Raw genomic sequence first — 72089 nt, forward strand, 5'->3', positions numbered from 1 at the left:
CGGGAGAAATATCAATAACCTCAGATATACAGATGACACCATCCTTACGGCAGAAAGTGAAGAGGAACTAAAAAGCCTCTTGATGAAAGAGGAGAGTGAAAAAGTTGGCTTAAAACTCAACATTCAGAAAACTAAGATCATGGCATCTGGTCCCATCACTTCATGGCAAATAGATGGGGAAACAGTGGAAACAGTGTCAGACTTTATTTTGGGGGGCTCTAAAATCACTGCAGATGGTGACTGCAGCCATGAAATTAAAAGACACTTACTCCTTGGAAGGAAAGTCATGACCAACCTAGACAGCATATTCAAAAGCAGCGACATTACTTTGCCAACAAAGGTCCGTCTAGTCAAGGCTATGGTTTTTCCAGTGGTCATGTATGGATGTGAGAGTTGGACTGTGAAGAAAGCTGAGAGTCGAAGAATTGATGCTTTTGAACTGTGGTGTTGGAGTAGACTCTTGAGAGTCCCTTGGACTGCAAGGAGATCCAACCAGTCAATTCTAAAGGAGATCAGTTTGGGTGTTCTTTGGAAGGAATGACGCTAAAGCTGAAACTCCAGTACTTTGACCACCTCATGCAAAAAGTTGACTCATTGGAAAAGACTCTGATGCTGGGAGGGATTGGGAGCAGGAGGAGAAGGGGATGACAGAGGATGAGATGGCTGGATGGCATCACTGACTCCATGGACGTGAGTTTGAGTGAACTCTGGGAGTTGGTGATGAACAGGGAGGCCTGGCGTGCTGCGATTCATGGGGTGGCAAAAAGTCGGACACGACTGAGCAACTCAACTGAACTGAACTGACTGAAGGTAGTCCATTTACTCATGTAGATTAAAAAAGGAAGAGTCATAGATAGTTGTCTCACTTAAAAATATTTATTCGACAAAGTAAAACACTCATTCTTGCAAAAAGATATTTGGAAAAACAGAAAAAGACAGAAATTTCCTTAACCAAATGAAGGCTTTAAATAAAGAATATGCATGTGGCAATTTATCACCGATAGCAGTGAATCCTTGAAAGCAGTCTGTTTAATGTCAAGACCAAGAACACAGGATCTAGAATCATTGACTCCAACCTATCACTGCAAAAAAAAACAAACAAACAAACAAAAAAAAACAACAACAAAGAAATGAAAAAGAGTTATAATCAATACTGCTACAATGAGTAATGGTAAGGATCATGCTATGAATGATGTCTCTGGAAAGACAGGCCTGACTTTAAGATGGGAAAGAATGAGGCAAAACTGCTATCATTCACAGAAAAAAAGAATGCCTTTGTAACAATCCAAACTACCCATACAAACTGTTAGAACTAATGATAGACTTTAGCCAAATTGATACGTAAAAATGAATAGCATCAGAATTAGCAAAGATAATTAGAAAATCTTAAATAATAGCAATAATAAGATATCCCATTATTCAAATAACATGTTTCTTTATTTTTACCCCAAAATGCAAAATCATCTGGAAGGAGAAAACTTAATTGAAATACATTTATTAAATGAAAATGAAAGCTATGCTTTTAGCCAGGAAGTATCAAGATTATGACAATGGCAGTTCTTAAGTTAATGTATATATTTAATGCAGTTATTTGGGCTTCTCTTGTGGCTCAGAGGTTAAAGCATCTGCCTGCAATGCGGGAGACTTGGGTTCAATCCCTGGGTTGGGAAGATACCCTGGAGAAGGAAATGGCAACCCACTCCAGTATTCTTGCTTGGAGAATCCCATGGTTGGAGGAGCCTGGTGGGCTACAGTCCATGGGGTTGCAAAGAGTCAGACATGACTGAGTGACTTCACTCAATGCAGTTATTTAAAAAATTTCCAACAGAGTTATTTTTTAAAATAGATAGTGATAACTTAGTCCTGAATTTCATTGGAAAAAGAACAGTGAAGATGTTTTTGAAGAAGGAGAGGATATTTACACTTTTTTGTTTAGTTGCTGTTATGTCTGATCCTTTTGAAACCCCATTCACTATAACCTGTCAAGCTCCTCTATCCATGGGATTTCCCAGGCAAGAATTCTGGAGTGGGTTGCCATTTCCTCCTCCATAGTATCTTCCTAACCCAGGGATTGAACCCATGTCTCCTGTGTCTCCTGCATCACAGTCAGATTCTTTACCACTGAGCCACACAGGAAGCCACCATTTATAAGTATATATTGAAACATATATATGCAAATACATTTATGTACTGCAGCATACACACCCATATCACATACCTATATGTATCTCTGTATGTATGTATGTATGTGTATGTACACAGTGGCATTATCTTATGATGTGCATACAGGTCTGTGTATGCTGTAGGATAGGTCTATACACATGTGTATGTATTTCTGCAAATATATGTGTGCATGTTTTTTTCTGCTAATACTACTATATCTTTATTACCAGTTTTACTGTTAGTTCAGATATCCTCTCTTTATTCTTCAAAATTATGTATGTCAGTATATATATATGTGTGTGTGTGTGTGTATGTATGTGTATGTATATATATACATATATAAAGAGAGAGAGGAAGAGAGGGACAGTGATATAGAGACAGAGAGATAAAGAGAGAGAGAAACGGAAAATCCAAAGAAACAGAATATTGGCATGAATTCTTTTCTATCTATGGTTTAGTATTTTATTATGTATATACATTTCTCTAAATACAGTTATTTGCATTTTTATTTTTCTCTAAATAGTATCATACTAATCCTATCACCTAATTAGAGATATTGAGGCTCTGGAATTGAGACAGTTTGGTGATCTAATGACGTGGCAAGATAAGGGAGAATGAAGAGCCCGGAAAGGTTACCTAGTTCTTTGCTAGGATTCGTGGTGAATACAGCTCTCTTCATTAGCATTTGGGATGCAACGTAAGGATAGGTTTGGAATAATAAATATTGAGCCCAGTTCTCAGATCCTTCAAATTTGTGATTTCAGTGGAACATTCAAGAGGCTATCTCGTGCTTTGCAGAGGAATCCAAGGAAATAACGTGGCTTCAGAGTAGGGCAAGCAAATAGGAGCGAGAATTTGGAAATGTCACTTTCCAGGAGAGAATAGTCTGATGATGATTTCAAGGTGTTTATATAACTTACATGGTGATTTTCTTTTTAAATAGAAATACTTACCAACTTACGGTAGAAATACTTAGCAATACTTAACTCAAACTAGTTTTCATTGAGGACGTACTTTCTATCACAGCCCTTACTCAGCTGCAGTGGAGGTAAAGGCACAGATTGTGAACCTTCAATTCTATTTTTAAGATGTGTCAGATTCTCTGTAGCATTAGTAATGCTCAGTCTCACCTCTGAAAAATTCTGAATTTCACTTGCCCTGCCTTTTACACACTTTCACGATCTGGCCTTTCCCTTCCTCACCTCTGGCCTCAGGATATATGTCATCTCTATAAGCAAGACTTCATTGATTCATTACCTCCACCCTACTAAGAATAGGGAAATTCATCAATAAGAAAGACTGTATCTTTATTGCTGGCATAAACCCAGCTCCCAATATGGTGCCTGATAATGAGTATTTAATCAGCATTTGTTAAATACTAAATGTTGTTTCTTTAAGACATAGGTCATGCACACCAAGGGCTTATAGTCAAATCTAAGAGTTGCATGATTTGCTTGGAATCATTCTTTATAGCCTTATGCTTGTGTCTTTTCCCAGTTAAATATAAATAAGTCAAGGTTGAGGACTATATTTTTTATGTTTTGGGGATTGCTCATCTTGTCTGAAATAGTATTCAGATCATTTGTATAGCATTCAGCTAAGCAATAATTTAAGTCATAAATGAGATTATCACATTTGCACTGTATTTCCAAATTAAATATTCTATTGCAAACCTAATGATTTGTGTATTTAACTCAGGACTGATTTCTCCATGAGGACCTATTAGCACCTCAAAATTGGCTTTGTAAATCTGGTAAAACCTGATGTTTATCAGCTATTATTAATTTGTTAGATCCTTTATATAAAGTTTAAATAGAAGAGCAGAATGCTTCAACTTAGTGGCATTATCTGGTTATGATTTTAGCAAGAGGGCAAAAGTTGGAATATGATTTCTCAAATTCTTTGGTGAAAGAGAGATTTTAAATTTATTATTTCCTAGTTTTGGAATTTTATTTTCATTTTACTTAAATAGAAAAAACTTGCTTTATAAGAAATAGGAAATGCATGTGGAGCTTGAGTGTTAAAAACTCTAAAAAATTTAAGTTTTGTGTTTTGCTCTTTGAGCTAAGGATGGGTTGGCCTGTTGATTTAATATCTTTTTCTAAAGCACGCCTCTGTGTTTGAGATAGAGATGGAAAGAAATGAGAGTGAGAGAGAAAGAAACAGAACATTTGACTAATGACCTTTTAAAGGGATCAAAACAACAATCTATTTATATCCACTGGGAAATGTTCATTCCTTTGAAGGCATCTCACAGTCTCTTTATCCTATGTGGCCTTTTTAGGTGTTCCGTTTTAACCCTGATCTAAATAAAGAAAGTAAATGTTGCACAGGATCAAATTTACAGGCTAGCTACATGAGAAATCTATTCGGTTAGGAGCTCAGTAGACAGTTGTATTGCTGTGGACTGACTTATTTTTCCCCGGTATCAACCTTGGCTATACCCACTAAGCACAGTCTCTCATCTGTCCACTTCACTCACCTATCATCACCTGGAGAGCCCCGTATGGCTCTGTCTTTGTGTAGCACATCTCTGTGTAGAACCATGACTTAGATGCTAAAAATTTCATCGCTGTGACTCCATCAGTGTCCTGGAGATACCTGTGTGTCCACCACTTTCCTCACTAATAGAATTCCTGTAATTATAGAACCTAAAACTCATGCAAAAATGTAATCAATATTAGTAAACAGTGCTTCTACTTTCATTTCATTACCATCTTAGACTTTTAAAGTTTATATTAGCAATGCTATGCTATGCTAAGTCACTTCAGTCGTGTCCGACTCTGTGTGACCCCATAGATGGCAGCCTACCAGGTTCCCCTGTCCCTGGGATTCTCCAGGCAAGAACACTGGAGTGGGTTGCCATTTCCTTCTCCAATGCATGAAAGTGAAAAGTGAAAGTGAAGTCTCTCAGTCATGTCCGACTCTTAGCGACCCCATGGACTGCAGCCTACCAGGCTCCTCCGTCCATGGGATTTTCCAGGCAAGAGAACTGGAGTGGGGTGCCATTGCCTTCTCCGTTATATTGGCAAAGTTCAGGTCAAATAAAATCAAGCAGTGGTCCTTTTCTAAATTCACCCACCAGGACTGTCTTTGTTTTTTCCATTGTCAGAAGGACAAAATATTTTTGGTTTTCAAATAGAGTCCTTGAAAAGAAAAGCTTACAGCCTGTCAAGGCTTCTATTTTTGAGGACACAGATATGTGTTGTAGCTGAGGAAAATATCATTCTTTGCGTAGGTGAGGAAATATCAGATAGATTTTTTTCAGTCCTGGTATTTTCAAATACTTGCTCATACTGATCTTAAAGAACACTTTCAGTTTTAATAGTCCTTAAAGAACCAGGGAATCATGAAAGCAGTTATGAGTATGGAGGCTTTATCTTTGAAAATCAGGACACGTTAAAAAAATAGAAAGACCCTTTTTAAAATTATGCCAGTGCAAAAAGCATAAACCAGGTCCACGACCATGCCTGGAAAACTGGAACCTTTGGTCACCTTAATTATGAGGGGAGGGCAATTAAAACTGAATGCTAATGGAATCTATTAGAACTGAAGGACTCAGGTTTAGTTTGGCAAACAGTGATATTTATTTGACAAATCTGATGAATAAATATGAAGCCAACCTCCTATATTAATGTGGAAGGTGAATAATTTGATTGGAGTTATTAAGACCATTAAAACTGATTGCTTTAAGATTTGTTGTTATTCTCTTAGATTAAAAGATAAATCAATGTCAGCTTTTTACTGGGACTCTCCCAACTAAATCAATCAATGACTAACTTAGTGTGTGCTTTCCATTTCCAGTCATTTTGGTTTCATTTTCACAGGCTGATTTTTGCCCTTGAACGTAGTATTCATTGTACTTATGTAGAATGTGAACTATGCCACTTCTTCAATTACAGCTGTTGAAGATTTTCATTCAAAAATATGCAGTTACTTTGCTTGGTGGAATTGAGACCTTGCACATCTTTAAGCCACTTAGAAGAAATGTGTGCATGATTTATAGAACAAGCAAACAAAGCATGACCTTTCCTGAACTGATTAACAGTGCTATTCTTCAGAATGACAGTTTACTATAGATTCACTCACACTGAATGATTTTATAAATGTGTATAGGATACAAGTACATAACATGAATATACAATGGGCTTGAAATAAATTTGAACCAAACATTTATACCATACTGTTGTAAGGAAGAAAGCTCCAATTATTTTCCTTGAGCCTTGTGTACTAGTCATAAAATAATGTTTTATATAAAATTTGAGAATCCTATGGAAGAAATTATTTCATTTTTGGTTTTAGTGTTAAAACATCTTTCATTTTAAGTTACAGATGTGACCACACGCCATGCATGTATGTCTGCCTTAAAATGGAATACAATTTAACTCACTTAAGCACCCTTAAAGCTAAATGTTGATAGATATTATGATTTTTTTTCTGACAAATTTTATTTCCCTTCCTATGACTCAGGACATCATGTGAACACAGGAGTATGATACGAAGTCATTTAGAAATCAATTCTAACTTTTCAGGTTGATCACTTATGCAGTCCCAGAAAAAAGAAGCACTTTGAAAGATTACAAAATTACAGTTCTTTTGTGTTTCCATCTTGCAATATCAGGCTCTTTCAAATAAAATAAGATAGTTTAGAATGGTTGGGCTATCATACTTTTTAAAAGAAGATGCATATCAGAATTCACAACACAGTAATACAATGAGTCATATACCAGAAAATAGCAGTCCTTTTCTGTTGACTTGGCAGTTGCTGTTGGTATCGTTTACTTTAAGTTCCTTGAGGGCAGGGCCCACGTCAGTATACCTCTGTCTTCTGATTCTATGCATTAAGCAACAGTATTTGGGGGGTATTTTCTTTTGGGGGGGCTATTTTCTAAACAGAATGTAATATGGAAAACCAAAACTTTAATGTTCTCAAGTTGAGAGTATTACTGTAGTTGTAGAATTTTATTTGTTTCCTTTTGGTTAAAAAGCAAAATTTTGTGAGGTTCCTCTTTTCAAGGAAATTCTTCAGAAAACCATTCTAAATATGTTCTTCCCTACCTCTGCCCCCACACAATATTTAACTTACCACAGCTTCATGCTCATGGAGACACTGAATAAATATTTCTGGTCAATAATCTCAAACCAAGTATTTTCAAGTCAACTTATTTTTCTTCTAGCACCGTTCACAGTCCTGTTTCCTTTAATATGGAGTTAATTTTCAGATTGGGCTTTGTTTCAAAAAGTTGTTTATCCAGTGACTTTCAACTTACTTATATTGTAAGTATATAAAAAGAAACACTGTTAATGTAGGGAGAACTATTCCTAGAAAAAAAAAAACAAAACTGAGAAGTAGGCAAAGTCTCTTTTTGTGTTCTCTCCACACATCCTTTGAGCACTTCCCTCTGTTTCCCGAAGAAGCCACTATTTCCTCATTGCCTAGGCTACTTCTTATAACAGCAAAGAACACAGGAAATGCAGATTGGAGTTTTCTAACTGACGGTTTGTATTTTAAACAAAACCATGGAGTTGGCCCCCAAATGAAAACATGGCTGTGTCTTTAAAAAGCTGAACAATTGAAATAGACAAGCTGACATTTTGCAAAAGGCTTTATTAATATGAAGGCTTCCCAGGTGGCACAGCACCACTGGTAAAAAACCTGCTTGCCAGTGCAGGAGACACAAGAAACGCAGGTTCAATGCCTGGGTTGGGAAGATCCCTTGGAGGAGGGCATAGCGACACACTCCAGTATTCTTGCCTGGAGAATCCCATGGACAGAGGAGCCTGGCAGCCTACGGTTCATGGGGTCAGAGTCAGACATGACTGAAGCAGCTTAGCACGCACACAGTTAACATGACCATCTTTTATTGAAAGCCTTCCACAAAGATCAACTGAAATAAGAAAGCATAGGTCAATCCAAGGCCATATGTTAAGTTTTCACTCTTTCTTGTTCAGTCACTAAGTTATGTCCGACTTTTTGCAACCCCAAGGATTGCACACTGCAGGCTCCACTGTCCTTCACTATCTCTCAGAGTTTGCTCAAATTCAGGTCCATTGAGTCAGTGATGCTATCTAACCATCTCATCCTCTGCTACCCACTTCTTTTGCCTTCAATTTTTCTAGCATCAGAGTCTTTTGCAGTGAGTTGGCTCTTTGCCTCAGAGTGTCACATTATTGGAGTTTCGGCTCCAATTGGACAATAATAATATTGTCCAATTATTGGACAATATTGTTGTAGGAAGGGGGAGGCCACTTACAGAGCCCCAAGAGTGGGCTCTTGTCTAACACTTGGAAAAGAATTGTCTGAGGAGACACGAGCTGACAAAGCAAGAGGTTTTATTGGGAAGGGCACCCGGGTGGAGAGCAGTAGGGTAAGGGAACCCAGGAGAACTGCTCTGCCCTGTGGTTAGCAGTCTTGGGTTTTATGGTGATGGGATTAGTTTCTGGGTGGTGTTTGGACAATCATTCTAATTTAGGGTCTTTCCTGGTAGAACACACATCGCTCAGCCAAGATGGATGCTGGCGAGAGGTATTCTAGGAAGTGGACGGACACGTGGTGTCTCCTTTCGACCTTTCCCGAACTTTTCCAGTTGGTGGTGGCTTATTAGTTCCGTATTCCTTATCAGGATCTCCTGTCATAGAACAACTCATGCAAATGGTTACTATGGTTCCTGGCCAGGGTGAGCGGTTTCAATCAGTGTGCTTCCCCTAACAATATCAGTCCTTTCAATGAATCAGTCCTTTCATTCTTAACCTAAGGCTATTAAAGGCTATTTCTAAAATAAAATTTAGAAAATGATCCGATTTTGTTACAATATTTTGTATATGAGGTCAATTTACCTTTTAAAATAATTCACCTCAGTTTTTCCCGGGTGAGTGAGGAGAGGGATGCTGTAATTTTCTTTCAAATTAATAGGATCAGGATATGGAGAAGAAAGTTGGAGCCACAGCCACATATGTGTCTATATGTTGTTGGTAATGATCTGCTATCTCTATTTCCAATATCCTTAAAGGAGAAGCCATGGAAGCATGCAATGGTCTCTCTTTATATTGAAGGGAAGCAAATATGCCACCCCAAAATGTACCACCTGGACAGGTGGATTATTTTGAGTTGAGGGTAATCAAGATCCAGCTGACTCAAGAAAAACTAGTACCTCTTCCTTAATTTCCTATAGGAATTTAGATAGGAGCCTGATTCAGAAATAGAGTATGACCAGGGATAATTTATGTTTGAAAGACCTACCTCCCTCACAGGACAAACACTTGACTATCAAATGCTTGCTCTTGTTATCTTCTGTGAATGGCCCTGCTTTCCTTGGAAGCCCCAGGCCCTTATCCAATTCCTTAGCTCAGAGTGGCATATAAACCTCAATTGCCTCACTGCCTTTGAGTCTCATAGTTCATGAGGATCCTGTATGCACAATACTAAATGTGGTTTTCTCTTGTTAATTTGTCTTAGGCAGGGTCCCTGTGTGTTCATTTGTACATCTGACTCTTAGAGACCTGGTGAACTATAGCCCACCAGGCTCTTCTGTCCATGGAATTTTCCAGGTAAGAATACTGGAGTGGGTTGCCATTTCATCCTCCTGGGAATCTTCTAGACCCAGGGCCCAAACCAGCATCTCTTGCATCTCCTATATTGGCAGGCAGATTCTTTTACCACTACACCACCTGGGAAACCCCTGGTTTGTCTTATGCCAATTTATGTATTAGACCAGCTGAAGAACCTAGAAGGATAGAAGGAAAACTTTTCCACACTAACAATTTCTTCTAGGATATGATCCATCTGGTTTTCTTGGAAGCTCAAAGTGTGGAATGTAATGTCATGGCAACCATACAACTGGGAAATAGTATTTCTAATTAAACAAAAAAAAATATTTAAAGGTGAGTTGAGAACCTTTCTATAATTGAAAGGCATAAAGCCATTTTACTATTTGAGAACTCCAAGTAGGACAGAGAAAAGAAACAGTGAGCAGTAATCCTTCTCAATTCTCTGTGGCCCCAAATGCTTCAAATAGCTAAATACAAAGAGAATCTCTAAGAAGGTAAATACAAATAAGAGGGGAAAACTTCTTTCATGTTAGACAACGCACCATCTAAATCACCAGAGGAGAGCAATGAAGGCTTCTGTACTTGATAACAATAAATACTAACTTTAAACTGTCCTAAAGCTCAAAAAAGAATGTGAAAGATTTATTCCTGTAAGCACAGAGAGGATTCTTCTTTTTTCATTTGTCTGGCTCTTTGATATTTTTCTGATGTGTCTCCTGAGAGCATCCTTTCTTTTAGGAATTTTTATTTTGAGAACTAATTCATTCTCTTTAACTGAAATGACTGTAATAAAATGTGCAGACTTAATTGCTTAGAATATTGATATTTTTAATATTGATGTCCTCTCGTTAGCCATATAGTATGATAACCAAGAAAAGGAAAGAAAGAAGAGAAAAAAAAGAATTCACCTGCTCTTCTATGATGACTGACCTTTCCTAGAAGGTACTTCCCAAGGTAATCTTAGAATTATTTTAATGTGACTTCTTAAATTTTCTCATCTGAGTTAATATATCCTATTTTTCCTAATTCTGTTTTACTAGGGAAAAAATGAAATAATTTATAGCTATATTTCCTGTAAAAATTTAGAGGTGATATTAACAAAGTTGTTTTATTAGTCAGGATAGGCTAGGTTCTGCTGAGATAACAAACTAATACCATATTTCAGTGGTTGAATAGGACAAGCACATTTCTTCCGAGTCTTAAATGTTCTGCAAGGATCAGCTGGGGGACTCCGCTCCACAAAGTTTAAGTCTGCTCTTCAGACTTCAACTGCTCCACCATCTTGAAGCTAAGTTGTGTAGAATAGGTGTCTTTCTTAGTCTCTGTAGCAAAAAAAAAAAAAAAAAAAAAAGAACTGGAAGATACTGCCCTGGCAAGTAACTGCTTGGCCTAGCAGAGATATACATCACTTCCAACTTCAGCCCAGTGGCCACAGCTGTCGTAAAAACCTACCTATTTGCAAGAGCATTGGGAAGTTTAATCATCCAAGAGATCAAGAAAGAAAGAATTACTGGGTGTAGTTGTGTTCTAACTTTTTCTATCTGCTGTATTCTGCAGACATGTACAACTGACTGAGAAAAGCATTTGAGGTATATCATTGCAGAAGTATAAACTGGAAAGTTAGTCTATGGCTAGATTGTGGTAGACCTTGATTGTTGGGCAAAAGGATTTTTGCTTGATCTTATAATCAATGAAACCCATCTGTTGATGAGCCTCAGAAGCTCCTCAGTTCATCCTCAGGAGGATGGATGCACTATGCTTTGGAGTGGTGACAGCATTCAAGATGGTCAAATGTAATTGGAGATATATACTTAATAAAATCTCCTCTAGGATGTCACAGTTTGCAACTACTCCTGCTGATATTTCCCTAGCAGTCACTGAATTTTGTTTACATGTTTTCTGGATCTCTACCTTACACTTTGCCTCTTCTGAAAGTGAGAGTCACTCAGTTGTGTCTGACTCTACGACCCGATGGATTGTGAATTCTCTTGGCCAGAATACTGAAGTGGGTAGTCTTTCCCTTCTCCAGGGGATTTTCCCAACCTGGGATCAAACCCAGGTCTCCTGCATTGCAGGCAGAATCTTTACCAGTTGAGCCACAAGGGAAGCCCAAGAATACTGGAGTGGGTAGCCTATCCCTTCTTCAGTGGATCTTCCCTACCCAGGAGTAAAACCAGGGTCTCCTGCATTTCAGATGGATTCTTTACCAGCTGAGCTATCAGGGAAGCCCTTTGCCTGTTCTGAATGTGGTCTTATTCCTTACTTAAAGCCCACAATTTCCTTCCTCCCACAGATCAATTTTGAAAAGACATTTGTGACATTTGTAGGGAAATTATATATTCAATAACTGCTTTAATATAATAAAATTTAGTTCAGGTATGCTATAAAGGATAGAAGTTGAATTCAGGATATTATTTAATTATTTTTCTGAAGATAATGTGTGACAGCAGTGGGACCAGAGAGACCTGAAGAGAATGTTACACATTAGCGTCTGAAAAGGATGAATTAGTAGTTTATATGAAAATATGAAAGGAAAATCATAGAATACTGCCCTTAGGGAGACACATATTTCTTTTTCATACAACATCAAGTCCGTTCATCATGTCACTGCCAATTGTATTTCTAAAACACAGCTCTATTCCTGTCACTTCACTAGTAAAATATCTATAGATTCTTATTATGTGGAATGTCATTTCCCAAAATGTGCTAATAGTATTTAATGTTACTTTACAATGAAGTATGATGCCCTGGAAACATTGGAAAATGCTAAGTTACACGAATATTGGTAGTGTCTTCCCTAGAACTGATGGTAAATCTGTAAGAAAGGGAATAGTATACGATGTTTTCCAAAATTTCTGGAAAAAGCTTATTTTACAGAGCAGTCAAATAGCACAAACTAATGCCCAGCATTCAGTAGGTTACTAAGAGGGACATAGTTTAGGTGAAAAAATAGGAAAAAATGTCTTCCCTAGAACTGATGGTAAATCTGTAAGAAAGGGAATAGTATACGATGTTTTCCAAAATTTCTGGAAAAAGCTTATTATACAGAGCAGTCAAATAGCACAAACTAATGCCCAGCATTCAGTAGGTTACTAAGAGGGACATAGTTTAGGTGAAAAAATAGGAAAAAATGGCTTCCAAGAAATAAAAGGTGCCCACATCACCATTTGCCCATCAAAATGGAATAATACCCACAAAAGGCCAGAGTTAGGAATTCAAAATAAGTTTCTAACTGGATAAGCCATCCAACACCATAAATCCAAGTCCAAAGAGGACCTACAGAAATAGTAAAATCTACAGTAGGAGGTAGAGTTTAAGAGGCAAGCTAACATTTTGTTACTTTTTTCTTTTTTATTGAGATATAATTCACATATAATATTAGTTAAACTGTGTGACATGATTCCATATGTGTATATATTGCCAAATGATAACCCACAGCAAGCCTAGTAAACAACCATCACCACACGGTTATACTTTATTTTCCTTATGATGAAAAATGCTAAGGTCTTCTTAGCAACTTTCAAATCACAATAGTGTATTATCAACTATAGTCATCATGCTGCACATAACATTCCCAGGACTCATTCCGTTTATAACTGGAAATTTCAGCCTTTGTACCTCCTTCACCCATTTTCTGTCCTTCTCCCCCACCCTCTGGCAACCACCCATCTGTTCTCTGTATCATTTAGCTCATTTTTGGTTATGTTATGTTTTGTTTTAGATTCCATATGTAAGTGAGATCATATGGTATTTGTCTTTATCTGACATTTTACTTAACATAATGCCCTCAAGGTCAAACCATGTTGTCACAAATGGCAGGATTTCTTCCTCTCTCTCTCTTTTTTTTTTTTTTTTTGCTGAATAATATTCCATTAGAAATGCACCACACTTTAGAAAAAAAAACATAAAAAGAAAAAAATATTAAAAAAAAAATTTCTTCAACATAAAATTCTTGTTTTTCTTTGTTGGTAGCCCTTAATTTTGTTGTTTTTGTTTAGTTGCTAAGTCATGTCCAACACTTTGCAACTTCATGGACTGTAGCACATAATGCCCCAATGTCCATGGGATTTCCCAGGCAAGAATATGAAAAGTATATGGAGTGGGTTGCGACTTTCTTCTCCAGGGGATCTTCCCAACCCAGAGATTGAACCTATGTCTCCTTCATTGGCAGGCAGATTCCTTACTGCTGAGCAACCAGGGAAGCCTTATAACTAGGTGAAATATTGCAAGTATATAGAATCATTGAAATATACTTTTGGAATTGAAATGCTTCAGCTGGTTTAATAATGAAGTGGAAACTGAACAGGTTTTATTTCCTCAAAAAATATTCTAGTAAGGAAAATGAGAACTCTGGTTTGGTAATAGTAAGATAGAATAAAGATATTTCTAACAGTCTGATGGGAACAGAGTGAGGTGGGCACTTTGAGAACTCTTTAGGAACTTAAATGCTGAGCTCTGGTGGTAGAATTGGAATGTAGGTATGGGCCTAGTACAATTCAAGCATGACTCTGAGATTTGTCTCTCAGGTAAAACTAGCTAAGAAGTGTGAAAAACGTGAGATAAGAAATAATAATGATACTTAACATCCATTAGGCATTGAGTCTCAGTGAACTCCGGGAGTTGGTGATGGACAGGGAGGCCTGGCGTGCTACGATTCGTGGGGTCGCAAAGAGTCGGACACGACTGAGCGACTGATCTGATCTGATCTGATGCTATGTCATGTTCTCAACTCTTCTTACTTTAAGTTACTTAATTCTCAAAATGATTTTGAATGTTTTCATGAGAGGATCAAGTCAGAGATTAAGTTATCCAAGATATTCATGTTTTAAGTGTTAGAAGTAGCCTATGAACTCAGATATTTGATGAAGCCCATGCTCTTAAATCCTACGCTATAAAAAATTTTTATAAATGCATAAATAATTAAAAATGTTAAAAATGTGGTGATGGAATGGGGTAAGGAGGTCACTAATTTGGATGTATTGCATTTGTGGTAGCTTTATGACATTCAATAAAAGCAAATAATGTATGGCTCTATATTCAAAAGAGAAGTTGGAAGGTATAGATTTGAAAGTATCTAGCAGAGGGATAGGGCTTCCCTGGTGCCTCAGTGGTAAAGAATTTGCCTGCAATGCACAAGACCCGGGTTCGATCCCTGAGCTGGAAAGATCCCTTGGAAAAGGGAATGGCAACCCACTCTACTGGGAAATCTCACAGACAGAGAAACCTAGCAGGCTACAGTCTATAGGGTCACAGTCAGACACAACAAGAATGACTAAGGAATAGCAGCAACATCAGTTCAGTCCAGTTCATTTGCTCAGTCATTTCTGACTCCTTGCAACTCCATGGACTGCAGCACACTAGGCTTCCCTGTCCTTCACCAACTCTCAGAGCTTGCTTAAACTCATGTTGATCCAGTAGGTGATGCCATCCAACCATCTCATCCTCTGTTGTCTCTTTCTCCTCTTGCCTTCAATCTTTCCCAGCATCAGGGTCTTTCCCAATGAGTCAGTTCTTCACATCAGGTGGCCAAAGTATTGGAGTTTCAGCATCAGTCCGTCCAATGAACACTGAGGTCTGATTTCCTTAAGGATGGACTGGTTGGATCTCCTTGAAATCCAAGGGATTCTCAAGAGTCTTCTCCAACTCTACAGTTCAAAAACATCAATTTTTTTTGGTGCTCAGCTTTCTTTATAGTCCAACTCTTACATCCATACATGACTACTGGAAAACATTTGTTGGCAAAGTAATGCCTCTGCTTTTTAATATGCTGTCTAGGTTGATCATAGCTTTTCTTCTAAGGGGCAAGCGTCTTTTAATTTCATGGCTGTAGTCACCATCTGCAATGATTTTGGAGCCCAAGAAAATAAAATCCGTCACTGTTTCCATTGTTTCCCCATCTATTTACCATGATGTGACGGGACTGGATGCCATGATCTTAGTTATTCTCCTCCTTCACTTTCATCAAGCAGCTCTTTAGTTCTTCACTTTCTGCCATAAAGTGGTATCATCTGCATATGTGAGGTTATTGATATTTCTCCCAGCAATCTTGATACCAGCTTGTGCTTCATCCAGCCTGGAATTTCATATGATGTACTCTGCATATAAGTTAAATAAACAGTGTGGCAATATACAGCCTTGATGTACTCTTTTCCTGATTAGGAACCAATCTATTGTTCTATGACCAGTTTTAACTGTTGCTTCTTGACCTGCAAACAGATTTCACAGGAGGCAGGTAGGTTCAGTGCAGTTCAGTAGCTCAGTTGTGTCCAACTCTTTGTGACCCCATGGACTGCAGCACACCAGGCTTCCTTGTCCATAACCAACTCCCAGATCCTGCTCAAACTCATGTACATCAAGTTGGTGATGCCATCCAACCATCTTATCCTCTGTCATCCCCTTATCCTCCTGCCTTCAATCTTTCCCAGCATAAGGGTCTGTCCAAATGAGTCACTTCTTCACATCAGGTGGCCAGAGTTTTCCCATTGGAGTTTCCCATCGGAGATTTCCCATCTTTTTAAGAATATTTCCCTTTTATTCCCATCTCTTTCAGAATTTTCCATAGTTTGTTGTGATCCACACAGTCAAAGGCTTTGGCATAGTCAATAAAGCAGAAGTTGATGTATTTCTGGAACTCTCCTGCTTTTTCGATGATCCAATGGACAAAATATGATCCAAATGACAAAATGTGGTTCACTGGAGACAGGAATGGAAAACCACTTCAGTATTCTTGCCTCGAGAACCCCATGAACAGTATTAAAAGGTAGAAAGATAGGACAGTGAAAGAGGAACTCCCCAGGTTGGTAGGTGTCCAATATGCTACTGGAGAAGAGTAGCAAAATAACTCCAGAAAGAATGAAGAGACAGAGCCAAAGCAAAGACAATGCTCAGCTGCTGATGTGACCGGTGAGGGAAGTAAAGTCTGATGTTGTAAAGAACAATATTGCATAGGAACATGGGATGTTAGGTCCATGGATCAAGGTAAATTGGAAGTGGTCAAACAGGAGATGGTAAGAGTGGACATTAACATTTTAGGAATCAGTGAACTAAAATGGACTGGAATGGGTGAATTTAACTCAGACGATCCTTATATCTACTACTATAGGCAAGAATCTCTTAGAAGAAATGGAGTGGCCCTCATAGTCAACAAAAGAGTCAAAAATACAGTTCTTAGGTGCAGTCTCAAAAATGATAGAGAGATCGCTGTTCATTTCCAAGGCAAACCATTCAATATCACAGTAATCCAAGTCTATGCCCTGACCAGTAATGATGAAGAAGCTGAAGTTGAATGGTTCTATGAAGACCTAGAAGTCCTTCTAGAACTAACACCCCAAAAAGATGTCCTTTTCATTATAGGGGACTGGAATGCAAAAGTAGGAAGTCAAGAGATACCTGGAGTAACAGGCAAATTTGGCCTTGGAGTACAAAATGAAGCAAGGCAAAGGCTAACAGAGTTTTGCCAAGAGAACACACTGGTCATAGCAAACACCCTTTTCCAACAACACAAGAGAAGACTCTACACATAGGCATTACCAGTTGACTAACACCGAAATCGGATTGATTATATTCTTTGCAGCCAAAGACTGTTGAGCTGTATACAGTCAGCAAAAACAAGACCCAGATCTGACTGTGGCTCAGATCGTGAGCTCCAGCTCCTTATTCCAAAATGCAGACTTAAATTGAAGAAAGTAGGGAAAACCACTAGGCCATTCAGATATGACCTAAATCAAATCCCATAGGATTATACAGTGGAAGTGACAAATAGATTCAAGGGTTTAGATCTGATAGACAGAATCCCTGAAGAACTATGGGCGGAGGTTTGTGACAGTGTACAGGAGACAGAGATCAAGACCATCCCAAAGAAAAATAAATGCAAAAAGACAGAATTTTTTTTTCTGAAGAGGCCTTACAAATAGCTGAGAAAAGAAAAGTGAAAGGTAAAGGAGAAAAGGAAAGATATAAGCATCTGAATGCAGTGTTCCAAAGAATAGCAAGGAGAGATAAGAGAGGCTTCCTCAGCGATCAGTGCAAAGAAATAGAGGAAAACAATAGAATGGGAAAGACGAGATCACTTCAAGAAAATTAGAGATAGCAAGGGAATATTTCATGCAAAGATGGGCACAATAAAGGACAGAAATGCACCTAACATAAGTCTAAGATACTAAGAAGAGGTGGCAAGAATACACAGAACTGTACAAAAAAGTACTTAATGACCTGGATAACCACAAAGTGATCACTCTCCTAGAGCCAGACATCCTGGGACGCAAAGTTAAGTGGGCCTTAGGAAGCATCACTATGAACAAAGGTAGTGGAGATGATGGAATTCCAGTTGAGCTATTTCAAATCCTAAAAGATGATGCTGTGAAAATGCTGAACTCAATATGCCAGCAATCTGGAAATCTCAGCAGTGGCCATAGGACTGGAAAAGGTCAGTTTTCATCCCAATCCCAAAGAAAGGAAATGACAAGGAATATCCAAACTGCTGCACAATTGCTCTTATCTCATTCCCTAGCAAAGCTCAAAATGCTCAAAATTCTGCAATCTGGGCTTCAACAGTACATGAACTGTGAAATTCCAGATATTCAAACATGATTTAGAAAATGCAGCAACATATAGAGATGATCAAAGCCAAATGTGATCATTATAGGAAATTCATGAAAAGTTGCTAAAAATAAAGTTTCTTGTACTATACAGTAGGGAAAAGGTCAATGATTTTAGAGACCTGGAAGTCACTACTGATCTTACCAAGGGCCATGATGGGTGGGAGAATAAAGCTAATGTTGAGTGGGACAAATAATGAAAATTACGGAAACTGATATTTTCAAAAACACTTATAAAGAATTTAACTACAATTTTAAGGAGAAAGTAGAGGAAAGTGACAAATAAAGATTTGTTTAAAGGGAAGAACTGAGTATTTTTAAATCTAAAGAGAAATACTGTTTTGAGGGGAGAGTGAGAGAAAAGATATCTAACAGTTAAAGCTTCCTGAGAAGAGAGAGTAATTTATTAAATATTTCATTACTAAATTTACTGAGAAAAAGACTTGGGTTAACTTTGTGAATTATGGGGTCACTTTTCCTTTTAAATGTAAAAAGAGAAAAGATGGGAGGATAAATGGGTACCCAAGAACCTAGGCTCACAGAATACATTGCATGGTGTGGGCAATTATCATCAGTAACACTGAAATATCAAATGGTTAACATTTTTTATATAGTCTAATTCAAAATTTTCATATTCATATAATATTGCAGAGTTTATAGACCACTTCCACTTCCACTCATTTGAACTTCACTATAACAATGAAGTTTACAAGAACTTTATGAGGTAACCACTTCATTTAAATATGCTACATGATATGTATAATAGTCAACAATGATCTTCTCATTAAGATGCAATCACCTGTAATATTTTGCTATCATTGTTTCTATGTATGCTGTGGTATGCTGCTGCTGCTGCTGCTGCTAAGTCGCTTCAGTCGTGTCCGACTCTGTGCGACCACATAGACGGCAGCCCACCAGGCTCCCCTGTCCCTGGGATTCTCCAGGCAAGAACACTGGAGTGGGTTGCCATTTCCTTCTCCAATGCATGAAAGTGAAAAGAGAAAGGGAAGTCGCTCAGTCATGTCAGACTCTTCACGACCCCATGGACTGCAGTCTACCAGGCTCCTCCGTCCACGGGATTTTCTAGGCAAAAGTACTGGAGTGGGGTGCCATCGCCTTCTCCGATGCTGTGGTATATGTGTCCTCCAAAGAAGAGTCCAAGTGTACGTTTAGTTTTGTAATCTCTATTTTTAATTCAAATCTTATTTTGTACTTTCCTGTTATAATTAAAATTATATCAACATAGTAGTTTCAAAAGAATTGATATTTTTGCAGCATTGATCACCTACATAAAATTTACCTGTATTTACTCAAGCAATTTTTTGTTGTTTTTCAGTAAAAGTTAATAAGTTTCTCAATATTATCTTGTACATAAATTCTGAAGACCCTTTTCTTCACGGCTAACCCCATAATTTAATCCTGGTATTGAGTACTCCATTTTTATAAGCTCATCTGTTCTTTATTTTCCTCTAATTTTTTAAAGCTATGTTTATTTAAAAGATTTGGGGAGTAGGTAGAATTTCTTCATTTCACAGAGAGAATGCTTTAATTATTTGTTAGCTTATTTGTCTTTGTTGGTGGGGTTTAATCCTATGCTTGCAAGAATATATATGTGGACATGGATATGAGTCTTTATCTGCTTTATTTATTTATTATAAAGTCATTTGTCATTAGTTCATCTCTCTTGCACAGTGCCTTCCATATTGAATGTGCTGAATAAGGCAGATTTGTCATCCTTAAATTGTTTTGTGGTCACTTCTTCAAGCCCTCTGGGAGATAATACCACAATAATAGTGGTACAATATTAATGAAGAGGTACAAACTATATTGCAGTATTATGAAAAAAAGAAAATTTTGAATTCTTAGATATATGCTTTTAAATAATGCCTCCCTTCTTTGTAATTCTTACCATTAGATTAACTCATCATCAAAAAAAAAAAAAAACAGTTTGTGCAGGACACTAAACACTAAATGAATATTTTCTTTAAATAATTCTGTAGACCTACAAAGAACTTTAATCTTGCTACCTTGAACATCCCCATGCTGAACAGAAGAAAGTGTGGAATAGGAGCAAAAATAAAAGGCAATGGAAGTAGAAATGATAAATTTAAACTTCAAGCAAACAAAATGGAAGCCACGTTTTTGTTAGACTCAGCAAATGATCTTTATCAGATTCACTGTTCTAAGCATAGAAAAGCATACAAGCGTTCTCCCTAGAGGGGCCTACTAAGATCCTGGGCAAAGCTTTCAGTTTGATTTTAAAATCATAGATATCAGTAATTTTCTTTGTTCTCTCATTCCCCTTCCACACTCCTGATAAATAAGTAGTGATTACCATTTTTGTCTAAGTCTTCCTTTGATGTGACATCCATATTTCCTATGTATTCTGTTTATTCATGGATATCTAAAAGAACATGTGAGTAAGTATATAATTCAAAAATTACCACCTTTTGGTTGTTGTTAAAAGGAATTGTTATTCTTTAGTAAATTTCCAGGAAAGCACTGACTCAAATGGTTTTTTTAACTGCCTATATTAAAAGTTATGAAAATTTCTTCTATTTTAATTATTTTATTAAGTTCAAAAATTATAACAGTTGGAGCAATAATAAATGAATTCTGGGAGCCAAGAAATTGAATAATATGAAATCTCATATGATATGAGAATAATCTGCTCTGAACTAGAAACTAGTCAAACCTATATATAGAATTTTTATCGTCTACTAATAATCTTCTAAAACAATTCAGAGTTTTAAAGTTAAGATACTTTCTAGAATACATTCATGATATATACAACCAGCTTAAAACTGTCTCCAGTTTTTGAAATCAAGGAACTACTTTCTATCCATGTGCACCAATAGAGAAAGTAAAAATGTAAAAAGGTTTTGGAGTTACCGTTATGAAAACTGGCAGTACAGTATGAAGATAGCCGTCCACAAGCATGAGACACTTTAAGGTACATGAGATGTGATTAAAGCTACACTTCTCTTACTGCAGGAGTTCCCATATATTCTATATGTGTTCTCCTTCACACATATTCTGATGTCATCTATATTAACTACATTCTTTTCTGTGAGCATCAAAAGAAGCTGTAAAGGTTAGTGCACAGTGTGTGCTCATAGAATAACTATAAGGAACTCTACTCAGTGTTCTGTGGCAGCATGGATGAGAGGGCAGTTTGGGGGAGAACGAATACATGTATATGTATGGCTGAGTCCCTTTGCTGACAATCTGAAACTATCATAGCATTGTTAAGTGGCTATATTCCAACATAAAATAAAAAAGAATATTAATTTATTCATGTACTCATTCATTTCAATAAGTTAACAAATACTTATTGTGTACTGGATGTTCTAAGCAAGGTCTTAAAAATGCAAAAAACAAAGTCATTCCTTTAAGAAGGTCATAATCAACAAAATAAATAGAGACATACATATGTAAATTAAAGTTACAGGAAAGAGATGTTATAGGGGTCATAGGGACCAAGTTCTTTCAGAATTCAGAGAAAAGCAAACATTACCCTTCCGAAGATATCCAGGCCTCCCAAAAGGTGAAAATTGAGCTTCATCCTAAAAGTAAATATGGACTTATTACATAAATCTCCAACTCATCTAATGACAGGTGTGGTGAGGAAAAAATATTGGCTCGAGTTGGTGTCTGTGTATCAGAAAGAAAGGAAAATGGCTAAAACAATCTTGGGGATACTCTTTGTTGGACTGCAAGGAGATCCAACCAGTCCATCATAAAGGAAATCAGTCCTGAATATTCATTGGAAGGACTGATGCTGAAGCTGAAGCTCCAACACTTTGGCCACCTGATGCAAAAAACTGACTGGAGAAGCCCCTGATGATGGGAAAGATTGAAGGCAGGAGGAGAAGAAGATGACAGAGGATGAGCTGGTTGGATGGCATCACCAACTTGAGGAACATGAGTCTGAGCAAGCACTGGAAGTTGGTGATGGACAGGGAAGCCTGGCATGCTGCAGTCCATGGGGCTGCAAAGAATGGACACAACTTAGCGACTGAACTGAACTGGTTCTTTGCTAAGTCAAGGAATTTTGACTTTATTTTGCAGGTAATAAAGAGATAACAATAGGTTTTTGAGCAGAAAGTAACATGATCAGATGTTACTTTTAGGAAATAATAGATAGCAGTGTTGAGTTGGACTTGCATATAAGAGATGATAGCAAGAAGGCTAGTTTGGAAGGCAGTTGCGGAAGGTCCAGTAGGATACGATGAGGACCTCAGTGGGAGGAAGGTTACATGAGGGGACCTACAGAAGATTATGGAAGGAAGCAGTGGGGTCATTTTTTCATACCTAAGAAGGACGTTTTCTTTTGAAGGGCAGAGAGAAAAATATAGGTTTTGATTCTTCATTGTGTATGTAATTTGAGACAGTATATCATCCCTGGTGGCTCACAGGTAAAGCCTCTGCTTGCAATGTGGGAGACCCAGGTTTGATCTCTGGGTCAGGAAGATTCCCTGGAGAAGGAAATGGCAACCCACTCCAGTATTCTTGCCTGGAAAATTCTGTGGGCTACAATCCATGGGGTCCCAAAGAGTTGGACACAACTGAGCGACTTCACTTTCACTCTCACCATATAAATACAAGTCTTTGAATAAAATTTAAGATAAAGATTTTTGGGGGCTCCAAAATCACTGCAGATGGTGACTGCAGCCATGAAATTAAAAGATGCTTACTCCTTGGAAGAAAAGTTATGATCAACCTAGATAGCATATTGAGAAACAGAGATACTACTTTGCCAACAAAGGTCCGTCTAGTCAAGGCTGTGATTTTCCCAGTGGTCATGTATGGATGTGAGAGTTGGACTATGAAGAAGGCTGAAGGCTGAAGAATTGATGTTTTTGAACTGTGGTGTTGGAGAAGACTCTTGAGAGTCCCTTGGACTACAAGGAGATCCAACCAGTCCATTCTAAAGGAGATCAGCCCTGGGTGTTCTTTGGAAGGACTGATGCTAAAGCTGAAACTCCAGGACTTTGGCCACCTCATGCAAAGAGTTGACTCATTGGAAAAGACTCTGATGCTGGGAGGGATTGGGGGCAGGAGGAAAAGGGGACAACAGAGGATGAGATGGCTGGATGGCACCACCAACTCAATGGATGTGAGTTTGAGTGAACTCCGGGAGATGGTGATGGACAGGGAGGCCTGGCATGCTGCGATTCATGGGGTCACAAAGAGTCGGACATGACTGAGTGACTGAACTGAACTGATGATAAAGAAAAGAAAAACATAGATAAGTAATTTAAACAAAAGCAAAAGAGGGCATTAGAAACTTTGTTTTTGTGTTTGTTTTATAAAGAAGCTGGCTGGTCTACAGAAGGGTTGAATCTGTGTTTCATCATTGAAGAACCATGACGTGAAGACTTGGTATGAGATGAATGATGTCACATTTTGGATTTCCATTTTGATACTGTTATAAGAAGCCAACAACTAATAAAAATTTATATTTCATATTTAGCAAAGGAAAATTCAGTTAACATTGAAGGATCATTTTCTGGAGTATAAAATCTCATTTTGTTTTACTGCTGAATTTTTCTCCAGACAGGGAAACCTAAAAGGGTTGACTCTTACAATCCTTGAATATGGATGGTAACTGAACTAGAGGAATGCTGAAGGAATGCAAGCAAAACATGAATTTATAGAGCATTATACTTGCTTACTAAGAGATGAGGTTTGTTAATATTTTCATTGCCTCATTATCCTTTAGTAGGTTGCAATCAAGATGAGTCAGGAGAAAAATGCCCGCCGAACAAGATTTACTGTTGACATGCAGGTGGATAGTGGCAAAGCTGATGTACAACAAGCCTGACAATGACATAATAAAATGTTATTAATTATTTTTCATATTCGAGATATTGTGTATTTTTGTCAATACAAGCACATGACTAGATAAATGTCTACTGAGAAATACATAAATTTTTTAAACTCAGAGTACTGCCAGAATTCTCTTGCTATGTTTTCAAGGGAAGATATTGAAATAAATTTGTTCTAAAACCTTTAGGGAAGTCATTTAAACATGTGGGCATCAAACTGCTCTTTTAATATGTATTCCAACTTTCTTCATCCATCTTGTTATAGCTCAGCATTTGTGTTGTGAGGTCTTGCTGGGTAAAATGCTATTCCCATTACTAAGTACAGATGCACTAAATGTGTTCAGTTCAGTTCAGTTGCTCAGTCATGTCTGACTCTTTGCAACCCAATGGACTGCAGCACATCAGGCTTCCCTGTCCATCACCAACTCCTGGAACTTGCTCCAACTAATGTCCATCCAGTAGGTGATACCATCCAACCATCTCATCCTGTTATCCCCTTCTCCTCCTGCCTTCAATCTTTCCTAGCATCAGGGTCTTTTCCAATGAGTCAGTTCTTTGCATCAGGTAGCCAAAGTATTGGAGTTTCAGCTTCAGCATCAGTTCTTTCAATGAATATTCAGGATGGATTTCCTTATTAGGATGGACGGGTTGTATCTCCTTGCAGTCCAAGGGATTCTCAAGAGTCTTCTCCAACACCACAGTTCAAAAGCATCAATTCTTTGGCACTCAGCCTTCTTTATAGTCCAGCTCTCACATCCATACATGACTACTGGAAAAACTGTAGCTTTGACTAGATGGACCTTTGGTGACAAAATAATGTCTCTGTTTTTTAATATGCTGTCTAGGTTGGTCATAACTTTTCTTCAAAGGATCAAGCATCTTTTAATTTCATGGCTGCAGTCACCGCAACTATACATTTTATACTCATGTTTGTCTAATTTTACTCTCGGTGATTTTAAGTTCCTTCAGTTCTTGGCTGTCTTCATACATCTAGATATATGTAGTAAGAATTCAATACAATTTTAAAGGTTGTGGATTTTTAAATATCTGTTCTTGAGGCTACTTTACTTGAAACTGAACATATTAATTTGTATGTCTTTTCTCTTATTGCAGAATTTCTAATTCCTCTTAGTCACTCAAATTTGTTTGGATGATTTATATTCTATACCATTAAGGGATGGGATTTCAGGGTCATGGAGGACTTCTTCCCCTGTAGTGAAATATTTTATGGCTTACAATTTTGCTTTATAAGATTCTACAGTCAAGCTTTCTTTCACACATCTATAATTGGACCTGGCACACAGAGTTCTAACTCTTAATATGATTTCTTGCATCATTTTGCACCTTTTTAAACTTCCTCAATGACTCAAATCCTTTGGCCTTTGAAATGTGTTTGTTAACTGGAAAGATGTAAACAGCTCATTTAACTTGACCTTCAAATGTGCCTTCCTTTCTCATTCCTTTAGTGTGAATATAGCAGAGAGTGTTAGTCTCCATTGTAGCTGTGAAGAGGCATCCACCTTCCCTCAGCTCTTCCCAGTTGTTATGCCGGTCATGCCCTGTCAATACTGACAAGCGATTATTAGTCTTTGTTTGCTTTGCACTGTATATTGGCAAAATAATCATTGAAAGGAACTGTAGACATAGAAACCATTATTGTTGCACTATTGTGGTAACATAGCTCTTAGGCTTGCTGAGAAGATCCATTAGATTTGTCCTCTTATCTAAAAATGATTTCTTCTTTGCTTTGTATTGCTCCAGGAGTTGACTGTTTCACCAACGTCTGCCACATTAGAGATGGATACCTTTATTTATTCAGTGGCTGAGTTCTATTTCTTATTGGCCTTTGTTCTTTGCTTAAAGATAATCTTGGTTCATTTCAACTCCAGTTTATTAGCTGTAATTGGGATACTTTTAAAAAGGTCATTTGAATCTCTAGAGCTTTTTTAAAAAAAAAAACTTTTTTTTCTTTTAATATTGGTCTGACCTCTGTGTCTCATCCTCCCAAGGTACGTTTATATATACCATGCATATAAACAGAACAGTTAGCTAGGTGTTTTACTCAAATTGCAGCTAGGAAAATTTTGCCTTTGAAGTTTTGATTATATCAGGACTTGAAAATAGGGCAAGCTTCTCTCATTAAAATTATTCTTTTAAATTTGATCCTAGGCTCTTAAGTGCAGTCATTTCTTAAAGGTTTTATCTTGTAGAAATATATGGAGACCACCCAAATTAGAACACACAGAGGCTAGTTATTCAAAGCTCGCTACTACAAGTGAGTCAGCCACCATTATTTGAATTTGGCAGAGGAGCAAAGACTGGCAGGGGAGAGAAAAGATTTATGGTGGCAAAAAGTGGTGGCTTTAGGTGTCAACTACAAATTGACACTTTGCCATGGGCACTTGCCATCTACTTCTAAAAGGCTTAAATCAGGTGCTACTGCAGCTGCTGACTTTTAAGACCCCCTGAACTCACGAACTCTTGAAAAGAGTGCAAGGGCAGAAATGAGGCACTCTGTGCTCTTTGGAAAACTGGCAGAACAGGTCTTCAGATATTTAGATATTTTCAGGAGTTGATTTTATAAGCCCAAGTCTTATATCTCCTCATATATAGAAAAGCACTAAAATCCTTCATGGTGATGGCCACTCCTCATTACTAGCAGTAACCCTCAAGAGACTAGCAGAAAACTTCTGAAAAACATATGTGCTTGATTGCATGTACTCCCCCTTCACCAAAATCATATATTTTTATTCCCTTCCTCCCTACATCTTTGGAGCAGTTTCTCAGAGCTATCAGAAATGCTGTCTCCCAAGCTATAGTACTCATTTTACCCCAAATAAAACTTGACTCACAACTCTCTCATAGTGTATGTTTTAAGTCAACGTAAGTGTGCTCTGATTGGAGGTCGTTGGGATGGAGAAGACTCAGGTGGGGGATCTGGAAACAGGACATCCTGTGTGGTTGTTTGAGGAGTGTATTTGGCTTTCTTTGGTTGGTCATGAGCTGGCAGGTATGCAAAAAATGGGGAAGCTGCCAGTCATCCATTAAGTCCTTACCATTCTGAGCTAATTGCTACATAAACTGTATTTCATTTCTCAAGATAGTTGCTGACAAGATTGTTGAGTTAGTGTTCTCTTGTCATAGATAGTCTTGGATACTTACTCGACCTCTAGACTGTATCTTTTCAGAAATGGATTTAAAAAAAAAAATCAAACCTAGAAATAACAATGCTTTGTACTTGTTCCAATCTCTATTTTTTTCTCTCTTCCTATTTTTCCATAATGGTTCTGGAAAAAATAAAAAGGATCTGATTGACAAAGAATGTATTATAAATGGCTCTTGGGAAGGGGCTTCTCTCATTTAAATCATGGTTTTGTAGCATACATGGCCTTGAAAATGTCATTCAGTTTCTAAAATGTATTGTACTAGCTAAATTGGAGAGTGTATCATCATGTTATTCATATGCTTTCTGTCTTTAAAATTGCTAAGTCATTGTTATATCATAGAAATAAGAGTGAGAAAAATACCTAGAAAGAAAATACAGAGCCAAAAGCCATTAGAGTTTTCAAGACACTGCAGAATTTTGGAGAAGTGATAGAAGTGAATTTTTCCCAGACAGGAAATTTTGTATCATATATAGTACAGAGGCAGGATGTGAATAAGCGTCTCCATATGAAGTCAAATGTTGGAAGAGCAGGCAGGAACTGGAAAAGGTTTACTTTTATCCATCCCTTAAATTTCAGGTAGAGTACCATTCCTTCTGAGTAGAAAGGGTACCCACGTTTTAGGGATCATCTGTGAGAAATGGAGAGATGATTACCAAGAAAACAATCGTATTCTATATAGTGTCTTGGATTCCCACCCCTCTCTCTCTCTCTTTTTTTTTTGGCCTGCTCATTTTTACTGGTTTTGCCTTAATATAAAGGTATATTTAAAATCATTATATAAACATTCTTTGGCTTCCTTAATCATAGCTTAGACATGACTCGATTAAAGTGTTTCTAAGAAGTGACTGCTCTTAACTTCTTATCTTCATCCTCTTCCCTTAGATAAGCAGTAACATCATACTATTACAAAATAATAGAAAGTATCCAGAAAGACTTTTTAATTGAAATGATAGCCATTGTATTTATCTTTTCTGGGTTATTCTTTATATGTGAAGAAAAATGTCATAAGAGAGTAGTCAGCATTTCACAGGTGGTAAAAATTATATATATATATATATATATATATAAAGGATATTTTTAACTGAAATTTGAGCACAGGCATAGATTTAGTGTGCATTTTTGTATACTAAGAATATAATTGTGCATGTTTATATATATATATATATATATACATATCCTATTGTGAAACTGACTTTACTAATTGGACAATGATAAATATTAAGGAATGAATAATTGAAGATAAGTTGTGTTACAGATACAAGTTTTCAATCACTTACGCTCTTCTAAACCTCAAATAAAAAATGAGTGAATTTTGGTCATGGAGGCCATTGTCATTTTTTTCATTGTGTCTGATTACAATGGTTGGTAGGAGAAAAAGACATTCTTTTTTAGTTGACTGAAATGTCCTGCAGGTACAAAATAAAGGTGCCAAACTTAAGGCCTCTGAGAGCAGAAAAAGTTTCAGAGTGAACGCTCCAAGGATGTATAGCCCATTGTACTCAGCGTGAGAATCTAACCTTAGTGGTACTTTTGCACTTGCAATGGACTATTGATGAAAAAGGGGAAACTGAAAAAAAAAAAAAAAAAAAGGACAGCAGTAGAGTAGGAAAGATGCCCACAAAATGAACAAAATAGCAGAAAGAGGCTTGAGCCTAAAAAGCCCACAGCCTTTTAATCTGAGCCCTTTCTCTGTTTTCAGTTTCTGGTTCAGCCATTTTGATAAAAATCTTTTTCACTTCTTTTACCTTCCATGGATTGATAATACTACTTGGCAGAGCTAAACATGAACAATGGACCTGATTACTGTTGCTTTCTATTTAAGGAAGAGTAGTTCTCACCTCGAATGCAGAATATACTACTCTTATGACAACTTTCAAAACATACGAAGAGATTAATTGTACATGCTTAGGACTTTTAGAAATGAGAGATGCAGTATCTTTCTATATATATTTGAACTTCTGTTATTTTATGTTAAGGGTGAAAATTGAGAGTTTACATTCAGACCAAATTAAACTGGGCAGCTTGCATAAACAAAAACAAATCCAACATGGATTATTTAGGTTAACACTTCAGTGTGGATTTCTTTATTACTTCCAGGCTAATCTTCTTGGCAAGACTGCCTTCGTTATACACCACTGTACAAGTTCCAAATAAACCTGGCTCTTGAGTTCCTTGAATGAATACAGCTACTTACCACCTTGGCCAATAAGATCTGATAGGCCCTTCTGGAGCCTCCTCATATACTCCTTAGTAGCTTCGTAGCTGTGATAAAATGTCACATCCTTAAACAGAGAAATTAGGTCCCTTTATACTTCTGTTATCTCCTTGACTTCACTCATTCATTTATTCACTCATTAAATCAGCAAGTGTCAGTTATTGAGAGCCTTCTATATGATGGGCTTAATTCAGACACTGATGCTGCTGCAGCTGCTAAGTCGCTTCAGTCGTGTCCGACTGTGCGACCCCATAGACGGCAGCCCTTCAGGCTTCCCCGTCCCTGGGATTCTCCAGGCTTCTCCAATGCATGAGAGTGAAAAGTGAAAGTGAAGTAGCTCAGTCGTGTCCGACCCTCAGCGACCCAATAGACTGCAGCCTTCCAGGCTCCTCCATCCATGGGATTTTCCAGGCAAGAGTACTGGAGTGGGGTGCCGTTGCCTTCTTAGAATTCATACACTAGAAGACATTAATGAATAAAACAAAGGTACCTGTGTTCATGAAGTTAAATTCTGGGTGAGTGTATAGGAGGAATAGATAATAAGCCATAAACATTTTAAATAAGCATAGGAAATGTCAGAAAGTGAAATATACAAAGAGAAATGTAGAGCAAGAGGGACAAATGAGAAAGTGAGGTGAGGAGGTATGTGTACTGCCTTCAATAGTTTGATTCACAACACAGACCTAAGAGGAAATGCTAGGTTGTAGGGAATAAAAGCTATGAGGGCTTCCCTCATAGCTAGGGCTTTTCTCATAGCTCAGTTGGTAAATCATCTGCCTACAGTGCAGGAGACTGGGGTTCGATTCCCGGGTTAGGAAGATCCCCTGGAGAAGGAAATGGCAACCCACTCCAGTACTCTTGCCTGGAGAGTCCCATAGACAGAGGAGCCTGGCAGGCACAGTCCAGGGATCACAAGAGTCAGACATGACTTAGTGACTATATCACCACCAGGGAATTAGAAAAAAAAAAGGAAAAAGGGAGGGAAGTAGAAATGATAAGATAGAGCAGGTAGAGAAGACAGTAAAAGCTCTCAGTTAAAAGCATGATTGGCATATCACAAGAATAGCCATATAGAATAGGTCAGTGACAAGAGTTGAGACAAAAGAAAAACCATCAACTGTAAGGAATGAGCTCACAAACAGGTCATTGTCCTGACTTTGGCTTTTGATGAAAGAGGTAGGAAACCATTAGAGGGTTTTCTACAAAGAATGGTGTATTCTTAGATTTTAAAAGAATTGTTTCGGTTGCTGTTTGAGAATCAGGGAAACAAGGGAGGTACCAGACCTGGGAGGAGATAATGGTTAGTCCAGAGGAGGCAGAAGACTTGAAACATGATATTAATATTCAAAGTGGTAAAAAGTGGAAAAATTCTGGAATTATTTTAAAGTAGGGTCAGGAGGATTCCCTGACAAACAAAATAGGAAGTGTGAGCAGAAGAGTAGAACTAAAAGATGCAAAGTATGACATATACCAATAGTCATCTTAGATCATTTTTTATCCTGGATGTAGTAAAGCTTTCTATCTAGTCTCCCTGATTTCACTTTTACATTGCTTTTGGATTGGCTGAAGAGATCCTTCAATTTTAAAGTAAAAATAAAGACATATTTTTTCATTTTCACCAGAACTTTATTGGACAACATCCTCATATTTTGTTCCACTACCTCCTGCAATTTTTCACCCAACTTCATAATTCTATCTTTCCAAAATGTATTACCTATTTGAGCAAAGAACTGTTTCAGATGCCTTATATAGTCTTTCAGGGAAATGCATTTTTTTCCACTAACAGAATTATTGTAAAGATTGTAATAAATGGAAATCTGAAGTTCCAATGTCTGGTGAATACAGTGGATGAATCAGAACCTCCCTGCAAACTGTAACAGATTTCGTCTAGTCATCAAAAAAAAAAAGACCAAAAAACAAACATCAAAAAATGTGGTCTTGCATTATCCTGATGGAACATTATGCATTTTCTGTTGACTAATTCAATATCTAGTAAGATTTTCATGTATAATTTCTAATATTAAATTGAAAATAACCAACCATACACTCACAGAAACAATGAACTTAAGCCACGTTTGGAAAAAGAAAGCTAATAAACAATCAAAACATTAACTGGGGCCACCACTAGTGGATATGGGTAATTAAGTTATCATATAAGGGCTTTTAATGACTACGATCATGTTTTCAAAGAGTTAAAATACATGATTGAGTCTTTCAACAGAAACATCAAAATTATTTTTAGAAATCTGAATGGCAATTACTGTACTGAAACAACAATATGTGAAATTAATGTTTTATATTAAGGATGAATAACATATTCATCACAGCATAAAAAAATATACTCAAAAAATTGGTGAACTGAAATGTATATTTATATTCAACACAGTAGAAAAAAAATTGGTGAACCTAGGTAAGATAAAATTGAAAAGCAACATCTTCCTTCCCTTCACTCAGTCGTGTCTGACTCTTTCCGACCCCATGGACAGTAGCCTACCAGGCTCCGCCGTCCATGGGATTTTCCAGGCAAGAATACTGGAGTGGGCTGTCATTTCCTTCTCCAGAGAGCAAAATGAATGAAACTGTAAAAGACCACAATAAGATCTAAAAAAAAGAAAAGTATGATTGGAATCCATGAAAGAGAAATAATAGATAATGTGGCAGGTACAATATTGGAAGACATAATAACTCATAACTATTCATCAAGCTGCTGATTTGAGAATCTCTATGAGTCTCATAAAAAATAAATACAAAGGAAATTACACTTAAGTACACTACAATAAACCTGCTGAATACCAAAGTCAAAGAAAGATACTGAAGATATAGAATAAAAAGGCAAAGGAACAACAATAATAAAAAAGATAACTGACCTCTTAATAGAAACAGTGGAAACAAAATAAAATAAAATGATATTTTTCAAGTGGTGAAAACTATAAACAACTTCCTAAGATACTATCTTCGATGAAAATATCCTTTGGAAAATAAGGTAATACTTAAGGCATTTTCAGACAAACAAAACAGAAAATTTGCTACAAGTAGCAGACTGCCCTGAATGAATTACTCAGAATAGTTTTTCAGGCTGAAGGAGAATGATACCAAAATGAAGTTTGAAACACAAGAAGTAATCAATATTGGAGAAAAGAATGTCTGTCTGAATAAATATGATTGAATATTGACTGTACAAAATAATAATACTGTCTTCTGCAGCTTAGAAAGTACATCTAAAATGAAATTATGCAGCAAAATAGTACATAGGTTGTGGGGGGAGTATAAAAGGAGTTAAAATATTCTAACACTTTTGTATTTCTAATAAATGAATATGCAAAGTAATAATTTAAACTCCAGGAGATGTAATAACTCCAGGAGGCAGGTCAAATAAATCTCTAAAATAATAATGCAAGAAATGTATAAGAAAAACTCAAATTGACAGGAAAATTGAAGCATGAAAGTATAGGCAAATAGAATCTTTAAACCTAAGAAATCAGTGTTTTCATTAAATGCAAAAGAACTAAAGGCATCAAAATAATACTATTATATTAAGTGCTTAATTTTTAATATGCTATTTATAAGAGACACACTTTAAATTTAAGGCTAAATAAAAAGATGGGAAATAAAAGAAATGGAAATATATACACTTTGCAAGCACCAACAAAGTGAAACTTGCTGCAGTTGTAATATCATAAAGCATTATTAGCAATAAAGAGGGATTCAGCTAAGTTCAGCTCAGTTCAGTCACTCAGTCGTGTTCAACTCTTTGTGACCCCATAGACTGCAGCAGCTAGGCCTCCCTGTCCATCACCAACTCCCAGAGTTTACTCAAATTCATGTCCATTGAGTCGGTGATTCATTCCAACCATCTCATCCTCTGTCATCCTCTCCTCCTCTCGCTTTCAATCTTTCCTAGCATCAGGGTCTTTTCAAAAGAGTCAGCTCTTTGCATCAGGTGGCCAAAGGATTAGAGTTTCAGCATCAACATCAGTCCTTCCTATGAACACCCAGGACTGATCTCCTTCAGGATGGACTGCTTGGATCTTCTTGCAGTCCAAGGGGCTCTTGAGAGTCTTCTCCAACACTACAGTTCAAAAGCATCAATCCTTTTGCGCTCAGCTTTCTTTATAATCCAACTCTCACATCCATACATGACTACAGGAAAAACTATAGCCTTCTCCAGACGGACCTTGGTTGGCGGAGTAATGTCTCTGCTTTTTAATATGCTGTCTAGGTTGGTCATAACTTTTCTTCCAAGGAATAAGCGTCTTTTAATTTCATGGCTGCAGTCACCATCTGCAGTGATTTTGGAGCCCCCCAAAATAAAGTCTGACACTGTTTCCACTGTTTCTCCATCTATTTGCCATGAAGTGATGGGACCAGGTGCCATGATCTTCGTTTTCTGAATGTTGAGCTTTAAGCCAACTTTTTCACTCTCCTCTTTCACTTTTATCAAGAGGCTTTTAGTTCTTCTTTGCTTTCTGTCATAAGGGTGGTGTCATCTGTGTTTCTGAGGTTATTGATATTTCTCCTGGCAATCTTGATTCCAATTTGTGCTTCATCCAGCCCAGCATTTCTCATGATGTACTCTGCATGTAAGTTAAATTAGCAGGGTGACAATATACAGCCTTGACATGCTCCTTTTCTGATTTGGAACCAGTCTGTTCCATGTCCAGTTCTAACTCTTGCTTCTTGACTTGCATACAGATTTCTCAGCAGGCAGCTTAGGTGGTCTGATATTCCCACTTCTTTCAGAATTTTCCACAGTCTGTTGTGATCCACACAGTCAAAGGCTTTGACATAGTCAATAAAGCCAAAGTAGATGTTTTTCTGGTACTCTCTTGCTTTTTTGATGATCCAGAGGATGTTTGCAATTTGATCTCTGGTTCCTCTGCCTTTTCTAAATCCAGCTTGAATATCTGGAAGTTCATGGTTCACATATTGTTAAAGCCTTGCTTGGAGAATTTTGAGCATTACATTGCTAGTGTGTGAGATGAGTGCAATTGTACAGCAGTTTGAACCTTCTTTGACATTGCTTTTTTGGGATTGGAATGAGTCCTTTTCTAGTCCTGTGACCACTGCTGAGTTTTCCAATATAGCAAACTTTTAAATATATAGTTGAAAAATTACATAGTCTATTTTCATAACACAATTGAAATGTTAGAAATCCATAATAAAAAGATAGCCAGAGGGTACCCATATTTTGGAAAATTAAACAATATACTTTAAAATAACCTATGGAGAAATAAATAAGTCACAAGGAAAAAGTAGAAAAATACTTCACCTCATGATAATGAAATCACTATGTATCAAATTGATGGAATAAAGCTAATGTCATCCTTAGAGGAAAATACATAGTTTAAATGGAAATGTCAATCAAGAAGACAACTAAAATGCTAGGAAGCCATCTCTAAACCCAGAAAATAACTCAATCTCAAAACCAAAAAGATCTTTCATGGTGGCTGAGCTGGTAAAGAATTGATTGCAATGCAGGAGACCCAGGTTGGATTCCTGGGACAGGAAGTTCCTCTGGAGAAGGGATAGGCTACCCACTCTGGTGTTTTGGGGCTTCCCTGGTGGCTGAGATGATAAAGAATCTGCCTGCAATTTGGGAGACCTGGGCGTGATTCCTGGGTTGGGAAGATCCCCTGACGGAGGTCATGGCAATCCATTCCAGTATTCTTGCCTGGAGAATCCCCTTGGACAGAGGAACCTAGCAGGCTACTGTCCATGCGGTTGCAAAGTGTGACATGACCGAGCAACTAAGTACACAGCACAGAAAGAAAATGTCAAATATAGGAACTGAAAATAGTAAAATAAAAAAGCAGACTCTAGATATGATGAACAGAGCCAAATACTGCTTCTTCGATCAGACTTATACAATTGATAAAAATTTGTGAGACTCAAGGAACAAGAAGAGAGAGAATTCCTTAATGATCTAGTGATTCGGACTCTGTGCTTTCACTGCTGAGGACCCTGGTTACAATCCTTGGCCCCATTACAAACTACTTGGTACAGCTGGAAAAAAAGAGAGAGAGAGAAAGAATACCTAAATGTTCAGTTTTGGAAACGAGAGAAAGGGAATACAATCAGAGAACATACAAACATATAATGAGAATATCATGAACAACTCTATGTCAATAGATAAAGTGGAGAAATTCCCTGCTGAATTTTATGCAAAGTAAATGTAAAAATTAGTAGTTCCCTGTCTGTTAATTAAACTTAATCTGCATTTATAAACCAACCCACAAAGAAATCTCCAGTTCCAGATGGCTTCTCTAGGTCCAGATGTTTCTTCACTAGGATTAAACATTTCCAATCTTCCATGAATGCTTCCAGAGAATGGAAAGGAGAAGGAACAATTTCTGCCTTATTTTATGTGTCTAATACAATCTTGATAACAAAAGATGACAGGAAAACTATAAGTAATAACAAAGTCCAATCTATTGATGAACATAGTTATAAAATTGCGACATAGAATATTAGCAAATTAAACTAAGAAACATAGATGAAGATAACATATTATAAGAAAAGTGAGTCTATCCTGAGTGTAATAATTTTAATGTTTGAAAATTTCTAAAATTATAATTCATTGTATTAATGAAATAAGTAAGAGAAAATATGATTACCTCAATATTTATAGAAAAAGTATTTGCTAAAACTTAATATCTGAAATGGGCTTCCCTGGTGGCTCAGACAGTAAAGTGTCTGCCTGCAATGAGGGAGACCCGGGTTCAATAGCTAGGTCAGGAAGATCCCCTGGAGAAGGAAATGGCAACCCACTCCAGTACTCTTGCCTGGAAAATTCCATTGCAAAGAGTCAGATATGAATGGACGACTTCACTTTCACTTTTCATTTAACATCTGAAATATCTTGTTCAGTTCAGTTCAGTTCAGTAGTTTAGTCGTATCTGACTCTTTGCGACCCCATGAACTGCAGCATGCCAGGCCTCCTTTTCCATCACCAATTCCCGGAGTTTATTCAAACTCATGTCCATTGAGTTGGTGATGCCATCCAACCATCTCATCCTCTGTCATCCATTTCTCCTTCTACCTTCAATGTTTCCCAGCAATGGGGGCTTTTCCAATGAGTTCTTTGCATCACATGACCAAAGTATTGGAGTTTCAGCTTCATCATCAGTCCTTCCAATGAATATTCAGGACTGATTTCCTTTAGGATGGACTGGTTGGATCTTCTTGCAGTCCAAGTGACTCTCAAGAGTTTTCTCCAACACCACAGCTCAAAAGCATCAATTCTTTGGCACTCAGCTTTCTTTGTAGTCCAACTCTCATATCCACACATGACTACCGGAAAAACCATAGCTTTGACTAGATGGACCTTTGTTGGCAAAATAATGTCTCTGCTTTTTATTATTCTGTCTAGACTGGCCATAACTTTCCTTCCAAGGAGCAAGCCTCCTTTAATTTCATGGCTGCAATCACCATCTACAGTGATTTTGGAGCCCCCCAAAATAAAGTCTCTCACTCTTTCCATTGTTTCCCCATCTATTAGCCATGAAGTGATGAGACCAGATGCCATGATGTTAGTTTTCTGAATGTTGAGTTTTAATCCAACTTTTTCACTCTCCTCTTCCACTTTCATCAAGAGGGTCTTTAGTTCTTCTTTGCTTTCTGCCATGTGGGTCATGTTGTCTGTGTATCTGAGGTTATTAATATTTCTTCTGGCAAACTTGATTCCAGCTTGTGCTTCATCTAGCCCAACGTTTCTCATAATGTACTCTGCATATATGTTAAATTAGCAGGGTGACAATATACAGCCTTGACATACTCCTTTCCCTATTTGGACCCAGTCTGTTATTCCATGTCCAGTTCTAACTGTTGCTTCCTGACCTGCACACAGATTCTTAAGAGGCAGGTCAAATGGTCTGGTATTCCCATCTCTTTAAGAATTTTCCACAATTTGTTGTTATCCACACAGTCAAAAGCTTTGGCATAGTCAATAAAGCAGAAGTAGATGTTGTTCTGGAACTCTTTTGCTTTTTCAATGATCCAACAGATGTTGACAATTTGATATCTGGTTCTTCTGCCTTTTTGAAATCCAGCTTAAACATCTGGAAGTTCACAGCTCACAAACTGTTGAAGAAATATCTCTTAGCAAAGCAGAAATAAAACTTTGGTAATGGATAACTACAAAACACTTAACAGTTAATATTGCAATTAAAGATAAATTTTGAAATATTTCATCTGACATTAGAAAAAAACCAGGATGATTACATACTTCAGCAATTTACTGGTGTTCATTGCCAGTGGACAAAGACAAGAAAAGACTTAAAATAGAACTACCATATTAAAATGTTTTTATATTCTATAATAAAGTATTTTATGTATAATAATGGTATTGTGGTCAGTTTGAAATTCTTTTATTATTTATGTTAGTAAATATTTTATGATAAAATATTCAGAGTTGGAAACATGTCTATAATTTACTTTATACTTACACAACATAATTTTTATTAAACAAAATATAGCAAAATATTAACTGCTATTGAGATTCATTTATTAGTATATGTTTTTTCATTGGGCTATTCAGTATGCTTTTCCAAATACATGAAAAATTTTATTACATCAATAAAAACTAAGTAAGTATATAAACTAGATTATTTCCCTGTAGAATATGTGCCTCATTTGGGTGATTGCTATTTACTGAATGTATGTATGAATGAATAAATGAAAGAGTAACTAAAGTAAAGCTAAATAAGCAATGAAAGTGTAGTTATTCCTGAAATTCAAACTGAAATATTATTAATTAATAAATAGGATTGAGTATTGTTACAGCAAACTTTTTTAACCTATATATCGATAAAATAGAAATGATCCATTCACTGAATTTTCTCAAGAAAGGGTTTATAGTTGCATTTTTTTATCTTATAAATTTGATTTTGTTAAATAAATGTTTCTCATGACTTAGATTGTTTTTCTTTTTTTTTCTTGAAGTAAAGAGTTGTTCATTACCTGATAATTAATTTTCAGGCTTTACCTGCACATATAGACTGTGTATGTTTGAGTCTTGCCTGAACAGTTCTTCGGTTATAACCTAGAAGTTAGTACATTTTTTCTCTATACAACCTGATACTTGGTTACTTTTGTTTGATTTGTCTTTTTGCTCTAAAATATTGCATAATAGTTGTTGATATCAAGTGGAGTGGGGAAATATGTCAATTAATTACTGGCTTCTAGTTATTTTGAGTAACATGTCTGTAAAGTAAAGTGAACAGGAGCTTTTGTCACATTGGAGGCACCTTGAGTGGAAGAATCTTGGATGAAAGGAAACTTACCTAATTCCTTCAGTTCTGACTAATAAGATGCCTTTTATTTAAATGCAAATTAAATTTAAATACTTTTCAAAATGTTCTTTGTGTGTGTGTGTTTGTGTGACACACACACAAGCCTCTGGCTTGAGGCCAACTTAGAAGTAACTCTTATAAAATCAGTAAATAAAAGGAGGAAAGGCAAACACCTAGTTCCTCCAAAGCTTGAAGATGTTGCATAGCAGATGCCTTAAAATCTCTAACTGTAATTCACATTGTTGTTGAGTTGTTAAGTCATGTCTGAGTCTTCTGTGATCCCATAGTTGGGGTCACTGAGGGTCGGACACGACTGAGTGACTTCACTTTCACACATTGGAGAAGGAAATGGCAACCCACTCCAGTGTTCTTGCCTGGAGAATCCCAGGGATGGGGGAGCCTGGTGGGCTGCCATCTATGGGGTCGCACAGAGTCGGACAGGACTGAAGTGACTCAGCAGCAGCAGCAGTAGGCTCCTCTGTCCTCTTGTCCCAGGCAAGAATCTTGGAGTGTGTTGCCATTTCTTTCTCCAGGAGGTCTTCCCGATACAGGGATCAAACCCATTTCTCCTGCATTGGATCTTTTACTGCTGAGCCACCAGAGAAGCCCCATAATTCACACTAGAATTTAGGAATTGTTTGAGATTAACACTGACCTCTTTTTCCAATAGGGCTTCCCTGGTGGCTCAATGGAAAAGAAGACTGCCAATGCAGGAGATGCAGGTTCAATCCCTGGGTCAGGAAGATCTCCTGGAGGAGGAAATGACAACCCACTATAGTATTCTTGCCTGGAGAATCCCATGGACAAGAGGAGCCTGGTGGGCTTCAATCCATGGGGTCATAAAAGAGTCGAACACAACTTAGCAATTAAACAACTTTTTTTCCAAATAAAGATACAGGTTCATTAGAATATGATTTTTTTCTGTAGGCTGCTCCTATTTCCAGCCAAGAAGTTTTATGCAGTATTCACATTCAGCCCATTTCTTATAATTACACCTTTCCTTGAAGTCATGAGCAGCATTGAGAAAATGATACTTTCATTTGGAATTTGTCTTCCAGCTAAGTTTCAAATTGTTATCACAGAATAGGCTGCATTCTCTCCCTTCTACTGGTAGCATATTTAGGTCTAAGAATTTAAAGCCTAAGAAATCTTAAATGCTGCACCAAATAAACAGAATCCTCAATTTAGAAACTGTTAATTGTCTGCAGTAATGGAGATTTCAGTTCAGTTCAGTTCAGTTACTCAGTTGTGTCCAACTCTTTGCAACCCCATGAATCGCAGCACACCAGGCCTCCCTGTCCATCACCAACTCTCGGAGTTCACTCAAACTCATGTCCATCGAGTCGATGATGCCATCCAGCCATCTCATCCTCTGTCGTCCCCTTCTCCTCCTGCCCCCAATCCCTCCCAGCATCAGGGTCTTTTCCAATGAGTCAGTTCTTCGCATGAGGTGGCCAAAATATTGGAGTTTCAGCCTCAGCATCAGTCCTTCCAATGAACACCCAGGACTGATCTCCTTTAGGATGGACTGGTTGGATCTCCTTGCAGTCCAAGGGACTCTCAGGAATCTTCTCCAACACCACAGTTCAAAAGCATCAATTCTTCGGTGCTCAGCTTTCTTTACAGTCCAACTCTCACATCCATACATGACCACTGGAAAAACCATAGCCTTGAGTAGACGAACCTTTGTTGGCAAAGTAATGTCTCTGCTATAGCCTGAATAAATTGAAGCCAGGGAAAGACTGAAGCTTGTTAGCTTCTGATTTTAACTCTAATTTTCTCATCTTTTTCTCCTCCCTCTGGCTAAGTCTCAACAGTTTAAAATGAGTATCAGAATTCAGATGAATTGACATTTTCTGTCTTCCTTGCTTCTGTCATCCTCTTGTTAAGTTGAAAGTCATAACAAAGTGGAAGCAAAGAGTGGGTGTAACAAGATAAATTTACAATGGTTAATGGAGGTTTTCTTATTTAACTTACATCAGCATAAAACAAATGTTTTGTCTTTTAAACTAGGCAACAGTCCACTGATCAATAACAGTGATGGGTGTGTGTGTATTTGTGTGTGTGCATGATTTGCTTTCAATATTTTGTCTGGTCAGAGAAAAAGAGGGTAGAACACAAAGTGAATGCTGAACATTGTGTACTCAGCTTCAAGAGCCTTATCCAAACAATGCAATGACATTTCTGTTCCATAATATATAGCAAGAATCATTACCAGTTATTACTCATCAGGATGATGAGTTGTTCTAATGCTTCATTCATAGCTTCGCAAACAAATATTTATCCTGCACTATTTACATCCTGAGGCAATAGGTGTTGTATTGGATTGATTTTTCTGCTTAGTAACAGAACATTTCCAAAGATAAGCCGGGAAAATTGTACCTGAAATAGCTGATTTATAGTATGTTATTAAAGGCTACCAAGGCAGTTACTGTAAAGACTCTATGAATAAATTTATGTTTTGCAAGACTCTTCACACATATCTGAAGTCATTTTCAAGTTTGTGGACAAAGATAGTTACTCTTCTAATGGTAAGTATATGTATTCATTTTTGTCTCTGGACCATTTTCTTGAGCCATACACAAGATCATATACCAGTCACCTGGGATAACTTAGTGAACAATATAGAGAAAAATCCAAGCTCTGATGGAGTAGGTACATTTATAGAACTTAACATGTGATTGACATTGATATAAATGTCTTAAATGTATTAACTCATGCAATTCTCAGTACAGCCCTTGAGGTAAGTACTAATATTAGACTTATTTTACAGATGTGTAAACCAAGGTAGCAAATGTTTGCATGTTTTGCCCCAGAGCTGCAGAAGTGATGATCATGAATTCAAATCCTGATAGTCTATGATCTTTACTATACCACACTCCGTCTCAATGTGAGCACATTGGGTCTTACATTCTAGTGTGGTGAAAAAAAAATTTAAGAATATAAGTGAAAAAGAGAAATACATGTTTGAAATAAAAAATGCTAGTTCTGATCCTTTACAATGTTAACAGCTTTGAAAATCATTAGGAAATCAAAGAGCCAGCAAGAGCAATGATCAATTTGTAATGAAAAATTGAAGTACTGTGTCACACGGCACAGGAAGACAAACCAGTTTATCTCAAGACACTAGGAACAATTTGATCAGGTGGTTCTCTGCAGACCCTAAAAAGGGGGTATTCTGGTTACCTTGATATGAGTGTATTTATGCCTCCTTCTGATTTATATCATGTAGTATTGCCAGTTTCTCAGGATGTGTAAGCTTTGGGAATGAGGACAGTGCCCTTCTGTTTTCTTGGCCACCTGATGTGAAGAGCTGACTCATTGGAAAAGACGCTGATGCTGGGAAAGATTGAAGGCAGGAGAAGGGGATGACAAAGGATGAGATGTTTGGATGGCATCACTGACTCAATGGACATGAGTTTGAGCAAATTCTGGGAGATGGTGAAAGACAGGAAGACTGGTGCACTGTAGTCTGTAGGGTGGCAAAGAGTCGGACACGACTTAGCGACTTAACAACAATGATAAATCCACACTCACTTTCATCTCATTCAGGCATCCCTAAGGGCAGGGAGAGGATTGGGTTATAAACATCTTGGAAAAAATGCTTTCTTGGAAAGTTCTGAAAAATTGCCAGGCAGAAATCTCATTGCCATGGAGGACACATTCGGTACTGCATTTGTATAAGAAATAATAGGCTAAGTAGTACTGTGGTGACACCTAACTCCCAAAGTCCAGAGTCTCAACAAAATAAAAGGTTGCACTTTATAGAGTTCCTCAGGAACCCAGGTTGATAGTGATTCCATCGTTATGTAACTGTATCATGTGAAAAAAAATTTGCTCAGTCACCTCAACAATGAAAAAGTTAATCAGACTCTTCTTTGCTTTGGTTTAGAAGTGACACATGTTTTCCCCACCACCTGCCGTTAGCCACGCTTTGATATATGACCCCTTCTTAAAGAGTAAAGAAACTTGGATGTCAGATGGAAAGTTTGGCAAATTTGTCTTTGTCACAGTAAACTCCCCTGACTCCACTAAATATTCCAGCATTTCTTTCTTTCTACACTTACAACACACTCAGCCCTTCCCAAAAGAATCCAGTCAATCAAAAGTCATCCAGTCAACAGTCAGAGTTCAAAGTCCAGGATCTCTGGGTCTTATGTTGTGCATTGTTTTCTACATCAGTTTGAAAATAGTGTCTCTAGGTATAGAGACTGATGAACTCAAAGACAAGCTGTTTTCCCATTATAGTATAGTGGATACTGAAAAGTGGTAATTCAAGGACAAGACCTGGCCTGCTGCAGTCCATGGGGTCACAAAGAGTCGGACATGACTGGGTGACTGAACTGACTGACTGAAGAACAAGACAAACAATTACCATTTTTAAGTGGGAAGAGGAAGAATGAGTACCACAAAGTAGTCACAGGCACCTGTATTTCCAGTGTCCCACTGAACAGAAAATGTGAGGATTCCTTACTCTGAAAGTGCAAAATGTCCTATAAAGCTGACCTAATTTTGCTCGCTTGTCCATTCTTCTTAATACTCTGGTTTCAGTGCCAGGATATTGTTTAGTTTCTTTGTGCTGTACTGTGCTTAGTCACTCAGTCATGTTTGACTCTTTGCAACCACATGGATTGCAGCCTGCCAGACTCCTCTGTCCATGGGGATTCTCCAGGCAAGAATACTGGAGTGGGTTGGCATGCCCTCCTCCAGGAGATCTTCCCAACCCAGGGATTGAACCTAGGTCTTCTGTATTGCAGGTGGATTCTTTACAGTCTGAGATGTTTGTTTCCTTGGCTCCATCTAAAATAAGCAGTGTGGAAAATGAGCTGGTTGGTTGCTGAGCAGCTTTCTCAACTCACTTGAGGCCTGTTGTATGAAGGTTAAGCTTTGAGCAGTAACAAGACTTTTTAGTTCAGACTTGTGTTTTGTTTGGCAGGTCAGTTCTCTCAAATATTTTATTTGTATTTTTTCTTTTTTTATGATTCCAATCCATTTCAAGTTCTGGTAACAACCTTACCATGCTTCCCTAGCCATAATTCTCATGTCGAATCTATTCTCCTAACTTCCTGCCTTTGTGTCTGTCTCTCTAGAGAGTTGCCTTGAACCTGTTGCGATTTCTCTTAATCATATATTGCCCTGAGCTAAAAAAATTCAAAAACAGACAAACTAATGTATGATTTTAAAAATTAAGACAGTGGTTATCTTGGTAGGTAAGGAGACAAGGAACATGAGGATAATTCTTTCAGTGCAGGATACATTTTATTTCTGAATTTGTTTATGCACTCATTTTTCTACATGTTATGCTTCAAAATTTTTACTTTAAAAAAGTTATTTTAACCAAAATAACTTAATCTTTCTTTGTGGGCATTATTCACTCAGTCATGTCTGACTTTTTGTGACCCCATGGATTATAGCCCACCAGGCTTCTCTCTCCATGGGATTCTCCAGGCAAGAACACTAAAGTGGATTGCCATGCCCTCCTCCAGGGGATCTTCCCAACACAGGGATTGAACCCAGGTCTCCTGCATTGCAGGTGAACTTTCTTTAGTGATAGACTAATTCAGACCAACTTAGCACAAATAGAAGATTCATTCCCTACCACACTGGGAAAGGGTAGGGTATTCCTTATTGGTCCATGAGAGTATTCAGAGGGATAACTGAGGACGCAGGAAAGGATATATGCTTTCATTTCTCTTATGTAAAGACATAGTAATGGAATTACTGGGACCTATAGTTGATGAATGCTTAACTTTTAAAGAAATTTTCAAACTGTTTCTTAAAGTGACTATAGCCTTTTACGTATTCCCATAAGTGATGTATGAGAAATCTATATGGTACAGATTCACACCAACAAGCTCAGCCTTTTTAATTTTAGCTATTCTAAAAAGATATAGGTCTCATTGTAGTTTTAATCTGTATTTCCTTCATAAGTACATCCAGCTCCTTTGGATGTACTTCTTTGACATCTGTATGTCTTTTTGATGAAATGTCCATTCAAATCTTTGCCTATTGGACTTTGTGTTGTTGCTGAGTTTATGAGTTCTTTATGTATCCTGGATATGGGCTCTTAATCAGATTTTACTTGCAGGTAATTCTGCATTCACGAAGCCTACTACTTATGCAGCAAGAGGCATAGCTGCCTCAGAAGAAGACTGTCTCTAGACATATGCTAAAAGAAAATGCAAACAAACACAGAAGCAAAATAATACGAGTGACTTGGGCAACATGGAGACCACATGCAATGCTATTAAGAAGTGCTCACAATGACCTTAAAGGCTGCCTAGAAGACGTCACTGACAAAAATGCTATTTTTATTAAGCCCTATTGGATAGTTAAAATTAGAGGCCCCATGCATTCTTTTCCATCACCATTTTCTTAAAACCTAAGGATCTTTTCAAGGAAAGGGGCAGAGAAGGATCCTGATCTCTTCCTTTTTGATGTTCAAAGGTATTAAAAATGTCTGAGGGCCTCAGGCAACCCCGATTGGAGACCTTCTGGAAAAGACAGCAACAGTCTCCAAGTGCAATCCAATCTTAGAAGAAAGGAAGATGAGACCAGAAATGATTATCTTCTCTCGCTTCCTGAGAGACTGCTGCATCACATGTAGCCTCACGGGGGAGGGTTTATACAAAGCTATCAGGTGGCTCTGATTTCCTCCGTCTTCCTAGCAATTACTCTAGCCATTGGAATGTTGTGGCTGATCTCAGAATACACAGACACAAAACCATAGGTTTACTTAAAGGGTAACCACGAATATTGCTGAAAGAAACTAAAAGTGTAGAGCTGTCCAGCAGAGGCAGAAAACAAGCCTGAGTTCTTGCTCTTAAAGCAGCAAGCATCAAGGAGACCTGACTCAATGGACCACTTTAGGCAGCCGCAGGAACCGTGGGAATACTTGAATAGAAGAACTCTGGGAAAGATTAGGTTCTTGTCATGTCGTCCTTGGCATTGCTTGGGGTGAGGGGCGAGTGGTTATCTCAGTTGCTGCTACTGCTGTTGTTGAGTCACTAAGTCGTGTCAGACTCTTTATGACCAGATGCACTGTAACCCGCACAGGTAGGCATAACTGGGTTCACCAATTCGGTAACATCTTACAGAATAACTCAAATGAACTTTTTGGCCAACCAAATATATTTGCAAGATCTCCTTGTGGGATTTCAAATCCATTTTCTATCCAAGTTTCATGTGTTCGTCGGAAATGTCCAAGTTTCTATGTGCTCTAGTTCACTGATATGCAAAATAATAATAATAAAATAATACAAATAAAATAATAGTACCTGTTGTATAGAGTTGTTGTGAGATCTAAGTAAGATGCTATGCTAATGGTATGCTAAGTCGCTTCAGTCATGTCCAATTCTGTGTGACCCCATAGACGGCAGCCCACCAGGCTCCCCCGTCCCTGGGATTCTCCAGGCAAGAACACTGGAGTGGGTCGCCATTTCCTTATCCAATGCATCAAAGTGAAAAGTGAAAGTGAAGTCACTCAGTCGTGTCCCACCCTCAGCGACCCCATGGACTGCAGCCTACCAGGCTTTTCCGTCCATGGGATTTTCCAAGCAAGAGTACTGGAGTGGGGTGCCATTGCCTTCTCCTAAGTAAGATAATATATATTAAATGCTTAGAAGAGTGGCTGACACATGGAAAGCCCTCAGGAAAGCTTACATATTTCTGAAGATTAAAAAAAAGAAAACAGGATATGCTTACCAAGATTCTAACGTTGTGTTTCTTTGGCTGGCTGTTATTGAAAATTTTTATTTTCATTTTTGAACTCTTCTGATTTTCCAAATGTCTAACAATAGGCATATAGGCCTAATAATAGGCATATAGTCCTGTGGTATGGATGTAACAGAAGCAAAAGATATTAAGAAGAGGTGGCAAGTATACACAGAAGCATTATACCAAAAAAAGATATTAATGACCCAGATAACCATGATGGTGTGCTCAGTCACTTAGAGCCAGACACCTGGAATGTGAAGTCAAATGGGCCTTAGGAAGCATCACACTATGAACAAAGCTAGTGGAGGTGATAGAATTCCAGTTGAGCTATTTCAAATCCTAAAAGATGATGCTGTGAAAGTACACTCAATATGTCAGCAAATTTGGAAAATTCAGCAGTGGCCACAGAACTGGAAAAGGTCAGTTTTCATTCCAATCCCAAAGAAAGGCAATGCCAAAGAATGTTCAAACTACTGCACAGTTGCACGCATGTCACACACTAGCAAAGTAATGCTCAAAAATCTCCAAGCAAGGCTTCAACAGTATGTGAACTGTGAACTTCCAGATGTTCAAGCTAGATTTAGAAAAGGAAGAGGAACCAGAGATCAACTTGCCAATATCCACTGGATCATAGAAAAAGCAAGAGAGTTCCAGAAAAACATCTACTTTTGCTTTATGACTATGCCAAAGCCTCTGACTGTGTGGATCACAACAAACCGTGGAAAATTCTGAAAGAGATGGGAATACCAGACCACCTTATCTGCCTCCTGAGAAATTTGTATGCAGGTCAAAAAGCTGGATTTAGAACCAAACATGAAACAGACTGACTCCAAACTGGGAAAGGAATATGTCAAGGCTGTATATTGTCACCCTGCTTTTTTAACTTATATGGAGGATACTTCATGCAAAATGCTGGGCTGGATGAAGCACATTCTGGAATCAAAATTGCCAGGAGAAATCTCACAAACCTCATATATGCAGATGACATGACCTTTATGGCAGAAGTTGAAGGGGAACTAAGGAGACTCTTTATGAAAGTGAAGGAGGAGAATGAAAAAGCTGGCTTAAAACAACATTCAGAAAACTAATATCATGGCATTTGGTCCCATCACTTCATGGCAAATAGATGAGGAAACAATGTAAACAGTGACAGATTTTATTTTCTTGGGCTCCAAACTCACTGTAGATGCTGACTGCAGCCATGAAGTTAAAAGATGCTTGCTCTGTGGAAGAAAAGCTATGACCAACCTAGACAGCATATTACAAAGTGGAGAGATTACTTTGCCAACAACAATCTGTCTACTCCAAGCTATGATTTTTCCAGTAGTCATGTATGGATGTGAGAGTTGAACTATAAAGAAGCTGAGCGCTAAAGAATTGATGCTTTTGAACTGTGGTGTTGGAGAAGACTCTTGAGAGTTCCTTGGACTACAAGGTAATCAAACCAGTCCATCCTAACTACCGCACAATTGTACTCATCTCACACGCTAGTAAAGTAATGCTCAAAATTCTCCAAGCCAGGCTTAAGCAATACGTGAACTGTGAACTTCCAGTTGTTCAAGCTGGTTTTAGAAAAAGCAGAGGAACCAGAGACCAAATTGCCAACATCCGCTGGGTCATCGAAAAAGCAAGAGAGTTCCAAAAACATCTATTTCTGTTTTATTGACTATGCCAAAGCCTTTGACTGTGTGGATCACAATAAACTGTGGAAAATTCTGAAAGAGATGGTAATACCAGACCACCTGACCTGCCTCTTGAGAAATCTGTATGCAAGTCAGGAAGCAACAGTTAGAACTGGACATGGAACAACAGACTGGTTCTAAATAGGAAAAGGAGTATGTGAAAGCTGTATATTGTCACCCTGCTTATTTAACTTATATTCAGAGTTCATCATAGAAATGCTGGGCTGGAAGAAGCACAAGCTGGAATCAAGATTGTCGGGAGAAATATCAACTACCTCAGACATGCAAATGACACCACCCTTATGGCAGAAAGTGAAGAGGAACTAAAAAGCCTCTTGATGAAGGTGAAAGAGGAGAGTGAAAAAGTTGGCTTAAAACTCAACATTCAGAAAATGAAGATCATGGCATCTGGTCCCATCACTTCATGGGAAATAGATGGGGAAACAGTGTCAGACTTTATTTTTGGGGCTCCAAAATCACTGCAGATGGTGACTGCAGCCATGAAATTAAATGACGTTTACTCCTTGGAAGAAAAGTTGTGATTAACCTAGATAGCATATTCAAAAGCAGAGACATTACTTTGCCAGCAAAGGTCCATCTAGTCAAGGCTATGGTTTTCCCTGTGGTCATGTATGGATGTGAGAGTTGGACTATAAAGAAAGCTGAGTGCCGAAGAATTGATGCTTTTGAACTGTGGTGTTGGAGAAGACTCTTGAGAGTCCCTTGGATTGCAAGGAGATCCAACCAGTCCATTCTGAAGGAGATCAGCCCTGGGATTTCTTTGGAAGGAATGATGCTAAGGCTGAAACTCCAGTACTTTGGCCACCTCATGTGAAGAGTTGACTCATTGACAAAGACTCTGATGCTGGGAGAGATTGGGGGCAGGAGGAGAAGGGGACAACAGAGGATGAGATGGCTTGCCATGGCATCACTGACTCGATGGACGTGAGTCTGGGTGAACTCCAGGAGTTGGTGATGGACAGGGTTGCCTGGCGTGCTGTGATTCATGGGGTCGCAAAGAGTCGAACACCACTGAGCGACTGAACTGAACTGAACTGAAAGGAAATCAGTCCTGAATATTCATTGGAAGGACTGATGCTGAAGCTGAAGCTCCAATATTTTGGCCACCTGATGTGAATAACTTTCTCATTTGAAAAGACCCTGATGCTGGGAAAGATTAAAGGCAGGAGAAGGGGACAACAGAGGATGAGATGATTGGATGGCATCACCGACTTGATGGACATGAGTCTGAGCAAGCTACGGGAGTTTGTGAAGGACAGGGAAGCCTGGCATTCTCCAGTCCGTGGGGTCACAAAGAGTTGGACATGACTGAGCAACTGAACTGAACTGAACTGAAATCTTATAGGAGTGAGTGACAGTCTTTTTCGGGAAGCATACTATCATTACGATAGTCTGATTCACCTACTTAAGTATTCTTGAGAGTGGTTATTGTGTGTCATGATTGAAGGAAACGTCAGTAATACTAGATTATGCCTTTTATTGTGAAGATTAAGCTGCTGGGAAGTACTGATCTTAGCATATCCTATCCCACCATGACTCAAGGAGGAGTATCAAAAGCTCATATCTCCCTGCTCAAGGGAAATTTGCCTCCCTTCAGTGCAAATGAGAAAAACGCCTCTGCAAGTTGCCAGTACAGCCCATCCATAGTAAAATGAGGACTGCTTCCCATTTATTAAAGACTTTAAGTACCAGTTCCAAACAGCAGTCCTCTCAGAGTTTTGGTCTATGCTTCGCCCATCACGTTCCATGTTAGGTGCGGCTGCTGTGGCTACTGCCACTGCTGCTCTGCACTATGCATTTGATGTGAAACAGAAGCGCCAGCCCTGTATGATATCAGGGCACTTAATGACTAATTAGTGTCTCTCTCATGCAGCACATTAGGAGGATGCTCTTGCCGGAGTCATGATTAACTTCAGAGCTGCAGATGTTGGAATAGTTCCCTGGTAACAATGTTGTGTTGTCAAACGGTATGTTCAGGTATCATCGTGATTGGTGATTTAATTGCATTGCTAGTAAGTGTTTGCTTCCTATTATCTTTAAAACAACATCATTATGGAAATCTTATAGATGCTTATGGGAAAAATCAATGCAAACATATGCAATATAAATGTACCAGTGTTATTTGTATTCATGTATATGTAAATATTCATGCACTTTTCTAGCTTTTGCTAGAAAGCCATTTGTGAAATCTATTTGAAGAAATGTAAGCCATATGCATATATATTCCATCTAATTTTTTTTCCCTATGTGACAACTATATTTCTAAAGTATGGACAAATTTAAAAATTCAGAGGCAAGGCTAAAATCTTATAAGCCATATAGCTGAGAATAGCTAAAAACTGGACTGGTTACAACTATACATGATAAAAAACTCACTTTACTCTCTTCTCAAATTATTTTCTTTAGTGTGTTCTCAAATGTTTGGATTTTTGCCGACACAAATTCTAATAACCTATATGATATTGAAAATCTGACATTGTGAAAATATATTACAATGCATATGGCTTCAGGGAGTAGGTCATTCAGAGGTTAGCTCATATATATGGACTTAAAAAAGATTCTTTAGTTTCTACCCAGCCTTTGTTATGGCATTATTCCCAAATTTTTATACTTGCTTAGGGCGGCAAGTATTAGTTTAATGTTTCCTAAATTAGGTGCTTTGTGTGAGTGACATTTTCTGTTTTACTCAAGTGAAAAGATAACTTTTGTTCTCAATGTTTGTATACTTTTAGTTGTCATGCAATGGAAAATGGGACATAGTGATGATATCAGTTAGTTCTATCTTTATTTCTGGTAGTTCTATAAATCACTGTTAGTGACATGAAATTCTGCTAGGTGATAGATTGCAGAGTTAAATTATGGAAATAAAGCAGTGGAAGCAACTTGTTGACTTATAGGAGAGTTCTGTTAAAGCACAAATGATTCAGATACATAAACAAATCTCTAGAGGCATGAAGAGTAAATGTGATCACAAAAATAAAAGAATTTTTAACAATATATATTACACAAATCAAGGTGGTATTATTATAACTAATATTATTTTTATTTGTTTTTATGATTATAATTTTGATACTACTTTATAAAATCATGTCTCCAGAACTCTACTTAATATGTATAAACTTCCATTTGTCTTTTACAGAACATCACATAAAAGGAATCACAGGAGAGGTGGAGAGATAAATAGGCAGAGCACAGATCATTCTTATGGAAGTCAAAGTACTCAGTGTCAGGGGCCTCCAACCTCTGGGATCTACCTGATGACCTGAGATGGAGCTGATGTAATAATAATAGAAATAAAATGCACAATAAATCTAATGTACTTGTATCACCCTGAAACCAGCCCTCACCCTGGTCCATGGAAAAACTGTCTTCCACAAAACTAGTCCCTAGTTCCGAGAAGGTTGTGGACTGCTCCTCTATATGATACCACAATACTGGATACATGTAATATTCATTTTTCAAAATCAATAGAATGTTGATTCTATTGAACACCAAGAGTGAACCATAATGTAAGCTACAGACTTAGGGTTATCAATGATGTGTCAATATGGGGTCATCCATTGTAACAAATGTACCACTCTTATGGGTATTGTGAGTAGTGGGGGAGGCTATGCATATGTAGGAGCAGGAAGTAGATGGAAATCTCTGACTCTTCTGTTAGTAGTGAACATAACACTATTCTCAAAATGTCAAGTCTTAGTTTTAAAACTAAACAATGAATGGAATCCCAGAATATGTATCTTTCCAAGACAGACTTTTACTTAGAATGATGTACCTGTAATTTATCCTTGTTGGTAGTGTATGAAACACTTGTTCATTCCTTTTCAGTTTTCATTGCAATCTTCAATTCCATTGTTTGTATATACCACAGTTTATTTACTTGCCAGTTGAAGAATATTCGGGTTGTTTTTAGCTTTGGTGATTATAAATAAATCTGCTAGAAATATCTGAACACAGGTTTTTGAGCTCATGTGATGTTTCATTTCACTTTGTTAATCATTAATGCAGATAGTTGAATTAGATGATAAACATTTTTTAATTTTATAAGAAACAGTCAAAATATTTTCCAAAATGACTACCATTTGGCATTCCCACCAGCAATGTCTGAAATTTCCAGTTGTTCCTTATACTGTTCAGCATGTCTTTTCACTACTTTCTTTGATTTCAGTAGTGTGGTGGTATTTAATTATAGTTTCCATTTTCATTATTCGAATGAAACAAAGATGCTGAGCACTTTTCAAGTACACATTTGCCATTTTATATATCTATCTTCATTGGTGAAGTGTCTCTTTATATATTTTCCCTTTTTTAATTGGGTTGTTTGTTTTTTATGATTGAGTTTTGAGGATGTTTTTATATAGAGTCTGGATATAGGATCTTTACCAATCTCATTTGTAAATATTCTCAGCATCTGTGACCTGTCTGTTAATTCTCTTATTTATCAATAGCTTTCAAAGTGCAGAAGTACTTAATTTTCACAAAGATCAACTAGTTTATTTGTTCTTGTGCAAAGCATACTTTTGGGGTTCTATCTCAATATTATTTAAATCATGGTTACAAGTGTTCTCCTTTGTTTTCTTGTATAAATTGCAAAGTTTTAGATTTTCCATGTAGGTGCAAGGTCAATTTTGAGCTATTTTTTTGCATTGCTATGGAGATGATCCATTTATTTGCATATGAGTATCCAATTATTCCTCCATCTTGATGAAAAGTCTGCCTCTGAATATCTTTTGCATCACTCAGGGAGAAATCTAAATTCTTTCATGATTCTCATTTGAGTACTGCCTGGAAAATGGCTCCTTAGCATTTAAGAAAAAACACATTTCTTTGGTTATTATTTCCTATCCTTCACTATAATTTGTCCTTTCAGTACAATTAAAATATGTCTCTGTGAAATAAAGTAAACCCCTCCTCACCAGAATTTTATGTATCTGTTTAACAGTCCCTGTGCATTACACTCATTTCAACACTGACTGGTATACTGCAAATCAGTTTTGGCACTAACCAATGGTAGATAATGTGGATGCTGCAAGTTCAAGGGCATGTTACCCAACAAGACTGCCTTAACTTTAGACATCAGACACAAGTGGGGACCCCAACAACACTTCTGAACACAGGCTACAAATTCTAGGGGTTCCCTAGAGTCTCTATTGGATTCAATAATTTGTAGTGCAATTCTCAGAACTCTGGAAGGTGCAAAACTCATGAGTACATTTTTATTATACAGATACAAACCAGGAGAAATCAAATGAAAAGACATATAAAGGAAGATCTGAGAGGGACCAGAACACAGAGCTTTCATACCCTTCTCTGTGAAGTCAGGACAAGTCATCCTCCTGTGACATCAATGTACTCATCAACCAGGAAGCTCCTCTGAGCCTCAATGTCCAGAGTGGTGATTGAGATTCCATGACATAGACATGATTGATTAAATCTTTGACTATATGATAGAATTAAGTCTCTAACTCCTGGAGTTTGGACTGGCTCAAAATCTCAAACTTCTAATTAGAAGATAAGTCTTTCTAGTGACCAGTCCTACTCTGAAGCTGTCTGGAAGCCCATCTTGAGTCACCGTATTAGCATAAATTCAGGTGTGCTCTAAGAGATTAATGAATAACAAAAACACTGCTCTGAAAATACTAAGCGTATAGAAATTCCCCCCTACCCTGCAACAACCAGAGACAAAGCCCAGTAAAACTCTTTATTATACAGAACATCCTACATCAGCATTATGTTTCAATATTTAAATTATGAGAGAGTTAACAAAATCAGTTCTAAAAGATTTGCTGTGAGATTTATAACATATTGAGGTATAAAGCAGTAAAATACTTGTTTTCTCTTTTAAAAGCTGAAAATGTAAATCTCAAAGGAAGGAAGCCCTATAATACCAAGGAAGTAGAGGCTTAATTTAGTAGTTGTATTAATTCCAGCAAAGTATGGTCCAAAGTTACTAGGAAGAAAGCTGGAAAGATAGAATAAGTCAGGGTACAACAAATGAAAGCACACTTAATTTAACGTTAATCTCAGGTAGCTTCATATAATCTCATAGAGGATAATAGGTTATTAATATGCAACAATAACCTCATAGAAGTAGCCTTAATATCAATTTCATATAGATATGTGAGAATTCTATGTGGAGATCTTGGATGTTTTAACTAGTTTCTCATGTCTAAAAACAAACAAAGATAACATAAGGTGTTACCTTTAATGCATAGAAGCTACCTATGGTTTTTCAGAACTTCCTACACTTTTCTAAAGTAACAGTCTTATAAATGCCTTTCTTTGGAAGTAGCATATAGTATGATCAAGAAGAGTGAAACCTGAGGAGATGATTTCTAATATGGTTACATTGAAATCCAGTCTTTTGGAACTATCCTTTCTGATTTAGAAATTTAGTCTCTGCCAATTCTATTTTAGGGTTTTACAAATAAATTATGACAACTTACTCTGTTCCTTTACAGATAGTTCTCCTGAGAAGTGTGGAAAATAAATGGCCCTTTAGCAGAACTCACTCTTAAGACTCATCTCAGAAAGAATCTCTAAGGTAGTCTTGCCTACTACCTGATGTACACATGTTGCTGAGCCTGTTTTGTTTTCAAATGCTGTATTAATGGCTTTGCTGTAAGCCTGAAATATATTTTCATGTTCCTCTAAATTCACAGGAAAATTTGCGGTGTTCTCAGAATTCTGTTCTTCCCAGAAAACATTTTCTCAAGACATTTCTTTCTGACCGGTATTTGATATAGTTACAAGGCTGTTGTTTCCTAGGACTTATACTGTCAGAAACAAAATTGTGTGGCACTAATTCCCCAACAAGTCACTGAATGTGCACTTGAGTGAATCAAATTAATTATGAAAATAAACACCATAGAGAAATGAACAGTGAAAATGGTTAACTGATTTCTTTTTAATTTAATGGATTTATCTATGAATTATATAATTTCTACTATCATTACTCAGAAGATCTTCTTTCCTATTTTTAATGGACATATAATATCTACTCATCAATAATCCTAGTGCATTATACTCACTACTTTAAAATGAAGTAATCTCACTCTTTCTACATATAAAATGGATTCCACCAATATATCTGAAAATAGGTCTTGCTAACCTGTCTAGTAGTTAATGTGCTATAATACTACAAACATTACAGCAAAATGCCATACTCAAAAACAGGAATGCGTTCAGATGCTTCATTAGAAAAGCCATGGATGTTTTAGTCATTTGCAAAGGGTTCTGATGCAGTCAACTGAATAAAAGAAGATGGTCATGGCTTTTTAATGTAATTTTGCAGCTCTCGTAAAATATCTCTGTTAAATACATCAGAAAGTGTTCATTTCTGATCGGTGAGAACTGAAGTAAAACCTACAAGATAAAAAATCACACACACAAACTTGTAGGCATAAATGTGTGCACACAAACTCAAAACTAAAACTGAGGCCTGGGGAGAGTAAGTAAAATGTTCCCCCTCAACACTCTGCTCATAAACAAATGCTCTGGGAATAGTCTGTCTCTCTTGAGCCCAAATTTCTATTTTTAAAATCTTCCTTCACATAGATCATATGATGTTCCTGAACTCTAAGAATGTTCTGACTTATTGCCTCACTGATAATTTAATTGAAGCCACTTCTATTTTTAGGAAAGAGCTTAGTCACGTATGTGGGATTTTACTACGCTTCAAGAAAGATTTTAGTTTCACAGTAAAATAACCTGAGCTAAGTAAACCATTTTGATCTTATATGGAGTGGATTTTTATTTCATACAAATGATATCTCCATTGCAAAGTCAGATTTTCTAAAACTCCTTTAATGTTGTTTAAAGTTATATCTGCATTACCATAACAATGCCTTGTTATTTAAAGTACATTACAGAAAGCATAGGAATAGGTTAAGTATATTTGTAGAAAGAAAATACATTTTAACAAATGAATCAGACTGATTTTCCATTTTTCCAAAAGTTGCAGTCAGTTCAGTTCTGTTCAGTTGCTCAGCTCAGATCAGTCCTCAGTCGTGTTGGACTCTTTGCGACCCCAGAATCACAGCACGCCAGGCCTCCCTGTCCATCACCAACTCCCGGAGTTCACTCAGACTCACGTCCATTGAGTCAGTGACGCCATCCAGCCATCTCATCCTCTGTCGACCCCTTCTCCTCTTGCCCGCAATCCCTCCCAGCATCAGAGTCTTTGCCAATGAGTCAACTCTTCGCATGAGGTGGCCAAAGTACTGGAGTTTCAGCTTTAGCATCATTCCTTCCAAAGAAATCCCAGGGCTGATCTCCTTCAGAATGGACTGCTTGGATCTCCTTGCAATCCAAGGGACTCTCAAGAGTCTTCTCCAACACCACAGTTCAAAAGCATCAATTCTTCGGTGCTCAGCTTTCTTCACAGTCCAACTCTCACATCCATACATGACCACAGGAAAAACCATAGCCTTGACTAGATGGACCTTTGCTGGCAAAGTAATGTCTCTGCTTTTGAATATGCTATCTAGGTTGGTCATAACTTTCCTTCCAAGGAGTAAGCGTCTTTTACTCATGACTGCAATCACCATCTGCAGTGATTTTGGAGCCCCCCAAAATAAAGTCTGATACTGTTTCCACAGTTTCCCCATCTATTTCCCATGAAGTGATGGGACCAGATGCCATGATCTTCGTTTTCTGAATGTTGAGCTTTAAGCCAACTTTTTCACTCTCCGCTTTCACTTTCATCAAGAGGCTTCTGAGTTCCTCTTCACTTTCTGCCATAAGGGTGGTGTCATCCGCATATCTGAGGTTATTGATATTTCTCCCCGCAATCTTGATTTCAGCTTGTGTTTCTTCCAGTCCAGCGTTTCTCATGATGTACTCTGCATATAAGTTAGACAAGCAGGGTGACAATATACAGCCTTGACGTACTCCTTTTCCTATTTGGAACCAATCTGTTGTTCCATGTCCAGTTCTAACTGTTGCTTCCTGACTTGCATATAGGTTTCTCAAGAGGCAGGTCAGGTGGTCTGGTATTCCCATCTGTTTCAGAATTTTCCACAGTTTATTGTGATCCACACAGTCAAAGGCTTTGGCATAGTCAATAAAGCAGAAATAGATGTTTTTCTGGAACTCTCTTGCTTTTTCCATGATCCAGTGGATGTTGGCAATTTGATTTCTGGTTCCTCTGCCTTTTCTAAAACCAGCTTGAACATCAGGAAGTTCATGGTTCACTTATTGCTGAAGCCTGGCTTGGAGAATTTTGAGCATTGCTTTATTAGCGTGTGAGATGAGTGCAATTGTGCAGTAGTTTGAGCATTCTTTGGCATTGCCTTTCTTTGGGATTGGAATGAAAACTGACCTTTTCCGGTCCTGTGGCCACTGCTGAGTTTTCCAAAGTTGCTGGCATATTGAGTGCAGCACTTCCACAGCATCATCTTTCAGGATTTGAAATAGCTCAACTGGAATTCCACCACCTCCACTAGCTTTGTTTGTAGTGATGCTTTCTAAGGCCCACTTGACTTCACATTCCAGGATATCTGACCCTAGGTGAGTGATCACACCATTGTGATTATCTGGGTCATGAAGATCTTTTTTGTACAGTTCTTCTGTGTATTCTTGCCACCTCTTCTTAATATCTTCTGCTTCTGTTAGGTCCATACCATTTCTGTCCTTTATCGAGCCCATCTTTGCATGAAATGTTCCCTTGGTATTTCTAATTTCCTTAAAGTGATCTCTAGTCTTTCCCATTCTGTTGTTTTCTTCTATTTCTTTGCATTGATCGCTGAGGAAGTCTTTCTTATCTCTTCTTGCTATTCTTTCACTTGTGGTTTTTCAGATATACTGAAACATATCAACTATATCATGCATGTTCCCCTTAAAAGACTATTGTTCTGTGAAGGGAACTGAAACTATTTCTAAAAAACCACATATTGAAAAATTCAACTTTATCCATCTGATCTGATCTTTTAACCTCGGAAAATCAAGCAGTTTTTGCTTTTCATAAGAAGTAACTGATGACTTCATTAAGACTAGTGCCTGGCTGGAAATGAAAGAAGATGATCAAGTTGCAAAAAAAGATAACACCTTTTACTCCAGATTATTCCTTGTTCTAAGTTTTCAGTCTGTGATATGGACTTATACAAATCTAATACAAATGAAGGGTATCACTTGAAACTTTGTAAACTGATGATAGCACAAAACTCCTTGTGGGAGAAGAGAGAACCAGAAGTTCTATCACCCATCTATAAATACATACATGGTGAGTTTAGACTTTATTTAACACCTACATCACTGGTCCAATCGGCACACTAGCAAGCAGTCAAATGTCAAAATTACCATGTACCTCCCACCCACATCCCTCCCTACATATGCATATATTGTAGAAACACTTATTTTAATATTCTGTAAGAAAATTATTTGGTAGACTTTTTTCTGACCAGATATTTTAAGAGTCATGGTTCTTAAGTATGTATTAGACATTACTATTCTATAGGAATTAAAATGAAAGCTTTTTCTATTCTGCCAGAGTTTTCATAGATTCACTATAGAGCATAAAACAAGACTGAATGTAGTTGTGTATTTTGTAAAGAGAAAGACTGGAAATAGACAGTAATTACTATGATATAAATTATTCTTTCATTCTAAACATTAATCATTGACTTGAAAAGTTTAATGAACCTCTTTGTCACTTCTGTTTTTCTATGCTAAGACTTTTACAAAAAAAAAAAAGACTCAAGCAAACAATTTAATGCAGTATACAAATTAACCGAGTGTTAGTCAGTGTGATCATATATAGAGAGACTTCAAAGTCCGTTAGCCTCGGGAGTTCCACTATTTTAGTTTATGATTAGAACTTCTTCAGTGTAGTGGGTTCATTCGCTTAAACAAAATAATATTTTTATTTTCATTCACACTGCAATATAATCAATATGTTTGAGCTGCAGCAGGATATGTCTTGGTGTTTGAGAATTTCATGAAGAAAGTCTTATTTCTATTATTAGAACATTTGACTCCTTACAATACACCCACATTCCTCAGATCAGAAAATTTCTTCTAGCTTATAAAAGTATTGCAGCAGAGTCTTCAATGTACATTCTGGGCAATGCAGATTTTATGTGTAAGGAGTCTGCTTTATGGCTGAATTGTATAGAATAAATATGTAGATGAGCAGATTTAATTTTCCTGAAGAAAGCAAGGCTTGATTCAAGATAGCATCACCTTTGAATTCCACGGAGTAGGGTGGGTAGTGTTTTAGTCAGTTTGAATTTCTCTATCAAAGTAGTGTAGACTGGGTGGCTTATTAACAGGAGAAATTTATTTCTCACAGTTCTGGAGGCTGCAGAGTCCAGGATCAAAGCAATGGTAGATGTGGTATCTGATGAGAGCCTGCTTCTGATTCAGACAGCAGTCTTCCTCTGTGTCCACACTTGGTAGAAAGGTTAAGACAGGGCTCTTTTATGAAGGCACTAATCCATTTCTGAGGGATCTGCTCTCATACTTTACTCACTCCCAAAGGGCCCACCTCCAAATATCATCATATTATGTTTAAACCTATAAATTTGGGGAAGTAACATATGTTACTTTTTATTGGAATATAGTTGCTTTACAATGTTGTGTTAGTTTCATCTGTACAGCATAGTGAATCAGATATACATATACATATAACCCCTCTTTTTTGGATTTCCTTCTCCCATTTGGGTCAACACAGAGCAGTGAGTAGCTTCCTGAGCTACACAGTAGGTTCTTATTTGTTATCTATTTTACACATAGTACTGTTGGTGTATGCATGTCAATCTCACATATTATACATGGTAACTGTCCTATAAAATGAAAGTAACAACAAAATTAAAACTCATATTAATCATTGATAATCTGAATTGCTAATACAGTGGGCTATGACCCCATGCCCGAAGGGCAGCAGCCAAGAGGAGTTACCCCACGTCCGAGGTCAGGGGCAGTGGCCAAGAGTGCCCAACTGCGAGGGCGCAGGAACGGCAGAGAGGAGCTACCCCACGTCTGAAATCAGGGGCAGCGACGAGAGGATATAGCGCCTGGGAGGAGCTAACCGATGCCCCTAAGCCCGAGGCCAGGGGCGGCGGTGGGAGGAGCTACCCCACTCCCCCACATGTAGGTGTGGGGCCGGGAGGAGCAAGCGCACTCCCCAGGCCAGGGGCAGTGGCCGGGAGGACCAACCCCATGCCCAAGGAGATGTGGCTGCACAAGCGCAGGAGGGCCTAGAGGAGCTATCCCATGATGAAGGTCAGGAAGGGTGGTGGTGAGGAGATACCCCTAGTCCAAGGTAAGGAGCAATGGCTATGCTTTTCTGGAGCAGCCGTGAAGAGATAACCCATGCCCAAGGTAAGAGAAACCCAAGTAAGATGGTAGGTGTTGCAAGAGGGCTTCAGAGGGCAGACACAACTGAAACCATACTCACAGAAAACTAGTCAATATAATCACACTAGGACGACAACCTTGTCCAACTCAATGAAACTAAGCCATGCCCGTAGGGCAACCCAAGATGCACGGGTCATGGTGGAGAGTTCTGACAGAATGTGGTCCACTGGAGAAGGGAATGGCAAACCACTTCAATATTCTTGCCTTGAGAACCCCATGAACAGTATGAAAAGGCAAAATGATAGGATACTGAAAGAGAAACTCCCCAGGTGAGTAGGTGCCCAATATGCTACTGGAGATCAGTGGAGAAATAACTCCAGAAAGAATGAAGGGATGGAGCCAAAGCAAAAAGAATACCCAGCTGTGGATGTGACTGGTGATAGAAGCAAGGTCTGATGCTGTAAAGAGCAATATTGCATAGGAACCTGGAATGTCAGGTCCATGAATCAAGGCAAATTGGAAGTGGTCAAACAAGAGATGGCAAGAGTGAATGTCAACATTCTAGGAGTCAGCGAACTGAAATGGACTGGAATGGGTGAATTTAACTTAGATGACCATTATATCTACTACTGTGGGCAGGAATCCCTCAGAAGAAATGGAGTAGCATCATGGTCAACAAAAGAGTCCGAAATGCAGTACTTGGATGCAATCTCAAAAATGACAGAATGATCTCTGTTCATTTCCAAGGCAAACCATTCAATATCACAGTAATCCAAGATTATGCCCCAACCAGTAATGCTGAAGAAGCTGAAGTTGAACAGTGCTATGAAGACCTATAAGACCTTTTAGAACTAACACCCAAAAAAGATGTCCTTTTCATTATAGGGGACTGGAATGCGAAAGTAGGGAGTCAAGAAACACCTGGAGTAACAGGCAAATTTGGCCTTGGAATATGGAATGAAGCAGGGCAAAGGCTAATAGAGTTTTGCCAAGAAAATGCACGGGTCATAACAAACACCCTCTTCCAACAACACAAGAGAAGACTCTATACATGGACATCACCAGATGGTCAACACCAAAATCAGATTGATTACATTCTTTGCAGCCAAAGATGGAGAAGCCCTATACGGTCAGCAAAAACAAGACCAGGAGCTGACTGTGGCTTAGACCATGAACTCCTTATTGCCAAATTCAGACTGAAATTGAAGAAAGTAGGGAAAACCACTAGACCATTCAGGTATGACCTAAATCAAATCCCTTATGATTATACAGTGGAAGTGAGAAATAGATTTAGGGCCTAGATCTGATAGATAGAGTGCCTGATGAACTATGGAATGAGGTTCATGACATTGTACAGGAGACGGGGATCAAGACCATCCCCATGGAAAAGAAATGCAAAAAAGCAAAATGACTGTCTGGGGAGGCCTTACAAATAGCTGTGAAAAGAAGAGAAGCGAAAAGCAAAGGAGAAAAGGAAAGATACAAGCATCTGAATGCAGAGTTCCAAAGAATAGCAAGAAGAGATAAGAAAGCCTTCTTCAGCGATCAATGCAAAGAAATAGAGGAAAACAACAGAATGGGAAAGACTAGAGTTCTCTTCAAGAAAATCAGAAATACCAAAGGAACATTTCATGCAAAGATGGGCTCGATAAAGGACAGAAATGGTATGGACCTAACAGAAGCAGAAGATATTAAGAAGAGGTGGCAAGAATACACAGAAGAACTGTACAAAAAAGACCTTCACAACCCAGATAATCACGACGGTGTGATCACTGACCTAGAGCCAGACATCCTGGAATGTGAAGTGAAGTGGGCCTTAGAAAGCATCACTACGAACAAAGCTAGTGGAGGTAATAGAATTCCAGTTGAGCTATTCCAAATCTTGAAAGATGATGCTGTGAAAGTGCTGCACTCAATATGCCAGCAAATTTGGAAAACTCAGCAGTGGCCACAGGACTGGAAAACGTCAGTTTTCATTCCAATCCCAAAGAAAGGCAATGCCAAAGAATGCTCAAATTACTGCACAATTGCACTCATCTCACACGATAGTAAAGTAATGTTCAAAATTCTCCAAGCCAGGCTTCAGCAATATATGAACCGTGAACTTCCAGATGTTCAAGCTGGTTTTAGAAAAGGCAGAGGAACCAGAGACCAAATTGCGAACATCCATTGGATCATGGAAAAAGCAAGAGAGTTCCAGAAAAACATCTATTTCTGCTTTATTGACTATGCCAAAGCCTTTGACTGTGTGGATCACAATAAACTGTGGAAAATTCTGAAAGAGATGGGAATCCCTGACCACCTGATCTGCCTCTTGAGAAATTTGTATGCAGGTCAGGAAGCAACAGTTAGAACTGGACATGGAACAACAAACTGGCTCCAAATAGGAAAAGGAGTACGTCAAGGCTGTATATTGTCACCCTGTTTGTTTAACTTCTATGCAGAGTACATCATGAGAAACACTCGACTGGAAGAAACACAAGCTGGAATCAAGATTGCGGGGAGAAATATCAATAACCTCAGACATGCAGATGACACCACCCTTATGGCAGAAAGTGAAGAGGAACTAAAAAGCCTCTTGATGAAAGTTAAAGTGAAGAGTGAAAAAGTTGGCTTAAAGCTCAACATTCAGAAAACGAACATTATGGCATCCGGTCCCATCACTTCATGGGAAATAGATGGGGAAACAGTGGAAACAGTGTCAGACTTTATTTTTCTGGGCTGCAAAATCACTGCAGATGGTGACTGCAGCCATGAAATTAAAAGATGCTTACTCCTTGGAAGGAAAGTTATGACCAACCTAGATAGCATATTCAAAAGCAGAGACATTACTTTGCCAACAAAGGTCCATGAGTCAAGGCTATTGTTTTTCAGTGGTCATGTATGGATGTGAGAGTTGGACTGTGAAGAAAGCTGAGCGCCGAAGAATTGATTCTTTTGAACTGTGGTGTTGGAGAAGACTCTTGAGAGTCCCTTGGATTGCAAGGAGATCCAACCAGTCCATTCTGAAGGAGATCAGCCCTGGGATTTCTTTGGAAGGAATGATGCTAAAGCTGAAACTCCATTACTTTGGCCACCTCATGTGAAGAGTTGACTCATTGGAAAAGACTCCGATGCTGGGAGGGATTGGGGGCAGGAGGAGAAGGGGACGACAGAGGATGAGATGGCTGGATGGCATCACTAACTCGATGGACGTGAATCTGATTGAACTCCGGGAGTTGGTGATGGACAGGGAGGCCTGGTGTGCTGTGATCATGGGGTTGCAAAGAGTCGGACACGACTGAGCGACTGATCTGATCTGATCTGATCTGATGGCATGGCTAAAAAGTTTTTTGTTCATATAATTCCATCACCGTTCTCTTTATTCAAATAAACATATAAAATGTGAGTAAAGGTGATATTATTGATTATTCTGGAGAAAAATTCAAATCAGTCTTAATTTTTGTATTTTAAAGGATATAATGTTGTTCTCAGTCATGTACAGCTTCGTTAGGATCCTTTAGTAGGGGTTTTTTAGTAAGACTTTTAAATTTACTCTTTCTAGATTCTTATAAATCAGTTTTATTATGTTAATGGAATTTAAAGACATGAAAGTAATACTACTGTATCCTTTCAAGTCAGAACTTATGACACAAACCCTAACAAACCTCTTTCCTCCAAAAACCAAATCAAACATATTCATTTCTCAGATTCTTAAAGACCCTTGAGAAAATTTATCAGACGGAAGCAGTAGAAATAAAAACAAAAAACAAACTAAAAGCACTGTCTAAATCAGATAAACTACCTGATTTGAGTCATGTGAAAAGTAAACTTCTACTGATCAAATGATAAAAATAACTTTACAAAAAGAGGAAGAATGAAAATTAGCAAAATAGATGAGAAAACTAGTTTACTAAGTTAGAAATCTGCCTCAAAAGGTCCTTCCATAAAGAAGTATAAGGGTGAAACTTAAGTTGTACTAAAAGCTGAAAGAAAAATGTTCTTTATTCCCATTAGACAAGACAAGGATCAGATCCAGATGACTGAAGAGAACTAAGTTATTACCAATAACTGAGATGGTAGCAATGATTATCACACTATCAATTTTTGTTCATAATTTAAGCATTTTTTGTATATAAATACTCTATTTCTTTGAAGCACAGAATGTTCTACATTTTCCTATCTTACTTGAACACTTCCACCTTTTCTTTCTACCCAGATCACTCACTTTTTCTGTATAACCACATCACTCACTCTCCTCATTAGTATGTTCATATGTCCCTTTAATTTTATTATCTTCATAATAGACAGATATACATAAAAGTCAGACACAACTGAGTGACTAAACACAGCACAGTATATACACAATATTTATTTTTAAAAAGAATAATATTAGGCACAGTTTTATGCATCTTGGCTTTGTTACTCAACCATACCATGCAGAAGCACTGAATCATCTGAAATATATAGCTCTAATTTACATATTTTAATGGCTGCATAATATTCAATTTTATGCATGTTCAGCCATTTATTTGATAATTCTTCACTGATTGGGCATTCATCCCTCCTTAAATAATACTGTGACAAGCATTTTTGTATACACAATTTTATATACTGTGGTCTTATAAGAGGGACCCATAGTTACTCCATTTCTTAGTTGAAGGCATAGATGTTTATTATGTTTATTGGACTCTGATAGAAGTTGAAACATACTGGTTTAGTTGCTAAGTCATGTCTGACTCTTGCAATGCTATAGATTGTAGCCCACCATGCTCCTCTGTCCATGGGCTTCTCCAGGCAAGAAAACTGGGGTGGGTTGCCATTTCCTTCTCCAGGGGATCTGCCTGAACCATGAATCGAACCTGGGTATCCTGCAGGCAGATTCTTTACCAACTGAGCTACTCTGATAGAAGTTTAAACATATCACAGCCCCAAACACCTTCTAGCCTGACCAGCAATAAGTGTTATTGCTCTTGCTTTTAAATCTTATCACTTTAATGGGTAAAATTAAAGTAGTTGCTATACTTTTATTTTCAGTTTATATTTATAGTAAAGATATAAATCCTTAATCTATCATCTTTATTAAAAAATTTTTTTTTGAAATTAAATGTTATCTATTGACATTAGTTGAGGTAACTTTTGGTATAAGATTTTAAAAGTTTGCTTTCCCTACGTAATCTAGATTTCCAGTCTTAGTTAAAATATGTAACCTTTATATTGTACATTCTTCTCATAAAATGTTTCACATTTTTTAAAAAAATTGGATTTTAAGGTTGTTTCCCAAATTTTCACTTAATATACGAGCGTATAAATCTGAGTAAGTCATTAGCATGTTTAGTCTTAGTTTTATCATTTGTGATATAGAAATGATACTATTTAAGTGCTATTGTAACAATCTGCTTATTATAAAGGTCACATCATATGGTGTATGTTAACAAATCATATGATGGACTGTAAACCCTACAGTATAAATGCCAGTTATTTTAATAAACTAATAGGAAGATAATCAGGAACCATAAATAAGCAATTTTCAAAGTGTTTTTCAATTTTTATGCAAAAGCTATTAAATTATGGTATAATTTCAGAAGACAATTTAGTGCTTGATGCATTTGCTGATCAACTTGGTATTGCTGCCTCGGGATTTATGTTTTGTTTGAGTTGTTATAAAGTTATAACTTTAAAATTCAGTTTACTCTGTATGAATTGATGATCTCATTTAAAAATATTTTAAGCCACATCAGTGTTCTTAGGCAGTCGTGAATTTCATGAGATAATGACACATTGGCTGAAGAAGAATTTCCTGTTTTCAGTTTTGGGTGCTTTGCAGTTTTGCAGTATGCCTCTAATTTTATGAGAAAGTTACATGGAAAAAAATGTGACAGTGTAAGGCTATGAACCAAAATATTTTTGGGATAAACTATCTAGCATATAAATAATTACATTTTTTTTCAGGAAGCAAATATTTAAGAGCAGAGGCAAGCAAAGCCTTGTTTGAATGAATAAATAAAGATCTGTGCTTTTAGTCATAAAACCAGACACAATCTCCTGTTACTGCTTAGACTTCATTCATGTTTTCTTCTTGACTGATCAAAATTAGAAAAGGAAATCAATAAAAATTACCCTTGTTGTGAAATTTTAGTCTCCTTAAAATGGTAGTTATAATGGGGCCTCAATCTACTTAATCTCCCACTGCCTGCCTCTCTCCTGCCTGGAGTTCCCAGAGGCCAAATTCCAAGGGAGACTCTTAAAACCCCATACCCATATACATGCCATTTCAAGGGGTTTGGAATTCTCTTTTCAGACCTTTTTAGCTCGAAAATTCCTTTTCTTTTTACTTCTGATTCTTAATGCAATTTTACCTTTTATATTTAACTAAGTTATAGCTTTTAGGCATGTCAGGAGAATGAATTTTTTTTTTTTAGTTTAAGTAGTAAAAGTTATGCAGGCTATTATTCTTCTCTGTGAATGAACTTTATACAGTAAGCAGAGACACATAAAGAATGAAACAAAACAAAACAAAACAAAACAATTTTTAATACCCTTTCGTTTTTCCTCTGTAAACCATGATGAAAATAGGAAGGCTTCAAGCCAAATGAGAGAGTTAAGAGTTCAGTTCCTGACAGCTCTGTATCGGTAGGGGAACAAGATCAACTGAGAAGGGGCACGGTGCGCTGTTCTAACAGCGATTGTTCTGGAGAAATATGGAACCTTTCATTAAGGGATAGAAGCACAGGAATTTCTATCTGTAGAGTTCAGAATGCACAATAGTGGCATTCTAGCAAAGGATGAGACCTGGTTTTTCAGGCTGCCCTGGAAAGAGGTTTTCACTAACCTGCCTCTTTTTGTATACTCTGACTCTTACTGAAAGTTAGAGGCCAAGCCACCTGCTTGCTTCAGGGATGGCCTGAACGGTGCCTGTTGGGTGTCTCCAGGTAAAAATATTAATTATTTTAAAAGTTAGTGAGAGCCAAAAATCTGTTCACATTTTAAGCTATCAGAAAAAAAAATACATCCAAATTACATTATTATAAGTGAGTTTCATGAGCAACTCTGACTATCTGCACTTTGGAAGACATTTTAGTGATTAAAGTAATTATTTTATTAAATGGTATTTCTTGGTTTTATGAGGGTCCCAGAGAAAGAGGATAGTCTGAGGGACTTAATAATAAAACACCGTCTTACGCTGTATTTTAAATTATTTATTTGGTTGTACATTTCTTCCACTAAACCAGGAGCTCCTTGAGGTCAGAGGAATGGAATGAAAAACAGATGGACTTTGGTATGAGTTGACCATGTGTTTAACTACTGGCTATGTGACCTTGGGCAAGTTATTTAACTTTTGGAGCTTTGTTTTTGTTTAATTTCTAAAACCTCCTGGAAACTATTCTGCACAAGCCTGCCACATTCAAAACATATGGTACATACTCATGAAGTGAATTAATGGAATAATTAATTAATTAATGGCTCTACATATGAAAATATTTCAATGCTATTTATTAGTATCTGTGTGATGAAGAGTATAAATGGAATAAATTTAAATGTAAGGTGTTCTGTATAGAATCAGATGATGATAGAGATGAAATTTGTTCAGAAATAATTCTAGGCTTGTTAATCTCAATAATGAAGGTGAGGAGACATTTCAGAAACATCTAGTTCTATGTATGATATGTTATATAGATTATCTTCAGAGGGGATTCTGTTATGTTTGAAATTTGGTTATAAGTCATATTCTGACATTTATTTCTCTGTTATACCATTATACAGTATTGAGATATTTAATTATTTCTTTCATAATCTCTAAGTAAAGAGTCAAATTTTCAGCCAAATAGCTCCATCTGTAAAGGACAAAATTGACCCAAGTTTCTGTGACTTTTGGGGATCCTACAGGGTCTAATACTGAATTTGCAATACAGTGCACTTTCTCACTAAACTTTTATGCTTGGGAAATGCCAGAGTTAGAAAGATGGAGCCTCATCACAGAAGTAATTAAAATGGAACTGAGAAACAAATGAAGAGAATTCATTACCTGAAGAGGTAAATTTTGTCCCATTTGAAATTAATGTCTGTGTTTATTCAATGTTTAATGAGTTAAGGGGTCACAAGATAAAGGAACCAGGATACACAGGGTGACTTCAGACCTTGACTGTTTTATAGTCAGATGGTGTCTGTCTGGTGGTTAATTTAAAAGAAAAAAAAAAAGGAAAAACAGAAAAAGTAGGACTAACTTCAAGCTGGGAAGATATGTTTGCTGACAGAAACTTGCGGAAAGAGACTGACTTTAAAAAAGGAGCTGCTTGTTTGGAGCAAGAAAAAGTAGCTTGTAAAGACAAATATTGTCAGAGAGTGAGGCCTGTGGTTAAGTTCAGATGAATGAACACAACACTTTTGCAATCATAGGAACAGTAAGCCTAGGAAGACTAAGCAGTTTTATCTAAGAAGTAGAAAAAGGAATCATTTGTGGAAGGTTTATGACAGAGAGTGAACACTTTGGATGAGATTTTTGTTACAAAGATATGTTTAGTTTTTAAATCTAAAGATTTAGAAAATGTTGTCTTTTACCACTTTCATTTTACTCCATCAGCAGGCCTGGTGAAGCATTTTGATAGTCAAAATCTTGGTACTTATCCCCAAAACCCATCAGGTAAGATAGCTGCAGAGAGTAATCACAGCTTTACATGGAGTGCACAGAAGATCTGCTTTATTATTAAACATAAAACTTCACTGTTTCTTTACATCTGATGATAAATGATGTATCACTGATGGAAAGTGTCATGATTTTTTTTACAATTACAAAATAGAATGAAATCTGAACTTTCATTTCTAAAAATAAAAATGATTCAATTATAATAATTGTCTCATAAATTTTAGATGATATCCTCAAATGGCAAATCTGTCATTGTCAAACACACAGCCCCCAAATCCTTTTATGGAACAATTAGGAAGCTGGAACTCCATGTATTTTTTTCCATTATGTCATCTTGCCTGGCATGAAAATTGTGAGAGTGCTGAATCTTTGAATATAGTTCTGTATGTTGGAAAGAGCCAAGAAATGAAAATTAAGAGAGTTATGTTCCAGTCCTTTCAAGACTTGATAAACAGCTACAAGACCTTGGCAAATCACTTAACATCTATGTACTTTTATCATTTATAAAATAAAGACGTTGGACTTAATGATGCATTATATCTAAAATCAAACCATCTTTTATCATCTAGGTCAGATGTCCAGGCATCAAACTCAGGAACTTGGGACTCATTCTAGATGTCAAAGCCAATATATCACTATGATTTACTGATGAGTTTTCCTTTAGTAATTTCCTACATGTAATTGTCATTTGGTTTCCAGTTAATTGGTGCAGGCCTTCATCTCTTGCTTGTACTACTGGAAGAGTCCCTTACCTGCTTTATATCTTCTTCCTTAGGTGTTGCTAAGACCTCCAGTATCTTGTTTTTAATGCATTTCCTTCAAACAGAAAACTAATGATTACAACACCCTATCTGAAATAATTTAATAGTTCCACCTAAATCCTTAGCATGCTATTCAAGACTCTTCATAATTATTCTCTTTCTAGACTCAATTCTCATCACAATCTTAGCTCCTGATTTGATCCTCTCTCATACATCCTTTCCCTTGTATTCATTTATTTGCATTTTTCTGAAGGCACCAGAGAGGGTAAATCTTGACATTTTGTAGAGTTGTTTTCACTCTCTGGGCTTCTTTGCTTCCCACAGTGAATCTTAGTGAACTATATCCCTTTATAGATATCCTAAGCATCATTCTACTCAAGGGACATTCTTGCTGCTCTTTCCTCACTCCACATCACCTGTTCAAAGTAGGCCCCATTAGCTTGTTGTGCCCACTGCCTTGTATTTATATCACAGAACCAATTGCATTTCATTGCTATATATGCACTTATGTGTGCCTATAAATGCATTTATTCCAGCTTTATTTTTATTGTCAACTCTTAGAATTAGAGCTGACAAGTTGACATTTACATTAAAATTCATAAGAATTGCCTTTGTAAAGGTAAACTGCTCTTTAATTCATAAACAGTCTTTGAAGTTCCCTGAATTTGTGGGTACTTTATTGACTGCAGTTTTTGTCCATATACAGAAAATAGTTGTGCTGTTTTTTATATCAGGATCTGAAAATACTGGTTGAGATTTACATGGAGATGTGTATCTGATGATTTGAAGAATTAGTTATCTAGTTTGTTTTTCTCAGTATTCTGGTGTTGTAAAACTTGTGATGAATTTAGGGTTGTCCTAGCACAAGTTAAGAAAAATTATGTTTCTTTCATGTGAAATCTTTGAAATTTCTTTATTAGTTTCTTTTAGAATAAGAGATCTAATGTTTCCTTGGGTATTACAGTGTACTTATAAAAACAATATGTGGTAGTTTTATAATAAAATTAATTTCTCACATGTTCTTTTCATGATCCTAGACTCAAACTATCTTCCTGCATTCCTTGTTTCTTATTTTCCTTCTAAAAATGCATTAAGCAACATTTCTGCCACTCACTGCATTAGGAACCTGATAATCAAGCATAAACACATGCTTACACATACACCTATGAAAAAGGCCTGAACTTCTGGAACTTACATTCTAAGAAGGGGAAAAGAAAAAAGAAATACTTACTGAGATGTGGCAACTATAAAAATACAAGAAAAGATGTAGAGGTCTTTTTTGTGATGATATTTTCAAAGGCATTTTACGACTAATGTAATTCACCAAGCAGAAAAAAGGAGGAAAGCATTTCTGTTAAAGGATGAGTAGATATAAAGTCTCAAAGTAAGAGAATACCACCTTCAGCTTGTCTGAAGTACAGAGCTTGTGTTGGGAAATAGTACAACATAGGCAGAAAGGCCAATCTTAGGTGAGTTTACAAAGACTTGCTGTGATGCTAAGAAGGTCTAGAGCTGATAAGATTTATAAAAAAAAAAGAGAGAGAGAGAGAGAGAGAGAGAATCATTGAAAACATATTGATAGGGCAGGGACATAGCCAATGTGCATTTTAAAATTGTTGCCTAGTCTGTAGTATGGGATGGAAATTGAAGTAACAAAGACCAGTTAAGAGACTCTTGCAATAATTCAAATGAAGTTTGATGAAGGTTCATATTAATTCACTGGTGATAGGAATAGAGGTAGCAAGAATACATAGAAGAACTATACAATGAAGATCTTAATGACACAGACAACCATGATGGAGTGATCACTTATCTACAGCCAGATATCCTGGAGTGTGAAGTCAAGTGGGCCTTAGGAAGCATCACTCAAAACAAAGCTAGTGGAGGTGATGGAATTCCAGCTGAGCTCTTTCAAATCCTAAAAGATGATGCTGGAAAAGTGCTGCAGTCAGTATGCCAGCAAATTTGGAAAACTCAGCAGTGGCCACAGGACTGGAAAAGGTCGGTTTTCATTCCAATCCCAAAGAAAGGCAATGCCAAAGAATGTCCAAACTACCACACAATTGTTCTCATCTCACACTAGCAAAGTAATGCTCAAAATTCTCCAAGCTAGGCTTCAATAGAACATGAACTGAGAACTTCCAGATGTTCAGTTGAGTTGAGAAAAGGCAGAGGAAC

Source organism: Bos indicus, chromosome 9 (assembly GCF_029378745.1).
Source record: "Bos indicus isolate NIAB-ARS_2022 breed Sahiwal x Tharparkar chromosome 9, NIAB-ARS_B.indTharparkar_mat_pri_1.0, whole genome shotgun sequence".
Lineage (NCBI taxonomy): Eukaryota > Metazoa > Chordata > Mammalia > Artiodactyla > Bovidae > Bos > Bos indicus.